Source organism: Nicotiana tabacum, chromosome 6 (assembly GCF_000715075.1).
Source record: "Nicotiana tabacum cultivar K326 chromosome 6, ASM71507v2, whole genome shotgun sequence".
Taxonomy (NCBI): Eukaryota; Viridiplantae; Streptophyta; class Magnoliopsida; order Solanales; family Solanaceae; genus Nicotiana; species Nicotiana tabacum.
Window position 1 is genome coordinate 62591484 of NC_134085.1, and position 72089 is coordinate 62663572.

The following is a 72089-nucleotide window of genomic DNA, read 5'->3' on the forward strand; positions in this document are numbered from 1 at the left end:
CCTGTACAATTAAGTACAGAAGCATAGTATGAGTACATAAACAATATGTACCCAATAAGTATCCAGTCTAACCTCAAAGAAATAGTGACGAGGGGTCAACTTGACGCTTACTAGGGCCAACAATAATATAATTAAAGTGTTATGCTAAGCATGGATATCATAAATAATACTGAAAGGTCAACAACAGGAAGTGATAAATTCTTCTTTCATAATATAATGTCAATTTCAATCATATCATTTAACAATTTACATTCAATGCATTAAAGCATACATATCACAGAAAGTCCAAATAAATAGCATGCGCAAGTTATGTCGAGGTCATATGGCTCGATCCTACATAATAATAAAATGTGCACTGCCAGAGGGTCGAATGGCGCGAACCATAGATGCATATATTAACCTGTCGAGGCGAACGGCCTGCTTCCATGAGAGTAGTGAAAATAGTCACCTCGCTCGCGGAATATACTTGTGATGCGGTTAAATATAAATATAACAAAGTTCTTCTCAATTCTTTTCAAAATAATAATTTACTTGAAACCCCTTTGAAATCTTAAAATTCTCAACATAGTTTTATTCAACGCAAACCAACGAAATATGTTCATATAAAGGTGTCCACAAAGCATGGTGTAAGCCTAGAACTACCCGGATATAACAAAAGTAGTAGCTACGTATGTACTCTCGTCATTTGGAGAGTACGTAGCCCCTACAAATAATTATATATTAATTTAGTTCACCTATGGGGAAGATTTTCCTCATACAAGGTTAGAAAAGAGACTTACTCGCTTTAAGGGCTACTTTCCGGTCCAAGCTTAAGCCCAAACCCTCAATTTGGTATCGAACAATCTGAAACTATCCAAATAACGTAAAAACTGATCAATATAGGCTCAAAATTCATACTCCCAGTATTAGAGTGATTACCCAACCCATATTGCAAGATTCCTAAAATTTACCCCTGGGCCCACGTACCCGGATTCTGAAAATTTCTAAGAAATTTGTTACCCATAACCTTAGGATCAAGAATATATGATTTTTACTACATTCCATAACAAATTTCGTGATTAAATCTCATTTTTATCAAAAATCTAGGTTTTACTCTAAACCCATAATTTTCACTAATTTACATGTTGTAATCTACCCATAACTATGTATTTAACTCACATTAGGTAGAAATTACTTACCTCACAAAGCTAGGTTGAAATATCATCTTTTGAAGCTCCCAAATCACCCAATGGTGTAATAAATGACCCTAAATATGCCTAAGTTCCGATTTTTAAACTCATTGTCCAGCTGCCCCCTTCATCGCGAACGCGACAGGGGCCTCGCATTCGTGAAGGCTATTTGCTCAGGCCCTTTGAAGGCCCTTCATCGCGAATGCAACAACTGACACGCGAACGCGAAGAACCAAGCTGGCCTGACCCAGCTACTCTACTCTACGCGAACGCTAGAGGCCTCACGCGAACGAGAAGGTCACTGGCCCAGACCTTCACGAATGCGGAGCAGCTACCGCGAACGCGAAGAGCATTCCTTCCCAAGACCAACTCCTTCTACGCGAACGCGATGGTTCCTTCGCGTTCACAAAAAAGGAAACTAGAACTGGGCAGATCTGGTTTCATGCATTTAGCTTCGAGGGGTCCGAAACTCACCCGAGCCACTCGGGACCCCGTCCAAAGGCACTAACAGGTCTGTAATCATAATATGGACTTACTCGAATTCTCGAAACACAAAAAACAACAACGAAACCAAGAATCATACCCCAAAACTAAATTGAATCAAACTTTGAGCTTCAAGTTTTTCAAATTCGCCGAATGCATCGAATCATACTTAGACTACTCAGAATGGCACCAAATTTGGCTGCAAGTCTTAAATGATATTACAGAACTATTTCCGATCTCGAAATTCAATTCGGACCTCGATATCACCAAAACCCGCTCCAAACCAAATTTAAAGAACTTCAAAGTTCTTCAAGAACTAACTAACTTTCACTATTAGGTGCCAAAATATGGGTCATCCAAAACTCAATCCGAGCATACGCCAAAGTCCTAAATAATCATACGAACCTATTGGAACCATCAAATCTCGATTCCGAGGTATTTTGCTCAAAATATTGACCGAAGTCAAACTTGGCCTTTTATGCCAACCTTAAGGTACCAAGTGTTCCAATTTCAACCCAAACTCTTTCAAATTCCGAACCAATCATCCCCACAAGTCATAAATCAGTAAAATCAAGTACGAAAAGTCTTATTTAGGGGAACGGGGTTCTATAAAGCAAAATGACCAGGCGTGTCATTATAGTAATTTCAAACAAAACCTAATTAACAATCGACTAAATTTCAAACAGTTATTTAGAAACCTAAAGCATTTGTAGGTGTTTATTTCTTAACCTAAGCATATAGTGAAGCAAAAATAGATAATTAAAGAGGAGGAAATAATGAGATTTTACCCCGATTTAACTTGAAAAGAACAATAATGATTAAATCCGGTGGGCGAGTGGAAGAAAAAATGAATTTTGGCCAGCCAATGGTGGGTCGGTCAAATTCCGACGACTTCAAAATGAGCCGAAACTAATGTCAATCGATTGCTCTTGACAAGAGCAATCGATTAACGTAAGTTTCAGGCTAAAACAAGTTGGGATCGCCAATGAAATCAGAAGAAGGAAAGGTTAGGTTTTCTGGATTTCTCTATCTGAAATTGGCTGAGTTTGGTGGGGATTTTTGGGAAATTGTTATGGAATTAAGGTTTAGGAGGGTGTGGGGAGTGTGTGGTGTCAATTTGGGGTGGTTTGGGGTGTCTCCGCCGCCGTATGCGATTTTCGGTGGGCGGCGGGCGGTGGTGAGAGAGAGACGAGTTACGTGAGGTTTTTTGGGATTAGGAGGTTTGTCTTCAGACAACTATAAGGTAATGGGGTAGGGGAGTTTATGGCCGTTGGATTGGAGATAATGGAGGGTTGAGATTGAACGTTACTAAAACGCCATCGTTTAGTGTTTAAACGGGGTCATTTAGTTATGGGCGAAATTGGACCGAATGGGGTTATGAGATAGGGCAGAATTGGTGATTTGTTGAGGATATTGGGTCATGAAAATTGGCTCAGTCCGAAATTAAAACCAAGGCTAGCTTTTCCCTCTTCTTTTCTTTGTTTTCTTTCTTCCTTTTGATTTTTTAAAAAAAAATTTAAAAACCTAAACATATCTAAAAATCCTAAATTAGATCCTAAATTAATCTATTTTTATAAAATTATCCATAACTTATTTTCACTAACTTATCACTAAAAAATTAAGACTAAAGACTAAAAATGCAAACAACCATTGTATTTTTTATGATTTTTGTTTAATAATGCAATTAATAAACAACTTAAATCCTAAAAATGCAAATAAAAACTTAGAATGCAATGCATGAATTTTTTTTGACATTTTGGTATTTTTCATGATTTTAGAATATTAAATGCATAACTAAATGTAAACAACAATTAATCATGAAATTCCTAAAAATTTTATAGAAATTAAAATAATTAGAAAAACAATCTATTTTTCGTAAATTTGTAAAAGTTATTTTAATCGGATAAAAATCACGTGCTCACACACATTAGTAAGTGGTAATGTAACAATGGAAGTTTGACATTCAATTACAATTAAATTGACAGACTAGTAGATATAATGACCAAAAAGGTTGAGTAGTTAGTGTTTATATTACTCGGGAAAAGAACGACAAATGATCTTTTGGTACTACTTTTCCTAAATGCAGTGTAGAATTAACTCAAAAAAGAATTTGGTTGACGAACAAAAATCTGACTATTTATTTCTTTTTGTTTCTCCACTGTTTACAGTTTTAGCACATATCGCTCCCTCTAGTTTCTTTCTGTTAGCTAGAATTTGTTTTCCATTGTCATAATATTTAAAAATTTAAGTCCTATGGGAGAAAACCACATAAAAGATTCTCGTTTGGCATAACTATTTCAACTCAACACCTTTTTTCCTAAAAAGATTTTACAAGGGATATAACCTCCTTTGAATATGCGTTACTGCAGGCAACTTGAGGAACAAAACTCATTCGCCCTAGTTACAATCACACGATCTCACTATATATTTACAACTAGCAGCACAAAAATTAAATTTATTAACCTAATGTAATTTACTATGAATAAAGAATTAAGAAGGAAAAAAAATCTAAAAGTTTACCATTCGAATGAGAAAGAAACTACCACTATATGTCTATATCTTCTTAGAGACAAAAGAGAGACTGCAATTATACCATTACAAGGTAAGTTCTATTAGCCAAAAAAAAAAGTAAATTCTGAACTTCACTCCCGTTTTATGCATATACATTCTTTATGTTTCAATTACGCAAAAGCTTGCAAAGGAAATCTAATCCCATTGAATTTCTCGATGGTATGTCCACTCGGATGGGTTTATTGTGGTTTTGCCATCCGCAAGAACTAAATCATAAGGTGAATCTTCTGCAAATTCTGTTGGCATGGATTTCCAGTATAAACTAGGCGTCCACTCAGCTTCCTTCAAAACCTTGATGATCTCTTCAACAACTATTTTACTCCCTGCCTCCGCCAAGTGAATCCCATCCCTGTTTAATTTTTTTTTTAATAAAAAAAAAAACTAGCTGAGGACATATTTAAACATGATAGGATGGAATTTGCAAAAGCCTCTTCCTTATACTTTTTGATTCTTTACATGATATTGATATTTAGAGTTATTTTAGTAAAACTATGCTACACACACCAGTGTTTCTTCTGTGCATTCAGAAAAATGGAGATCAAGGCACAACGAAATATTGAAGCAATCAGAGACTTGTGATTCTGGCAATGGAGAAAGATTGCCCTATAATCACTGAGACAATATTCTACCTTGTTTGTCAATCAAGATTCCAGGATGCGGATAATGATGACTACCCAAAAAAATACTGTCAAAGTAGTGTAGTGAACATAACTCAGCATTCTTGAATAAACTACAGATATAAAATACTTTGATCCAGCTAGAACTTGTGTACCAGAGCCATCATGTATAGCACCATCAAAAACTAATTCAGGATATCTTATGGAGTAATTTAGAAAGCATAACTAGAGCCATGAGACAATAGTGGAAGTTCAGTTTCCGTGGGTGATGCTAATAAACAGTACACATCTAATGGGGAAAAAATTTCCCATGTGACAGCAGCAATTCAGCTCACACTGAAGATCTCAAACCAGATCTTCCAAACAATTGCAGGAACCCTATTTGAAGGTGCATAAAAAAAAATTGAGTCTAGGGTAGGGTCGAAGGCGAGGAATGTGGACGGGTATAAGCTGTGGTACTGAGGTAAGAATGGAGTGGGTATCTTGGTGGATAGGGATCTTAGAGAGTCGGTGGTTGAGGTTAGGCGGGTGAATGACAGACGAATGTTTATTAAGTTGGTGATTGGTAAGTACACCCTCAATGTTGTTAGTGCTTATGCGCCGCAAGTGGACTTGGATGAGGAGGTTAAAAGGGGCTTCTAGGAGAGTTTGGACGAGATTGTGCGTAGTATTCCACCCGCTAAGAGGTTATTTATAGGAGGGGATTTCAATGGCCACATTAGGTCGGCTGCTAGTGACTATGGCGAGGTGCATGGTGGCTTCGGCTTTGGGAATAGGAACGGAGGAGGTTCTTCGATGTTGGATGTCGCTAAGGCTTTCGAGCTGGTGATTGCGAACTCGAGTTTTCCAAAGAGGGAGGAGCATCTAGTAACTTTCCAAAGTTCGGTGGTGAAAACTCAGATTGATTACCTCCTCCTCAAAAGGTGTGATAGAGGGTTGTGCAAGGATTGCAAGGTTATCCCGGGTGAGACCCTTGCGACCCAGCATAGGCTCTTGGTAATGGACGTCGGTATTGCGATAAAGAGGAAGAAAAGGTATGCTCGTGGTCAACCGAGGATTAGGTGGGGAGCCTTAACTAAGGATAAAGCCCCGGAGTTAGAGGGGAGATTATCGGCTATGTGTGCCTGGAGGAGTAGTGAGGATGCCAGCGCTATGTGGGCTACGACGGCGAACTGTGTTAGGGAGGCGGCGAGAGAGGTGTTAGGGATATCGAAGGGTCACTCTGGCAGGCACCAAGGCGACTGGTGGTGGAATGGTATAGTCCAAGGCAAAGTGAAGGCAAAGAAGGAAGCATATATGAAGTTGATGGGGAGCACAAGCGAGGAGGAGAGGAGAGCGAATAGAGAGAGGTACAAGGTAGCAAGAAAGGAGGCTAAGCTGGCGGTCACGGAGGCTAAGGGCACAGCGTTTGGCCGACTGTATGAGGAGTTGGGGGAAAAAAGGCGGGGATAAGAAGTTGTTTCGACTGGCTAAAGCGAGGGAGAGGAAGGCTCGTGAGCTGGATCAAGTGAGGTGCATCAAAGACGAGGACGGTAGAGTCTTGATGGGGGAGTCCCAAATTAAACAGAAATGGCAGACGTACTTTCAGGGTCTTCTAAATGAGGAAGGGGACCGATATATAGAGCTAAGGGATCTGGGGCATTCGGAGAGTCTCCGAGACTATGGGTATTATAGGCGTATTAAGTTGGAGGAGGTCGTGTGGGCTATGCGTAATGAGTAGGGGCAGAGCGACCGGGCCAGATGAAATTCTGGTTGAGTTCTGGAAGTATGTGGGTAGAGCAGGCTTCTAGTGACTGACTGGGCTTTTTAATGTTATTTTCAGGACAAAGAGGATGTCGGATGAGTGAAAGTGGAGTACAGTGGTTCCGTTGTACAAGAACAAAGGTGATATTCAGTGTTGTAACAATTGTAGGGATATCAAGTTACTAAGTCATACCATGAAAGTTTGGGACAGGATGGTGGAGGCGAGGGTGAGGAAGACAGTGTCTATATCTGACAACTAGTTCGGGTTCATGCCGGGTCGCTCGACTACAGAAGCTATCCACCTTATTAGGAGGTTGGTGGAACAGTATAGGGGTGTCAATGGATATTTAAAAACCGACTAAACCGATCGAACCGTACCGTACCGAACTGAATTTTAGGTTTCTTTTAATAAAACCGTAGGTTTTTATATAAATCTACAACCGTACCGATAATTAGGGTAGGTTTTTTATTTTATGAAAATAAACCGAAAAAATACTGAACCGTACCGAATAAATTTACAATGTGAATAATATATTTATATATTAAGTTTAAAAATAATAAAACATTAAATTTTTCTTGGGCCTTCGAATTATGAAACAGTTACAAACCAACACGTAATTAAACTTAAAATCCTCCAAACCTATTTTGATACTCCTATTAAAACTAAATTATTTTTAGAATGTTCACTACCAAGAAACAAGGTATTGTGTATGAGTAGCAATCTATAATATATTGAACATGTTTCCTTTCGTATGATTTTGATTTATCTTCTTGAATATTTAATCTTCTATAGACTTTATTCTTGAATCCCAACTTAGTTAATATTTTTCACTCGTGTGATTTTTTTTTATTTGCTTAGTTTCTTTTATGCTGATGTAGAATTCTTTCATATTTTCTTAATTCATCACCTTTTAAACTGTAAAAATATCTAGAGAGTTTTGCTAAGTCCTAAAAAAGTATGCATGTTATTGCATTCTACTTCTACTAGTGACTTTTACATGACATTAAAAAAATTACCGAAAATTTACCGGACCGTACCGATACTGAAGAGAAACCGACATGATTGGGACGGTTTCGAAAAGTCCAATTTTGGTTATACATAATAGAATAACCGAAAATTGATATGGTATAAAATTTAGAAAATAACCGGCCGAACCGATCCATTGACACCCCTAGAACAGTACAGGGATCGGAAGAAAGATCTGTACATGGTGTTTATTGACTTGGAGAAAGCGTATCAAGGTCCCTAGGTAGGTGCTATGGAGATGTCTGGAGGTAAAAGGTGTGCCGGTAGCTTATGTTAGAACGATCAAGGACATGTATGATGGAGCTAAGACTGTGTTAAGACTGTGGGAGGTGACTCAAAGCCTTTTCCGGTTGTTATGGGGTTACACCAAGGATCTGCGCTTAGCCCGTTCTTATTTGCCTTAGTAATGGATGCACTAACACACCATGTTCAAGGGGAAGTGCCATGGTGTATGTTATTCGCTGATGACATAGTCCTGATTGATGAGATGCGGGACGGTGTTAACGAGAGGTTGGAGGTTTGGAGACAGGCTTTCGAGTCTAAGGGTTTCAAATTAAGCAGGACTAAGACAGAGTACCTGGAGTGCAAGTTCAGCGCAGAGTCGAGGGAAGTAGGCATGGACGTGAGGCTTGGATCACAAGTCATCCCCAAGAGAGGTAGTTTCAAGTACCTTGGGTCTGTTATTCAAGGGGATGGAGAGATCGACGAGGACCTCACTCACCGCATAGGAGTGGGGTGGATGAAATGGAGGCTAGCATCTGGAGTCTTACGTGACAAAAAAGTGTCACCGATACTCAAAGGTAAGTTTTATAGGGCGGTGGTTAGACCGGCCATGTTTTATGGGGCAGAGTGTTGACCGGCTAAGAACTCTCATATCCGGAAGATGAAGGTAGCTGAGATGAGGATGTTGAGGTGGATATGCGGGCACACTAGGATAGATAAGATTAGGAATGAAGATATTCGGGAGAAGGTGGGCGTGGCCCCTGTGGATGACAAGATGGGGGAAGCAAGACTCAGATGGTTCGGGCACGTGCGGAGAAGCCTGGATGCTCCGGTGAGGAGGTGTGAGCGGTTGGCTTTGGTGGGTACGAGAAGAGGTAGATGACGGCCTAAGAAGTATTGGGGAGAGGTGATCAGGCAGGATATGGCACGATTGTTGATTTCCGAGGACATGACCCTTGATAGGAAGGTCTGGAGGTCGAGCATTAGAGTTGTAGGCTAGGGAGGTAGTCAAGTTTCTCCTTCTCCATTCCGAGGGTGAAGCGAGTTTGAGTAGGTTGGTCTTAGACGGCTTGTGGTTAATGTAGAGTCCACATTACCCTTACTGTTTTCCATAGCTCTGGATCTTAGTTGTTGGTTATTGTTATTGCATGTCATCTATTTTATGGTTTTTAGGATGTTGTCACTATTTCTATGGTTATGTTGACGATACTGATGAATTGTCTTTTCTTGTTTTATTTCCATCTTCCTGAGTCGAGGGTCTATCGAAAACGGTCTCTCTGCGCTATCGGGGTCGGGGTAAAGTCTGCATACACACTACCTTTCCCAGACCCACTAAGTGGGACTTTACTGGGTCGTTGTTGTTATTGTTGACAAGGGCAAAAAAAGAGCATCCCGGTGCACAAGGCACCCGGCATTCTCGCAAGGTTTCGGAAGGGCCGCACCTCAAGGGGTAGTCTAGGACAAGCCAATTAAATATAAAAGGAAGCTAATTTTCATCTTCATAAAACAGAACAAGATATGAAATTAACTGAAAATTTAGGGAAACAAAACAGATTAGATTATCGCAGATGTTTGGTAGATAAACAGAGCGCACAACAGATAGATAGATTGACTTACGAAAAGCAAGCAGTCAACCAATCTTCCCTTTTCTGAAGTGCTGTCCAAAGATCAACAACCTTCAGATTCATCTCATTACACAGCTCTATACAGGCATCCGAATACTGTCGACACAACTCATTTGTCCGAACCAACTCACTGAAGTATGAACTGTTTGCAAAAAAGATGACAAACTTGTCCCAGTAATAAGAAAAAGGGGAAATCAAAGAATGGAACTTCGAAACAAGTACATAAAAAGATAAGATGACACTGATGATGGGCATTTAATTACCTTGTATTTTCACGAACTCTGGCCTCATCAACAGGTGGACAACTGAGAAAGATAATGCGAATATTCTCTGAGAGGCTCTAATCATCCCCACCAAAAAGAAAACGAGAAAAGAAACCAGGGATCAATATCACTGTAGTTCGTTTACACAAGTGAAACCCAATTTATATAACTGAAATAATTTAAAGCTTTCTAAAACATTATATCTTAAGGTCTTCTGGTTGTCTTGAACCAGCTAACCATTCATGTGTTTCCAGATAAGAACAGAAAGTGTGGCTCGAAAACAAAGAAAAACGAAACTCCTGTAGTAAAATAAGCAACCTTAAGATGAGTTGCAATTTTTCTCATGTTCTCAATGTACTCTGGAAGAGGTACATGAGGACCTAATCCAGATGAATGAGGTCCCATTGAATCATTACCACCAAAGTAAACAATCACCAATGTGGGCTGAACAGCTGCATCCTGGAAGAGGAAAAACACCATCGAGAAGTAAAAAGTTAGTATACTGGAAGTGTCTCCCAATATCAGATATCCAGATGAGATTTTAGAGTGATTGCACAAATAGACGGGTTTGCTATCGGAAATTCTTAAAAACTCCATGATATCGATCCAAGAAGAGACCTTGATGATCTTTTGATTTGTAGATGATGTGAACCAAAAGGTATTACTAAGTTCTAATGCAAATAGCACTATTTCTTGCATATATTTCGTAGAAAAGGTTGTTTGAATAGCAATATTAAGCATCATTTTCACTGATAATAAAAGAAGAAATAAGGCAGAGGGAGCACCTAAGCACTTATGTAACAAGCTATGCTTAACCTTTTTAGTGAATTTCACACTGAAGAGATATTGGGGAGAAGATGCAATACCTTTGGAAATACTTGATCAAGGACCTGTAGAGCACGTCTGGAGTTCCAACCATAGTAACCTCGCAATATTACGTCTGCCTACAGTAGATTAGAAGGTATTACTCTCTAATCTCAACAAAGGCAAGACACACTGCTTAAGTGAATATAACTGTGATATAAACTAGCTTGCCAAAATTTGTTAGTGCATGAGACACAACTTTGTGAAAGAAGTACTTTTACAGTAAATGTTGAACCTGAAAAACCTCAATATAAGCACTGTTAAGATCACAACAACAGAGCACTCAAATTTCCCTAGGTAATATGTAGTCAATATCAGAACGAAACAAACAAAGCAGTTTTGTAGTCATAAGTTCACATCAAATGAAACTTTCATCTGTTATGTCTCGGGTAATAACTTCAAAGAAAATCACTTAACGGACAATGCTGGAAAGGCTAAGATCCCAATGATGAGAAAAACCAGATATGCATAATTTAACATTCAAAATTCTACGATAACCAAAAGAAGAACGGTCTAGCAAGAATACCTACAATTGCAGATCAGTAAAAAGAGAGAAAAAAAAAACATTATGAGATGAGGATGCTTGATTTGGTAGTAGTCTTCTCTGCAGGCATATATTTCATTAAAAAGAACGTGGGACCTTACTGGCTAATTGATATCAGAGTTCAGTTAAGTGTAAGAAAGGTCAGAAGCACAAGACATTTTTCGAAAGTAATTTCTTAACATCATGAAAGGAAAGAATTGGAAGATCTTAAACAAAGTGTGGAAGTAGTTTGGCAATCATTGTGGATATCTATAATCCTGGGTTTCTTCATTAGTAATAGAATTATTTAGCCATTAGAAATGTAATTTGCTATAGTGTCTCTTTACTGTCAGACAACTAGGTTTACTTGTCATGGAAAAAGTACTTGATTCACTTGAGAAAAGGATCTTAGATATTTGAGTATACTGGAAAACATACACACCCTGCAGCACAAAGACATATTTAATTACAATCTCATAATTTCAACTTATTGTGGGTATCAATGTCCATAATCTAGTAAGGCTAATCACAGTTAGAACACACATTTTTAGGGTGACTCCGGCCATAGAAGAAGAGCTTCTTCAACAAATTCTGTTTCATTTTTAATGCAACCAAAATTATGCAACTCAAGCAGGGGTGACTAATGGCATTGTTGATAAAGTAATCTCCTTCCTCACTTGCAAGAAGATTGATATCCTAGCTTTTGCTTTCTAAGTTTTATAATTGGTGCATATAAACAAAATTGGTGTATTCTTCTTTTTTATCTCAGATTAATTTTATTGAAATAGTAACGGTTGTTTTTTCAAGCCAAATGTGAACTTTTTCAAAGCCATTACTATGGCGTTCTATCGGAATAACTCTACCATTAAAACCAGAAAACAAGTGTATCAAAACAAAATTGCTAAACATAAACCTTTTTAGCCTCTTTCCCCTATTCCGCCCTCTAGTTCTTTTGGACCTTTCCATAAACTAAAAAATTCTTGAATGTGGATGCACAAATAGAAGTATAAACTGAACAAAAATGAAATGTAAATAAAAAATGTATACTGAATTGATTCACGGAGTAATTACCATGAAATGATCAAACATCTGAACCGTAATCGAACAAACCACCAGCACACACACATTAACACGTAAAACGCACACACAGAAAGGGAAACATACTTTACGAGCATAAATGTCGGAGAGGATGGAACCCCAACCGCCATTGCTGTAACTGATCTGAACAATGGAGGATCCAAATAGAACGAATTGTGGCCTCTGTGGTCCCACCATCACAACCTCAATTTCTCTGCTATGATCTTAGTTTTGAGTGGGAAAAGTGGCGGTGGTATTGCTATTAGGTAGAGTTCAAAGCACCGTATATTGTGCTTATAATGCGGTGATTTTGTGGCTTTTCCGTTATAAATAAACTCTTCCCTCCCTGTCTGTCTTCTCTAATTTTTGTCTCCTCCTCCTTATGATATGATTTGATCTTCTTTACCATTTTTGTATATATTTTAACTTATTTATTGTAGACTAGTAGGTTAATAACTAATTTTTACCTAGTTGCTAATTAATGTTATCATGAAGATTTATTTGTAACTATGTTATAAGTTTAATTCTATTATACAAATACTACATTGTCGGCATAAAATTTCAACTTGGAGTGGTATTCTACCAATCCGGACATCAAAAATGATGTGAGTGTATATGGAAACAATGATAATCTTTGGAAGTGTCAAAAAATGTCGCTCAAAATAAAGTATCATTTGGTGGATAGGCAAGGATATTAGTTAACCCACCTTTTAACACCACCATTTTGGTATATACTTTATGCTTGTATTAATTAATACTCATAATCAAACATGGGATAAATACAATTCCAAATTTTATTTCGTGATTAGTACCTTCATTTCCGGCATATCTACCCCTTCGGGTAGGGGTAAAGTCTGTGTACACAGTATCCTCCCCAGACCCCATTAGTGAAATTTTACTGGATTATTATTGTATCTTCACTTCCCCTAAGTATCTAGTTCGCCAAAATTTGAAAAAAATTATCTCAGATGAGTAATACATTATGTAGAGAAATTTGTACCTATGGCTCTGGCCAGGCTTTTTGAAGTATCTAATTTTGTACTCCTTTTGTTTCAATTTATATACCATAATTTAATTGGGCATCAAGTTTAATAAGGAAATAAAAAAAAATTAAAACTTATGATCTTAAACTATCTTGAAAATTCTATGGATATTAAAGTATGATATTAATGGTAAAAATGAATTATATAAACGTTAAATTGTATTTAAATTTAAAAGGATGTCATTTTTTAAAGAGATCTAATAAGAAAATAATGACTGGAGAAAATATGTTCTTTGGTTATTCAAAATATGTTTTAAATGGACAAAGATTGAAATAAGAAAAATGTGACAAATGCAATAATACTTAAATGTCTTTAATTAGTTTGTTGAATTTTCTACCTACTTCAGTTACATATTGTCAAACGGCAAAATAAGGAGTTATGAGGCCAACAGGAAACTGTTCACCAGTCCTTATAGCAGCAATTGTCGGAGCAAAGAGGAAAAGCAATATCATCACAAGATGATTAAAATCTATTACTAACTTTTAATCAAAAACCTCATGTTTGAGTAACAGAAATGAAATTTTCTTGATAAACAAAGCTTTATCCTTCTATGGGCCTACCTAAACCGTAAGTTAGCCCATTAAGGGTGTGTTTAGTATGAAACAAAATATTTTCCAATTTTTTCATGTTTGGTTGGCTTAAATATTTTGGAAAATATTTTTCCAATCAACTCATTTTCCTCCAATTGGAAGAAAATATTTTCCCTAACAAGAGAAGGGAAAATATTTTTCAAAACTCTTTTTCAACCTTCCCCACCATATTCCCCATCTCTACCACCCACACCCACACATCCCCCCACCTACCGACCCCACCCCCGCCCACCCCTAACCCCATCCTAAATAAAAAAAATTATTTATAGTACTTTATTTTTAATGTTATAGATAGATTTTTTTTTTTTCATTTCAACAAATGAGTATTTTCTTTTCATGATATAAAAAAATATTTTTTTCCATTTTAACAAAAAATTTACTTTCTTTACGTAATGTAGAAAAAGTATTTTCTTTCATTTCAATAAAACGAATATTTTTCTTTTCATTATATAGAAAAAGTATTTTCTTTCATTTCAACAAAATGAGTATTTTCTTTTCATGAAATAGAAAAAATATTTTCTTTCATTTCAACAAAATATTTTTTCCATTTCAACAAAATGAGTATTTTTTTTTCATGAGGTAGAAAAAGTATTTTCTTTTATTTCAATAAAATGAGTACTTTATTTTCAAGTTGTAGAAAGAGTACTTTTTTTTCAACCAAAAAAAAGAGTATTTTCTTTTTAGCTATAGAGCACAATTTTTAATGTTATTTTTACGTAAAAAAGTAAAGCACCACATTAGTTCCATTAAGTTTTTGTGAATTTTTAGAAAAATAATTAAATTCTTGAAGAAATTGGAGTCTTAAGAACATTAGATATTTGGCGAAGGGGGTGAGGGCGGAGGGGGGAGGCGGGAGGGGGGAGAGGAGCTAGGAAACATGTGGACTTGGGGGAAGAGGAGGGTGAGGAGACTATCATAAAAAATAAATTTTAATCTCTAACCAAACACTAGAAAATATTTTTCAGAAAACGTTTTTCACTCACCAACCAAACAAGAGAATATAAGTGATAAAACCACTCATTTTCCATGAAAACATTTTCTAGGAAAACATTTTCCATGGAAAACATCTTCCTTCATACCAAACACACCCTAAATTGCAAATACTTGATAATTATAATACTCCGTCCATTTCATATTAATAGTCATGGTTACTAAAAATAGTTGTCTCAAATTATTTGTCATTTTAGAAGTTCAAGAAAAAATTAATTATTTTTTTCTTTTTTTACCCTTAGTAATAATTGTTCTTGAAGATAGAGACAATATATAAATAGAATAATATTCAATGAAGAGAGATTATATCTTAGACATAAATAAAGATAGAATAGTCTAATTCCTTTCCTAATTAATATTTTTAAGATGTTTGTAAAAGAGAAACACGATACATAATATAATATAAGACGAGAGTATATAAAAAAACATAAAAGCAGTGCACGGATGGGAGAGAAGTTAGTAAGCAGGCACCACAAAATTATAAGACGCATCTAATTTTCTCAACTACCATTCTATTAACATTTAATGTGTATGTCTATAACTATGACTTCACTATCCCAATAAATAAATAGTTCAATCCTCAACCTGCTCAAAACAGGTGGATATAACGTAACCCTACCTCCATTCAACCACAACTGAAAAGTATATCATGTTCCCCGGGATATATATATATATGCTCCAAAGAAACTAAACTAATTAAGTTGGTTTTCGATATATTTGAACCTTACCAATAATATTTGTCTGTTTGGATTGATTTGGAGGTTTTCCGGTTTACTGTTTTTGAACACCAAAGTCCGGAGAGTTTTGTAAGACAAAAGCTTAAGATTTTATGTGTCGCGTGGAAAAAAGAAGAAGAATAGGAGCCCGTTTGGGCATGAAATTTTTTTGCTTTTTTTCGAAGTTAGTGTTTGGCCATAAAATTTGTATTTTTCACTTGAAGAAGAACTTTGAAATTTTTCGAAAATTTGAAAAACTCTAAGTGGGCGTTTGGACATAAGAATTATAAATTTCGAAAAAAGTAAATTTTCAAATAAAAATGGTTTTTAAAAATTAGAATTGTGTTTAGACATGAATATAATTTTGGTTTATTTTTTAATTTGTGTGAGTGATCTGAGTGAAAATTTTGAAAAATAACTTTTTGGAGTTTTTCAAATTTTTGAAAAATTTCAAAAATCATCTTCAAGTGAAAATTGAAAATTTTATGGCCAAACACTGATTTAAAAAAAAGTAAATTTTTTTCGAAAAAAGTAAAAAAAAAAAAATTACTCAGATCACTCACAAAAATTCAAAAATAACCCAACATTATATTTATGTCCAAACACAACTCTAATTTTCAAATACCATTTTCACTTAAATTTTTTTGAAATTTTACAATTCTTATGTCTAAATGCCCACTAGATTAATGAAAACGTTAATGTAAGCTGAAAAAAGACAGAGAAGGAAATGGAAGAGAGGAGAGAACCATAAACAAGTTGGAAAAAATAAAAACATAAAAATATCATGTCATAAATAGAAAAATCAAACTACTTTAGAAGCAACCATTAAGATAAAATAGAAAAGAGTAAAAGAACGACTGAAGCAAAAATCAATGGAACAGTAAAAAGAAATAAAAGAAACAAGGAAGAAAAATTCAATGAAAGGAAGAAAATTGAAAGACGAAGCAGGAAAGTAAACTGGGTTTCAATTCATACCCAAAATGAAGGAATTACAAGCATATATAAGGTTGCGGAGCTCAGCACCTCTGACATTCTCTCTATCAAATTCTAAAAGAAATGATATGGACTAAATGTGAATAAGACAAAGTAAATTAGGGTACTTATGTGTAACTATAATAACAATGGACGGGGAAACTTAAGGGACTCAAGTGTCTGACTAACAAACTTTAATAAAACACTCCAGCTTAACTAACTTAACTAACGGTATTACTAACTCAGCAAGATGTACATCCTCCGCAAGCTTCTCTACTACATATTCATATCAGTTCTCCCGTGTAAAAATCTCCCTTGTCCTCAAGGAAGGAAAGATAAAAACCTCACTTTTAAGACATTTTATTTTTCCCATGTGGCCTGCTCAGCTGGCATTTGTGACCATTGATCCAAAACTTGTGCGACAACTTTGTTTCTTTTTTGTATCATGCGCCTGTCAAGTATCTTGTGAGACTATGGGCAGTAAGGGCCGGGGAGATCTGAAACTGGAGGATGAAGGATAGTGTTGGTTAGTTTATGGCATTATTTTAATAGAGACACATGAAAGGTAGGATGAAGTAGCAACTCAGGAGGTAGGGATAACTTGTAAGCAACATTTCCTATATTCTACAAGATCTGATAAGATCTACAATACCTTGTTAAGAGCTTAGATAAATTATGTCCTTCCATTGTCACCTGTCTATAAGGACGTACATTAAAATAAACTCAATCAGATTCTTCAAATTATTTATCTGATCTGTGCTTGTTGGCTAGATCAGTCATTCTATGTTAAGCCCTTTTCAAGTGATATTTGAGCAGCTGAACCTTGAACTCTCTTGTGATCAGACTTCTATCCACCTCCTCCACTCCAGAATCCCTAGCAACATAGGGAAGATGTATTGGAGGTGGTTGACCATATAATGCTTCAAAAGGGGTTGTCTGAATGGAAGAATGGAATGTGGTGTTATACCACCATTCAGCTACAGCCAGGTAGAGGAACCAATCAGTTGGGGATTCTAAGCAAAAACACCTTAAATAAGTCTCTAAACATATGTTTACCACCTCTGTTTGTCCATCAGTTTGAGGGTGATAAGTTGTTGAGGTGTTCAGGGTCACCCCCATAATGGCAAACAACTCTTGTCATACTTTACTAGTGAAGTTTGGATCTCTGTCACTGACTATGTCTTCAGGCACTCCATGCAGTTTGTGTATGTTCTCCATGAAGAGCTTTGCAATATCTCTAGCTGAATAGGGAAGGGATAGACCTATGAAATGTGCATATTTAGTTAACCTGTCAACTATAACTATCTTCCCTTTTGAATTAGGTAGTCTTTCTATGAAATCCATACCAATGCTACTCCAAGCTGATGTAGGTAGCTTTAGAGATTGTAGAAGTCCAAGGTAAGGTGCATTATCATATTTGTGTCTTTTTCAAATGTCACAGCTCTTGACATACTTATGCACATCATCCCTCAATCCCTTTCAATAAGGTTGATATCTTCCTGAAGGTGTGGTTTATCCCTGAGTGGCCTCCAACCTGAGAATCATGCCATAACTGCATAATAGAGGTTCTCACTTGCACATCTGGACCTACAACTAACTTGCCATATGTCACGACCCGGATTTCCCACCCTCGGGAATTGTGATGGAGCCTACTAATGCGTGCTACGTAAGCCAAACCTTTGATCTAATTACTTCATTAACCGATTATTTCTTTATAACAAATATAAGGCGATGACGTGATTACAGCGAAACTTCAAATAATTAAGCAGAAGATAACAATTAAATATCTGAAATCAGCATCTATTACAACTCTTAAAACCTAAAGCACCCAAAACCTGGTGTCACAGTGTCACAGACGGTTCTAAGATTTACTACATACAAAGTCTGAAGAAAATGACAACACACTGTTTCTGAATAAAAGGGAAAATAAAACAGGAAATAGGAATAGAGGAGATGCCAGGGCCTGCGGACGCCTGCAGGTCTACCTTGGATCTCCGTGTGGACTGAAGGTAGCCTCCACACTATGGTCCAAAAGCTGCTCCGGGATCTGCACATAGTGCAGAGTGTAGTATCAGCACAACCGACCCCATGTGCTGGTAAGTGTCTAGCCTAACCTCGGCAAAGTAATGACGAAGCTAGGACCAGACTACCAAATAAACCTGTACAGTTCAAATATATATACAACGGAAAATAATACAGAAATAACCAGTCAATATGGAAGGGGGAGCATGCTGTGGGGGAGATAACAATTCCGAATAGAAAGGCATCAAGTAATGAAAGGAACAATATAACTCGGATATCAACAAATAATCAGAAACCAACAAATGCACGGCATCACCCTTCGTGCTTTTACTCTCGTCCTCACCAAAGTAATCATATAATAAAAATATACACGACATCATCCTTCGTGCTTTTACTCTCTTTCCTCACCATATAATCAATATAATCGGCACGGAATGGTACATCGTGCGGCATGGCATCACCCTTCATGCTTTACACTCTTTCCTCACAAAACAAACAATGCATGGCATCACCCTTTGTGCTTTAACTCTCTTCCTCACCCAAACAACAATCACAAACAATAGGGCAAGGGAACAAATGAAATTGCAATAAAAATCCCAGCAAGGGAACAACAATTCAACAATTTAATCTCGGCAATGGAACAACATCAATAACATCAACATCCCGGCAAGGGAGATAACAAATAAATAAACAATAGCCCGGCAAGGGTGACAATATAATGATCTCTTCTCTTTCTCACTTTTGCTTCACTATTCACTTCACAACTCGAGTCAATGCTCTAGAGGTTCCATTATCACTTATACTTTCACAATTCATTATACAACTTGAGCCAATGCTCCTCAAGGTTCATAGATCACAATTCCTTCCACAAACTTTATACCACAAATAGAAACCACCGCTAAGGCATGAAAGATACAACAAAGTCATGATAATCACAAAATAAAGACTCACTGGCATGCTTGACACCAACGTATAGATACTCGCCACCATGCCTATACGTCGTACTCCACAATTACCACATAGCAGATAGGACTCAACTCCTAATCCCTCAAGCTAAGGTTAGACCAAACACTCACCTCGATGCCACGAACACAATTCACCATTCAATTATAGCTTTACCCCTTGATTCCACCACCAATTCGCTCGTATCTAGTCACAAGTTACTTAATTACATCAATAAACGCTAAATGAATCAATTTGAATGCATGAAAATGAATTTTTCAAAGTTTTACCCAAAAAGTCAAAAATCGCCCCCGGGCCCACATGGTCAAAACCGAAGGTTCGAACCAAAACCCGATTACCCATTCCCCCACAAACCCAAATATATAATTTATTTTGAAATCGGACCTCAAATCGAGGTCCAAATTCCCAATTTTTGAAAAAACCTAGGTTCTACCCAAAACACCCAATTTCCCCATGAAAACCATTGATTTTAAGTTGAAATCATATTAAAAGATGTTAATGATTGAAGGAAATGAGTTAAAATTAACTTACCAATGTTTTGGAGAAGAAAGGTTGTTTGAAAAATTGTCTCTTATATTTTTGGGGTTTTGAAAAATGAAAAATAACTGAAAATCCCGTCTTAATATACCCCTCTCAGACCCCCTGTGCGGACCGCACAAAATCGAGTGTGGCCGCACAGCTCCCATGTGGACTGCAGTGACATGTTTTAGTATTTTGGCCATAACTTTCTCTACAAATGCCTACATTGTGATTTCTGTACCTTTATGGAAACTAGACATGAAGGACTACAACTTTTGTTTTTGAATCATCTTAAAATTCTTTGTAGATCAAAAGCTATAGGCTTCCGAAGTCGGACCAGTGAAATATTCTTCACCGCGGACCGCACAAAATCTAGTGCGGCAGCAAAGCCCTCACCGCATTCTGCACAAAATCCACTGCGGCCGCACAGGCCCCTCCGCGGCAGCATTCCATTTTGTGCGGACCGCACTGGTTTGTTTAGAGTCCTTCCGCTTCTCTGAACCTGCAACAACTATGTTTTTAAGCCTAAGACATCCCAAAACCTACCCCGAAACTCACCCGAGCCCTCGGAACTCCAAACCAAGTGTGCATACTAACTCAAAGACTTCATATTGACCTACTCGTGTGATCACATCATCAAAATAACATGTAAAATCATGAATTAAACCTCAAAACCCAATATTTTCATCAAGAATTCTCAAAGTTCATAACTCTTCAACCAGAAGTCCAACTAACGTCAAATAAACTCCGTTTTTCACCAAATTTCACAGTTATCTTTCAAATACTATAACAAGTTTGTATCGGGCTTCAGAACCAAAATACTGGCCCGATAACAATGGTTTCAAACATTAATTCTTTTCTTTATTTCTTAGATAATTCAGTAAAATAATTTCTTTCAAAAATTGATTTCTAAGGCTTGAGACCTCGGAATTCATTTCTGGACATACACTCAAGTCCCATATTTTACTGCGGACCTCTTGGTATCGTCGGAACATGGATCCGGGTCCGTTTGCTAAAAATGTTGACCAAAGTCAACCATAATTAAATTTTTAACTCTAAAATTTCTATTTCTCATATTTTCACATAGAAGGCTTTCCGGATATAGGTCCGGACCATGCACGTAAATCAAGGTGGGGTGAAAAGGAGGTTTTTAGGCCTCAGAACACTGAATTCACTTGCAACACAAGTGATGATCCAAGTGATGACCTTTTGGGTCATCACACCATACTTCCTCAGTTGTCCATGTTTAAACGTGTACCCCTTCTCTTCCTCTCCTTTTTCATCAATGGCGTTTATTATCTTCTTAAGTTCATCATCAACTTCCTAGCTCTTTCTAATCAGCTCTAACATGTCAGTTTTGATAGTGGATAGGATCATAGCAAATAACTCCACTATTGGTAGTCTAGAGAGGGCATTTGTGTGTCTTGTTTTTTATTCCTTTCTTCTACTCTAGAGCCCTGAGGGCTCGGGTGAGTTTCAGATAGGTTTCGGGGTGTTTTGGACTTAGGATTTTCTGTTGTTTTGCTGCGTCTGGTGTGTTGGTGTATTGTTCTTCGCGTTCGCGAAGGAACTCTCGCGAACACAAAGAGTGAGTTAGTCTGAAAGAGATTTTCTTCTATGCGAACGCGAGGCTCAGTCCGAACGCAAAGCATTGGGGGTGTTACCTTCGCGAATGCGACCTGGCTATCGTGAACGTGAAGGCCATTTGGCATGGAACTGGGGTAAAGGGATTTTACCCTATGTGTACACGACGTAGGTCTCGCGAACGCGAAGGTCATGGGGGTTAACCCTTCGCGAATGCGACAGGCTTCTCACGAACGCGAAAAAAACCTGTCTAGTGAGTTAAAAACAGAACCAAAAACGGGAATAAGCCATATTTTCATATCTCCTTCCCTAAAATCAAACCTTAGGCGATTTTTGAAGAAAAGTTCCAACACCAAATCGTAGGTATGTGTTCTTAAACTCATCTCCTTCATTTTTTTATCAAAACCCATTAGATTTCCAGGACTAAACCTTGTTCTTCTATGGTAGAATTAGGAATTTTGGGTATAATTAGGGCTTTTTGAATAATTTGAATTTAGACCTCATTTTGGGGTCGGAGTTCGAAACTAATTGCATATTCGGGCTCGTGCGTAAATGGGTGATCGGGTTTTGGTCCGAACCTCAAGTTTTGACCAAGCAGGCTCGGGGTTGATTTTTGAATTTTTGGGAAAAATGATAGAAAACCTATAATTAAGCATTGGGTATGAATTCTTTAGCATTTATTGATGTTGTTAAATTACATTGGGCTAGATACAAGTAAATTAGAGGCGAATTCTAAAGGAAAAGTGGTGTTTGAGACTTGAGTTAGCCGTGGAAGTTCGAGGTAAGTGTTTGGTCTAACCTTAGCTTGACGGAATATGTATTGTGCTTTATTTGTTATGTGCTGTTGTAGTGTACGACGTATAGGTGTGATGATGAGTATCTATACGTCGGTGTCAAGCATGCCTGTGAGTCTTATATTGTGATCGTTGTGTTTCTTAATAAGTACTACAAATGCCTAAATTGTTGATTCTCCGTGTTGAGAAAGACTTATAATTATCTTGTGGTATTTGTTTATTGTTGAGCATTGGCTCCAGTTGAGGTTTTGTTTGTGAAGTTAATTGTTGGTACAAGTTTGGTTATAACTGATTCCCTTGCCGGACGTATTTATTTCTTACTATTGATTCCCTTATCGGGATGTGTTTATTCTTGTTGTTGATTCCCTTACCGGGATGTTGTTGTTGCTATTGTTTGGGTGAGGAAAGAGAGATTAAGCATGAAGGGTGATGTCGTGAACATTCATATTTATGCATATCGTGAGGAGAGAGAGATAAAGCACGAAGGGTGATGCCATGCACATTCATATTTATGCATATCGTAAGGAAAGAGTGATAAAGCACGAAGGGTGATGCTGTGTACATTTTCATTGATATTGATGCATATGGTTAGGAAGAGAAATAAAGCACGAAGGGTGATGTCGTGCACATTTCTAATATTTACATGGTGAGGAAGAGAGATAAAACACGAAGGGTGATGCCATGCACATTTTCATTACTTGATTGCATTGGAGAGGATAGAGAGTAAACGCACCAAGGGTGATGCCGTGCACTTATTGCATGTTCGTTATGATTTCTTACTGTTTTCGGTTCAATTATCTTAATTGTCTTATTCCACTATTATTGTGATTCTTTACGTTGGTATTGTTCCCCCATAACATGCTACCCATCCCCTGTTACTTATGAATTGTTTCTATTACTGTTATTTTGATAGGTACTATTTAACTGCAGGTTATGTTAATTGTTGTGTCCTAGCCTCGTCACTACTTCGCCGAGGTGAGGCTCGACACTCACCAGCATATGGGGTCGGTTGTGCTGATACAACACTCTACGCTCTTTTGTGTAGATCCCGGTATTGGAGCATACGGACCTTAGCTAGGGGTTGCTGCCTTCAGTCCATCAGGAGACCCGAGGTAGTCCTGTAGGGGTCCATAGGCCTTGGCATCCCCTTCCTATCTAGTTTTCTTCTGTTCTTTACTATTTCAGAGACAGACATGTATTTATTTTGTTCGAACCCTATTTGTAGTATTTCTTGATAGTCCGTGAGATTGTGACACAAGTTCTGGGTGGTTTATGTTTATGGATTCGTATTGATATTAGCTTAATTGTTAAATTTTGCTTTTCCGCTTTATTATTTCCGCTGTTTATAAAATTGTTAAGAAGTTAAAAATGAAAATGGTAAATTAATCGAAATAGTTAGCTTGCCTAGCTTTCACTAGTAGGCGCCATCACGACTCCCGAGGGTGGGAAATCCGGGTTGTGACAAGTTGGTATCAGAGCTCTAGGTTGCTTAGGCCTCACAATTCACGGACAAGCTTGGTAGAGTCTGAGGGATTGGTACGGAGACGTCTGTGCTTATACCCTAGAGGCTACAGAGTTAGGAACAGTTTCACTTCTATTCTTTTCTGACGTGCGATTTGGTTTCTCAATGATAATTGAACTTCTACTCTATTCTTTCGCAGATGGCGAGAACACGCGCTTCTTCATCCGCTAATCAGCAGCTCGAGCCTCCAGCGACAAAACCTACGAGGGTTAGAGGACGAGACCGAGGTCGTGCTAGGGGCCGAGGCAGGGGCAGAGCTCAGCCTAGAGCAACAGCACTAGTGGCGTAGCCTCAGGTAGAGTTTGATGATGAAGTTCCAGCCCAAAAAGTTCTGGTGGGCCCAGCTCAGGTCCCAGAGGGGTTCATTGCTACCCCAGTACTCCAGGATGCTTTGGTCCATCTAGTGGGCCTTATGGAGAGTGTCACTCAGGCAAGCTTACTTCCTATAGCACCAGCCGTCTCTCAGGCTGGGGGAGGAGCACAAACTCCCGCTACCCGCACTCTGTAGCAGATGGCTCCCCAGTTTCAGACTCCAACAACTCAGCCAGTTGGAGCAGTTCAGTCGGGTGTAGTAGATCAGACCGGTGATAGAGCAGCTATGTTTGCCGATGCTTTGTGGAGGTTGGACAGGTTCACCAAGCTATTCACTACTACTTATGGCGGTATATCCTCAGAGGATCCCTAGAATTACCTAAACAACTATCATGAGGTTCTTCGGAACATGGGGATAGTGGAGACCAATGGGGTCGACTTTGCTGCTTTCCGTCTGTCAGGTTCCGCCAAGAAATGGTGGAGAGATTATTTTTTGGCCCAACCAGTTGGATCACCAGCTCTCACTTGGGACCAGTTCTCGCAGTTATTTCCCAAGAAGTTTCTTCCCGTCACTCACAGAGAGAGAAGTAACGCAGGCGGTTCGAGCGTCTCCAGCAGGGTTCTATGACTGTCACCCAATACGAGACGAGGTTTATTTATTTGTCTCTTCATGCTCTTCAGATACTCCCCACCGAGAGAGAGAGGGTGAGGATGTTTATTGAGGGACTCGCTTAGCCTATTAGACTGTAGATGGCTAAGGAGATAGGTAGCGAGATTTCTTTTCAGGATGCGGCCAATGTGGCCAGGAGGGTTGAGATGGTTTTGGCTCAGGGGAGTGGTCAGGGGTCTGATAAGAGGCCTCGTTATTCTGGCAGATTCACTGGTGCCTCGTTTGGAGGCAGGGATTCTTACGGTAGAGGCCATCCTCTTAGGCCCTTTCAGTCAGCACTTCAGGTTTCTCACGGTGCTCCAGGTGGTCGTGGTTCTCATATGCAGTATTCTGATCAGTTACCCTACAGTACACCACTAGATCCTATCGGTGCACCTCCACTTCAGAGTTTTCGGGGCGGTTATCCAGGCCGTCAGGGTTAGTTTCAAGGTCAGTAGTCTCAGCAGCCGAAGTCTTGCTATATTTGTGGTGATACGAGGCACATTTCTAGGTTTTGCCTTCGAGCCTCGAGTAGTTCTCAGCACCAGGGTTCTCGTGCTATGGTTCCAGCACTGGGTGTTCCACCGCCCGCTCAGCCAGCTAGAGGTAGGGGTAGAGGTGTTAGAGGTGGAGGCCAGACAGCTAGAGGTGGAGGCCAGCTAGCAGTAGGCCGTCCTAGGGATTTAGTCCACATATTCTTATGTATCATCTAATTTTGCCCCTTATCTGGTTGTGCCTCGTGATTCTTTGAGTGCTCCTGTATATGTGTCTACACCGGTAGGTGATTCTATTGTGGTAGATCGTGTTTATCGTGCTTGTGAGCACGTGATTTTTGCCTCACGAAAACCACTCCAAAATAAATCAAAAATAAAATAAATTTCTTTTAGTGTGCAATTTTAGAATTTGTGTTGCGTTTATTAATTGTTTGTGTTTTGTTCGTAAATGTTAACGTTGTTATAATTAAACGAAAAATAAAAATACATGTTGCATGCATATCTAGGATTTAATTATGCATTTAAAAGATAATTGAAATAAAATCACAAAAATATGCATTTATTCGATTTTAAATATGTCACTGTGTGATTAGTGTTTTGTCTATGTGTTAAATAGTTGTTAAAAAAAGTAATTAATATTTTTGTAAGGTTAAAATTGTTTTATAATTTTAATTAGGATTTTATAATTAGGATTAAAATTAGGAAATATAAAATAAATTTAAAAAGGTGAAAAAATCGGACCTGGACTGAAATCCAGGCCCAAACAAATTAATTCCCCACAGCCCAGTCCAAACAACCCCAGGTCCGGTCCAATTCAAGGCTAATACCAAACGACGACGTTTGGTCGTATTTCATCAAGGGCCGTTGGATCAAATCCATCCAACGGCTGAGATCTCACAACCCTTACCCGTAACCCCCTACCCGATCCACTGCCCCGATCCAGCCTGACCCCAAATATTTAACCAAACGACATCGTTTGGTTAAATGAATTGATCCCAACCGTGCATCTTAATTAATCCAACGGATGAGATCAATCCACCCCATCCCTATATAAATCCAAATCCCTACCCCGGCCCCCTAACTAAACACCCCCCTCTCCACTGTTCATCATCATCTCCGGAATCACACCCCTAACCCTAGCCTCCCTAATGCCCCATTGCCTGAAACCCAGCGGCAACAACGCCGCCGGTCACCACCTTAACACCCCAGACTCCTCATAACCTCCTCTTCACGGATCTGGCATTAGTTTCCTTCGAATCAGGCCCCAACTCTTCGAATCTTAAATCGAAGGTTGGCCTGAAAACCTTATCTTCTCCAATGGCCTCCAAAGTAACACCACAGCTTCCCCTAAATACCCTCACCACGGATCTGTTAGTAGCATGGCTCGAATCCTCCTGGAACTGCTCGAATCTTCATTTTAAGATTCGAGTGAAACCTGATCCTATCCCAACCTACCTCAAACTCACACCAGTTACCCACCTGACCTCCCTCGTGCCTAGAATACCATTGGTTTGATTCGAATATACCTAGAAATGTTCGGATTTGAAATCAAAAAATTTGAAACCCTAAAAATTTCCAGTCATGGAATTTGTCTAATTCAAGTGAGGGATTGAGGTCTAAGAGACTTTAATCGAGCTATTCTCAGTTGAGAATACTTCGAATAAAGTCTATTCAGCCTCAAAAGGTCCAAGTCCAAGTCGACCCTGTGTCCGTGTGAATTTAAAGATTCAAAGGTATTTTTCCTATTTCTTTTTATATTCTATGTATATATTGTTGCCTGTTTCAGTAGCTGGTGTAAGTTTTCATATTTGTTTAGTTGATTCCGTGATTCTGTCTCATACCCGTCTATTTGATCAGAATTATACTATTGTTTCTGTTTATTATGATTGTTTATAATATGTGTAATCGACTCGATTAAGTTCGTCGATTAATTGTTTTGTAAATTCTTATTGCCTTTAATGCTGATTGTAATACTCTGTTGTCTGTTTTGGTTGTTATCATTTTGTTGAAGTCAGTTAATTAGTTCTTCCCAACTAGTTATTTCTTGTTTAATAAGTCAGAAAGATTGTCGATCATTTATGTATTGATTTCTGGGCAGTTAGTTTCAAAACTGACAATGATCCTGTGTTTGTTTGATTTTAGTCCAATGTTGAAATTCAGTTTGATTGATATGTTGAATTCAGTATAATGTTATTGTGATGTTGAGTTGAATTCAAGTTTAAAAGGGTTGGTTAGATACAATTGTATTAGGAGGTTAATTATAGGATTGGTTATAGCTGCTTGAATAGATTATAAAGTTTGTTATATATCAGATGCTGAATTTTTGTTTAAAAGCAGTAATAACAGTAATATTAAGGGATTTCAGGGGTACTATTGGGAATGAAACAGTAAGGGTAGTAGTGTGCTGATAGTGGAGTGTTAATAGTTTTTAATTTAATGGGATAATGGGAAACAAAGGGTAATGGAGTGCTGAAAATAAGGGAAAAAGTATCTTTAGTGGCTGATTTATTAAGAAATCAGCCTTAGTGTTATTTGGGTGGAGATTTCCTGATTTTTAAAAGAGAAAAGGGTCCAAGCAGCACTAAAAGGAAATGGGACAGACCTGTATAAATAGAGGAAGCAGAATTTTAGAAAAGGAGGGAGATTTTGAAGAGAAAAAAAAACATACAGAGAGATTTCAAAAGAAAGAAAAACTGATATCTGCTTTTAAGAGAGAAAATCTGGACAAAAATTGAGAGAGGGAAATCACAAGCAGAAACAGAAATCTGAAAAGGAAGATAGAAAGAAAGGAAAACAGAAACAGTAAAACAGAATTCTACATCGGAAATTAGTATTGAAGCTGATTCTGTGTTTTGAAATTGAAAGCTTTTTCAGTCTGCTTTGTCCTAAGTCTCAAAATCAGAAATATTGTTTTTTTCATTGAATCTGTCCAGATTTATTTGATCCTATTGTTCAGTTAAAAATCTGAAATTTCTTAAAAATACTGTTACTGTGCACCTGGGTTCCTCGGGTCCTATTATTGCTCAAATCTGTGGAAATACTGGTATTCTGCTGATTTTGTTACTGCTGCTACTGCTGAAATCTACTTCTTTTACCTTCATTTCCAGGTACATATCTGTAAACTCATGTCATGCAAAGCTTTCAACATGATAAATAAATGAAGCTCGAATTGTAATTCTGTCTTTTATTCATTTAAGTTCGTTAGTTTAAATTTCAGCTTTGTTTCATGTTGGTTGACTAGTAGTGAGTTCGACACGATGACTATAAGTTAATTGTCTTATTTTGAAATTCGTATAAAGTTTTTTGTAATAATGTTATCCATTTCGAAATCTCATTAGTATAGATATATTTGAATTGTCAAAATAGGGAATATGGCATAAAAATGGGCCATTAATTACATCCCGTAATATTTTTAGCTAAATGTAAAGTAGAATGGAAGTATCAGGAAAAATACATTATTAGTCTATTTTGTTAGTTAGTTAGTTGTTGTTTAAAGCTAGATGATGTTGGTTGCATTTTGCTATATTATGGCATAATAATGGTTATGTTTGTAATCAATAGTTGAAAGATGCATTAGTAAAAGCCGCTATGTTCACAATGTCGAAATATGGCGAATAAATGTTGTATGCAATATCATTTTATTAAGTCAGCAGGTAGATTTGTTCTCTTTCTTAATAACAAATGGCCTAGGAATTTATATAATGCGAAAGTTAGTGTTTAGCAATAGTTCACATAGATTGAGAATCAAATTGGTTTTATTATATATATATATCCCAAACTCAATCATAAGCAGAATTCACAAGAAATAATCATGCATATTGGATTAAGAACAAGTGATGTAGAAGGAGATTAGGCTTATAAACTGTACTAATTTTAAGAAGATAAAATAGCCTTTGCTGCAAAAAATAAAAATAATGAAAATTCTTCGAAAACATCTCTTCCTTTCATAAATCAATTTTTTTTAGTTTCATACGCAATTCATTTTTTTTGGTATACACATATTGCATTTACGAGAAAAATGGTAGTTTTAATTACGCGTCGTTCATCTTTACTCCGTAAATACGAATGGTTTTTGCGGAATATAATTCATAAATATATATATATATATATAATTTGTGGTTGACACTCAATAAATTGAGAATTCTTTTCAAGAAATTTAGAGGCGTCTCAAATAGTGATTTACCATGACTTTCACATAAAAATAATATGGATGTAATAAAAAATGTGTAAACAAATTTATACTACCATCAAGAATATTTTGTGATTAGGGATACGTTCGCGTAACCTGATTATATTTCTAAAAGCAATTCGGATTATGCGTTCGCGCAACTTCGATCGAATATTTAATAAAAGGGATTTCTCGGAGAATATCATTATTAATTTCATAAAAACCCGAGATGTGAGGTTCACTACTTAATTATACAAAAAGGGCGAGTGTTCTTGATTTTATTTAAGCACAATTTCGAAAATAATTATTTTAATAAAAATATTATCTATATTATTGTGTACACGTGCGCGTGACACAACTCCGCATGTTTTAAAAATATAATTTATACGTACACGTGATTCGATTCAAAGAAGGGTCTTTAATTACAAACAATCTAAATAGAAGCGGTAACAAAAATCGTGCAATAAATCACGTACTTAGCAAATCGAGATAATTAAGCCAAATATAATAACGGTTGAGTGACCGTGCTAGAACCACAGAATTCGGAAATGCCTAACACCTTCTTCCAGATTAACAGAATTCCTTACTCAGGATTTCTGGTTCGCAGAATAATAAATAGAGTCATATTCTCCTCGATTCAGAGATTAAAACTGGTGACTTGGGATGCCTTAAAATTCCCAGGTGGCGACTCTGAAACAAACAGACAAATCCCGTTTCGACTGTCCTTTAATTGGAGAAAACTCCCCACGCGCCCCCCGCGGGCGCGGTAAAAAGGAGGTGTGACAGCTCTGGCGACTCTGCTGGGGAATTAAGTGAAAACTGTAACCTAGAACCACTGGTTCAGGGTTTAAGAATTCGAGCTTAAAACAACTGTTATAGTTGGCTTTATTTATTATCTGATTTTTACATGATATATGCCCAATATGCTAAATGATATTTTTACTGCTTTAATATTATTTGAATTGTGCATATACAATTGCTACGAAACCCCTTTCTTTCTGAGTCTTCTGAATTTATGGTGCACACGTGCGCGTGGCCCACCTTTCTGTTAAAGGTCATACCAAATAAGACGAAGTTGGGACAAGTAACTAGGCCGGGTAGACTTTCGTGCTCCCAGTACGTTGCCCCCACTTCGGCTCAAACTGTTCGTTTGGGTGAGCCAGGTTTAGAACAATATGCCTCAGGTTTTTCACATAGAATAACTCAGCCATGTACTGGATCCCTAGTAGGAACGTCTATTTGCATCACGTATATTTGGCCTTGGAGACTCAACACAGGGGTTGGGTCTGTCTAGGACAGGTGAACCCGAAATAAAAAGACCATCCTGATGCATCCTACTTGCTACCTGTGCATTCATTTGCCTCGGATTTGCTTGTTGACCAGCTTAATTGAAAATATTTTTGAGAGTCGAGGAATAAAATTGGTTATTTTTAGAAAATTCCCCAAAAATAGTTTTAAATCTTGAAATAAAAAGTGTTTAATAAATAAAAATTGAAAATGATTTTTTTTAGTGTATATTTTCAAAATGAGTCTTGACTTTATTAAAATTAAATTTCAGATACAAAATGAGCACCACACAAAACCCCCCATCCACGAATACAGACAAGTTTCTATTTCAGCTTCAAATGTGGTGGTATGAATTAGGCGAAGATGGTCAAAAATGGGTCGTCAAGCATTTGGGAAATCTCACGGATAGTATGAAAGTTAAACCCCGTGATGATCTAATTGCGGCGTTAGTAACTTTTTGGGACCCTGTTCACAATGTCTTTCGTTTCTCTGATTTCGAGCTTACTCCTACATTAGAGGAGATAGCTGGATATGTTGGTTTTGACAGAAGTCTAAGAAATCAAAACCTGATATTCACAAAGGCTCCCTCGGTACATCGATTCTTCGGTCTTCTGAACATCAGTAATCAAATCAGGAAAAGCAATGTCATCAACGGATGTTGTTCTTTCAACTTCTTGTATTCAAGGTTCGGAAAGCCAGATGGATTTGAAATTCACGAGAAAGGCCTTACTAACAAACAAAACAAAGACACTTGACAGATTCACCGTCGCTTCGCCTTCATAGTGGCTTTTCTAGGAATCATGGTCTTCCTAAACAAAGAGCGAACAATTGATATTCGCACCGCGAAAGTTGTGCAGGTCCTCACCACCAAGGAAAATCACACCCTTGTCCCAATCATTCTCTCAGATATTTATCGGGCGTTGACTTTATGTAAATCAGGAGCAAAAGTCTTCGAAGGATGCAAAATTTTATTGCAAATGTGGGTGATTGAACATCTCCAACAACAGCCCAAGATCATACAGTATGGGCCAAGCAATGATAATTGCATCGAGAGTTATGAGGAAAGAACAAAAGATTATAAGTCCCCAGAAGGGATAGAAGCATGGGTATCTCATCTAAGGGCTTTAACGGCAAATCAAATTGAGTGGACTTTGGGATGGCTCCCGATGAGGGAAGTGATACACATGTCAACCTCAAATAGTTATTTGCTACTATTGGGATTGAGAAGCATCCAGCCATATGCGCCACTAAGAGTCCTAAGACAACTAGGGAGATACCAAGTAGTTCCCGATGATGAAGATTTGAGTATGCAAGTAATCGAATTACACCCTGAAGCCACTATTCCCGAGGCTCTAATTCAACAGATGTGGAATGGATGTCGATACTTGAAAAGTGATACTCAAGTCCCAGACACTACAAGGGGTGAAATAAATCCTGGGTATGCAAGGTGGTTTGAGAAACGGTCTTGCGTGGATGATGTACCAGAACCCGAGCTAAGTAGGCCAACAAAAAGACCCCATGTTCAAAACTTTAATGATAAAATCCAAGAGCGGTTGATTTGGGGAGAAAAGGAAAAGGGGTACAAAGCAACTATCCATGCCCTAAAGGAAAATCTGAGGAGCCTCAGTCTGGAGAAAGATTTGCAAGCACAAGAAGCCGAAGGCGAGAAGAAGAGTCTAGCTTGTGAGAAGGAAAATCTTCATGCTCGATTTCAAAAAATGAAAAAGGCTTCTGAAACACCAATGAGGAATTGGAAGGATCAAAAAACCATCGCCAATCTTTTTGAAAGAATGCAAGATTATGACTCCATTCTTGCTAAAAACGAAAGGGTGTTGAGCAAAGCAAAAGAAAGAATCCAACAATTAAACGAAGAAGCCAGATCTAATAAGGAACGCCAAGTAAGGCAATCCGAAGAAGACAGGGCACAATTCAAGAAGGAAAAAGACCATTGGAAACGATCATAAGACCAACTTCGTGCACAACTAGAAGAGGCAAGAAGATACAACAGAGAACATCAACAAGCGGACATCGACAGAGAAAGAGCGCAGGCAAGATTAGAGTAGGCCAGACTCCGAGCTCTATTAGAGTCAGCTCTAGATCGTGAAGACCGTGTCAGAGATATAGCCACCACTCACCAGCAGCAATTGCAGAACCAAGACCAACGTCTCCAAGATTTCAGGGCACAAATCCACGACTTGGCGGTCTACACCTCTCAAAGTTATGTAAACTGCCAAGGAATGGATTATGAAAGGTTTACAGAGCATGCACCCATTTTTGCCCGTCATCTAGCAATGGAGTTGGAAAGGATGTATCGTACGCTGGGAGGTCATCCAGGTCAAGCCCCACATTGAGAAGATAATCCAATGATTGACAACAAAAGTGAAAAGTGGGGCATGTTGTGAGATGTTAAGGTTTGTATCTTTTATTTTGATTTAAGTGTGTGTGTTTCAAACCATTTTCTTATAAGGTTTTCAAATGTAATGTCTGTTCCATCTTTGTATAATGAATAAAAGTGTTTGCCTTACGGTCCGAACTATGCAAGGTCTGATTCATGCGGGGGCATGATACGTAGGCAATCTCTATAAGATTCGACCACAATACAATAAAAAATGTATACAAGAAAATAAAATAAGAGTGAACAACAATAAAAGACCAAGAAAAGCTGGGATGACGCAAGCAGCCGAGCAAATGCATAATAGAAATGGGTTATTTGTCTAGGAGTATTGCATCTCAACGTGTAATTATATATGTGTTAAACTCTCAAAACTAACAAGTTTGTCCATTTCCAGAATTCAAGCAGTTAGTTTCTCTAAAGAGTATACTGGCATATTATCATTATCACACGAGATCAAAAGGACCAATACCCGAAAGTATGTCTATCCCAGATGTTGACACAAGTATTGAGATAGAGGAGATGGATGTCGGGAAAATGAAAGAAGAGATGCTTAAACTCAAGCAGCAAATGGCTGAGATGTATCGGGCCTGGTCTACAGGGCAGTCACCCCCATCTTACCCAACTAACCTTGCTCTATCAATGGCCCAAACTCAGGATAATCTTACCACTGAATTATCCCCAAATTTCCCCATCTACCAACACTACCGAGGCACCACCTCTTAGACATCGCAGTCTCCCCCTCCTAAACCAGTTCCATACTTTCCTCCACCTGTAACTCCTGTCTTTGTGACACCTCCCACAGCTACACTCCACAAATCTCCTAGTGAGCCCATATTACAGGCCCAGGACAATCAATATTACCCCCCGGAACCCACCTTCAAGGCCTCCGAAATCCATTCAACTACTCCTCGTTTTGACCTCCCAACCGAAATTGACAAACCAGTCAAAAATGCTGAACAAGAAGAGATGTTCAGAAAGGTCAAAAGCCTAGAACAATCGTTCCAAGACATGCGAGGGTTAGGAGGACAGGTCAGTGTGGCCTACAAAGATTTATGCTTATTCCCAAATGTGCAATTGCCAGTTGGCTTCAAGTTGCCCAAATTTGACCTATACAATGGGCACGGCGACCCAGTAGCCCACTTAAGGGGTTTCTGCAGCAAGATGCGAGGAGCTGGGGGAAAGGACGAATTATTGATGGCTTACTTCAGTCAAAGTTTAAGCGGATCAGCTTTGGAGTGGTATACACGCCAGGACCATGGGAGATGGTACACCTGCGATGACCTGGCACAGGCACTTGCATACCATTTCCAATACAATCTGGAAATCATCCCAGATCGACTATCTTTGACAAAATTTGAGAAAAAATACAATGAAAGTTTCAGAGAGTATGGCTTCCGGTGGAGAGAACAAGCAGCAAGAGTGGATCCTCCTACGAAGGAGAGTGAAATGGTAGACTACTTCCTCCAAGCCTTGGAACCAACTTACTATGCCCATTTGGTTTCAACGGTAGGTAAATCATTCAACGAAGTAGTAAAGATGGGAGGTATGGTGGAAGAAGGCCTCAAGACAAATAAAATCATGAGCTATTCGGCCATCAAAGCGACTACTCAAGCTATTCAAGGCGGGGTAGGAGGAATCGGAAGAAAGAAAAGGGAAGAAGCAACGGTAGTTGATTCAGGAACTTGGTTGGGATCGAGAGGTTCACCTCCTTACTATAATCAACATCGACCTCACCAATCAACTCACCACCACAATTCATCTCAACACTACTATCACCCTTCGGAACCTCATTTTTCCATCAACCATACACAAGCATACAATCATCCACCGGCACACGCTAACTGGCGTGCTCCTGTCATACCAGGTACTTACCCACGAGCCTATCCCGGACCAGGTTTCAGGCCTAGGCCAGCATTCAGGGGAGAAAGGGAACAAAAAAAGAAGACCTACACTCCATTGGGGGAGTCTTACACTAGTCTGTTCCACAGGCTGAGACAGCTGGACATGCTAAGACCAATACAATCCAAGCTACCCAATCCTCCTCCAAAGAATCTGGACTACACCATTAGCTGTGAATATTGTTCCGGTACACCAGGCCATGATACGGAAAAATGCTGGCATTTAAAAAATGCAATACAAGAGCTGATTGATACTAATAAAATCGAGGTTCAAACCCCCGAAGCTCCCAATATCAACAGAAATCCAATGCCAGCCCATCAGGAGGCCAATATGATAGAAACCGTACAAGCTGATGGGGAAACAAAGAAGCCGTCACAAACCGTCATGATGATCAGGTCTCATGAAGCCAAGCCGGATAAGCAGTTAACAGAGGAGAAGTCGGTATCTAAGCAGAATAGAAATGGTGATGAACCATCTGTGGTAGTCGAGAAGGGATCTTCGAGCAAAGTTGCCACAAAGCAAGAAAGGCCGAAAGTGATAGTACCAGGGGTTGCCAGCAAACCCATTGTAGTCGTGGAAGGAGCCTGTATAGATCGGGTTATTATCAAACCTGTAACCCAGCTACCAGTGATCAACAACAAGGTCATTCCATGGAACTATGAACGGGTGACTGTAATGTACAAGGGAAAAGAAGTCAAGGAAGAAGTCTGTGAGGTGCAAGGCTTGACTCGTTCGGGAAGATGTTTTACTCCCGAAGAGTTAAGAAAAATTAAAAATAATCCAACACCAATAAAGAGAGCTGTGACGGAAGAATAAGCGGAAGAGTTTTTAAGAAAAATGAAGCTCCATGATTATTCTGTTGTGGATCAACTGAAGAAGACGCCCGCTCAAATTTCATTATTGTCATTACTGATCCATTCAGAGGAGCACCGTCTGGCTTTGATGAAAATCCTGAATGAGGCTCACGTTCCCGATAAAATCTCTGTAAATCATTTGGGAAGAATAGCCAACAGAATCTTTGAGGCGAACAGAATTACATTTTCTGATGATGAATTGCCTATGGAAGGGACTGAGCACAACAGAGCTCTTTACCTCACCGTGAAATGTGAAAACTCCGTAGTAACCCGGGTATTGGTCGATAACGGGTCAAGTGCAAACATCTGCCCTCTCTCCACTTTAAGCAAATTAAAAATCAAAGAGGAGAGGATCCAGAAGAATAGCATTTGCGTACGGGGGTTTGACGGTGGAAGCAGAAATTCATCTGGCGACATAGTGTTGGAACTGACAATAGGGCCAGTTGAATTCACGATGGAGTTTCAAGTACTGGACATAACTGTTTCTTATAATTTGTTGTTGGGTCGACCATGGATCCATGCTGCTAAAGCAGTCCCGTCAACACTACATCAGGCGGTCAAGTTTGAATGGGATCATCAAGAAATAGTTGTGCATGGGGAAGAAAGTTTAAATGCTCACAGCAGTGCCATTGTACCGGTCGAGGGAATAGAAAATGACCAGGGACCATGGGTATACCAAGTGTCCGATACAGTGTCGGTAGAGAAAATTCCAGAGGGGAAGTACATTCCGAATCCAAAGATAACCTCTGCATCAGTCATGGTAGCCTATGAAATGTTAAAAAATGGTTTTATACCCGGCAAAGGTCTGGGTTCATCTTTACAAGGAATCATACAACCAGTATCTCTCCCCGAGAACTGGGGAACATTTGGTTTGGGATTCATACCCACTGTCACCGACATGATAAAGGCCAGAAAGCTGAAACAAAAAGCATGGGTTCTTCCAAAACCAGTCCCACATCTATCAAATTCTTTTGTCAAGACCGATGCTAAAAATCGCCCGATAACAACAATTCCTAAATCCCTGGTCAATCCTGAGGAGGAATTAATTGAAAGATTCGAGAAATTGTTTAACGATGTGAATATGGTGGAAAGCGGGGAAGGTTGTAGCAACGCAGAAGTTCAATTCGTTGGGCCAGAAACAAAGCTTAATAATTGGAAAGCCACTCCTCTCCCCATTCGAAAGGAGTCTTGGTAGTTTATTTTTTTTTTCCTTCAGTTTGTTTGGGTTACCTCAGGGTTGTAACCCCAATGTCTATCTTACAGTTTGTTTGAAGTGTGCAAACCTTGTTATCTTTCATCATCCAATAAAAAGCAGTTTCCTTTTTATTATCATTCCTGATAGTTTTCTTTTCTTTTTCTTCTTTCCTGTACAGTTCTTTTTACGCTGGCTCTAGTGATATGGCATGCATGAGGAATCCTCAGCCCAGTCTTAAAAATCAATCTGGTTCCGAAATAATAATTCAAGAAATATATTGTGATTATGAGTCAGAATATGATGAGGATGAGGCTTTTGAAGAGATTATTAAAGAGTTAATTCATTTTGAAGAAAAAACCAAACCTAACTTGGGTGATACCGAAGACATCAATATAGGGGACACGAATAATATCCAAGAAACTAAAATAAGTGTCCACCTTGAACCAGGGATCCGAGAAGAGTTAATTAAAGCACTCATAGAATTCAAAGATGTTTTTGCATGGTCATATGAAGACATGCCGGGCTTGAGCACTGATTTAGTGGTTCACAAATTGCCCACCGATCCAATGGTGCCTCCTGTCAAGCAGAGGCTGAGAAAATTCAAGCCTGATATGAGTGTGAGAATTAAGGAAGAAATCACCAAACAGTTGGAAGCAAAGGTCATTCGAGTCACTCGATATCCTGTTTGGTTAGCTAATATCGTTCCCGTACCAAAGAAAGACGACAAAATTAGAGTATGCGTCGACTACCGCAATCTCAACAAAGCAAGTCCAAAGGATAATTTCCCATTACCCAATATCCATATTTTGATCGATAATTGCGCCAAGCATGAGATAGGATCTTTCGTGGATTGTTATGCCGGGTATCATCAAATTCTAATGGATGAAGAAGATGCAGAAAAGACGGCATTCATCACACCATGGGGAACTTATTGCTACCGAGTAATGCCTTTTGGTTTGAAGAACGTCGGGGCAACTTATATGAGAGCAATGACCACAGTGTTTCATGATATGATACACAAGGAGATTGAAGTATACGTGGACGATGTGATCATAAAATCAAAGCATCAGGCCAACCACGTTGGGGATTTGAGGAAATTCTTCTTAAGACTTCGCAGGTACAACCTCAAGCTTAACCCTGCCAAATGCGCATTTGGAGTTCCATCTGGAAAGTTGCTGGGATTCATAGTCAGTCGACGAGGCATCGAGCTAGACCCGTCAAAAATCAAAGCCATCCAAGAATTGCCACCTCCAAGGAACAAAACTGAAGTAATGAGTTTGTTAGGGAGGTTGAATTACATCAGCAGGTTTATTGCTCAGCTCACGACAACCTGCGAGCCTATTTTCAAATTGTTGAAAAAGGATGCTGCGGTCAAATGGACCGATGAGTGTCAAGAAGCGTTTGATAAGATAAAAGGATACTTGTCAAACCCACCCGTGCTGGTCCCACAGGAGCCAGGAAGACCTCTGATTCTTTACTTGACGGTCTTGGAAAATTCATTTGGTTGTGTATTGGGTCAACATGACCTCACCGGCAGAAAAGAACAGGCCATCTACTACCTTAGCAAGAAATTCACAGCTTATGAGGTTAAGTATACTCATCTGGAAAAGACATGTTGCGCCCTAACGTGGGTAGCTCAGAAGTTGAAACACTATTTGTCATCCTACACTACTTACCTCATTTCTCGTCTGGATCCGTTGAAATATATTTTTCAAAAGCCTATGCCAACGGGAAGACTTGCAAAGTGGCAGATATTGCTCACAGAATTTGACATCATCTATGTGACTCGAACTGCAATGAAAGCCCAAGCACTGGCCGATCATTTTGCCGAAAACCCGGTCGACGAGGAGTACGAGCCGTTGAAAACCTATTTTCCCGATGAAGAAATAATGCATATCGATGAGATCGAGCAAATTGAAAAACCTGGTTGGAAACTTTTCTTCGATGGGGCTGTTAACATGAAAGGAGTCAGGATAGGAGCTGTAATCATTTATGAAACAGGGCATCACTATCCTGTTATGGCTCAACTACGATTTTATTGCACCAATAATATGGCTGAATATGAAGCTTGTATTTTGGGGTTAAGGCTAGCCGCAGACATGGGTATCCAAGAAATCTTAGTCATGGGAGATTCGGATCTTCTGGTACATCAAATTCAAGGAGAATGGGAAACCCGAGACTTGAAGCTCATACCATACCGACAATGTCTACATGATCTTTGTCAGCGTTTTCAATCAGTGGAGTTCCGACATATTCCAAGGATCCATAATGAGGTTGCCGATGCATTGGCTACCCTGGCATCAATGTTACACCATCCAGACAAAGCTTATGTGGATCCACTACATATTCAAGTCCACTATCAGCACGCTTACTGCAATATGGTTGAAGAGGAATTTGACGGTGAACCATGGTTCCACGACATCAAGGAATATATCAGAATGGGGATATATCCAGCACAAGCCACAGGGGATCAAAAGAGAACCATTAGGCGATTGACAAATGGATTCTTCTTGAGCGGAGGAGTTTTGTATAAAAGAACACCAGACCTTGGATTGTTAAGATGCATAGATGCTAGACAAGCTACGGCCGTCATGTCTGAAGTGCATGCGGGAGTTTGCGGACCCCACATGAGTGGATATGTATTGGCAAAGAAAATTCTCCGAGCTGGTTACTATTGGCTTACCATGGAGCGAGATTGTATCAGTTTTGTGCGCAAGTGTCATCAATGCCAGATACACGGGGATTTAATTCATTCTCCACCATCCGAGTTGCACACAATGTCGGCACCATGGCCCTTCGTCGCTTGGGGCATGGATGTGATTGGACCAATTGAGCCTGCAGCATCCAATGGGCACAGGTTCATTCTGGTAGCCATTGATTATTTTACCAAATGGGTTGAGGCCAAAACATTCAAATCAGTGACCAAGAAAGCTGTGGTCGATTTTGTCCACTCAAATATCATATGTCGATTCGGAATCCCAAAGGTGATCATCACAGATAACGGTGCTAATCTTAACAGTAACTTAATAAAGGAAGTATGTCAACAGTTTAAGATTATACATCGCAACTCTACCCCATATCGGCCCAAGGCTAATGGAGCAGTCGAGGCATCCAACAAAAACATAAAGAAGATACTTCGGAAAATGGTAGAAGGTTCAAGACAATGGCATGAAAAACTACCATTTGCGTTATTGGGATATCGCACTACTGTTCGCACTTCAATAGGAGCAACTCCTTATTTGTTGGTATATGGCACTGAAGCAGTAATTCCTGCAGAAGTTGAGATTCCTTCCCTTCGGATCATCGCCGAAGCAAAGATTGATGATGATGAATGGGTCAAAACCCGTCTGGAACAGTTAAACTTGATTGATGAAAAACGATTGGCCGCAGTATGTCATGGTCAATTGTATCAAAGAAGAATAGCAATAGCATGCAACAAAAAGGTGCGTCCACAGAAGTTTGAAGTGGGTCAACATGTGCTGAAACGTATTCTTCCACATCAGGTTGAGGCAAAAGGCAAATTTGCCCCGAATTGGCAAGGACCATTCATTGTGACCAGAGTATTATCAAATGGTGCGCTATGCTTAACAGATATTGAAGGCAAATGCATAGACATGACTATCAATTCTGACGCGGTAAAGAGATATTATGCATAACTTTTTGAATGTTTGTATTTAGCATTATTTCGAAGATTGGAATGACAAAGGCAATTTATTCTGCTATCCAAACACTATACCCTTTGCTTCCCCTTTGAGCCATATTTGTTTCTTTCCTACCCTCTTTTGGAATCAATGAAAATCAAATATGAAATAAAATTAATAAAAAAGAAAAAGAAAATCACTATTATTTAGTGAACTACGTTTGACCTGATTCCTCAAAGAAGGATACGTAGGCGCCTCACGGCTCGGTCATAGGGTGTACAATATGCATAATGTGCCCAAAAAGAAACATTAAGAGACCCCAATCAAGAAACTGGGGCAGGAATTATATTGGAAATAAGAAAAAGATTCCAAGAGTTGTAATTTTAAACCCATATCAAAACTATTTAACTTTTTTGATACTTTTCCATTCCCAACCACATACCAAAAATACCTTTCGATCAATCTTAGAAAAATGATGAGGCAAGCAAATGAAGATGGTTCATAACACTCTGATCCAAACAAGAAAAGAAAGTAAAAATGAGAGAGTCTTATAGGTGAAAACCCACACGGGCACCGTAAGACGACTGAAGATGAGAAAAAGTAAAATGAGAGAGTCTTATTGGTGAAAACCTTCGCAGGCACCATAAGGCGAAAAGGAATTAAGAAATGAACAAATAAGGAAGGTTTGTCGGTGAAAACTCTTTAAGATATTGCAAGTCAAACAGGTCTGTAAAATGAAAAGATGAAGTTGGGTTATGGAAATTTTGGGAAAACAAAATGAGACAATTGAAAGGAGATTGATTAAAAGACTGGGTTGATTAATCCAAAATGCATACCATAATCATTGGCGCCAGTGACTCCAATCAGATAAGTCCTTTATTCCTTCTCCAACAGTCATCCAAATTTGGATTTTTCTTTTCATTCTAGATTTTCGAAATCGTCATGTTTTCGTCACTAATAATCTTACTTCTAAAGCTTTTTGAGATAAGTTTTATTCCAAACAAATAAGAAGGAATGTCAAGGTATACTACCAAAATTCAGGGTTGCATAGGACAGAAATACGGCCATAATGGACAGGAGGTAATAGGATAAAAAAATAAGATATGGGTGGAAGAAAAATGGAATCAAAAGTAGATCAGCAATGTCAGGAGAGACATATGATTACGGTTAAAAGGGTTTGAAGGAAAACATACAGCTGGGGATTCTATAATCAAGGATCAATTACAAGGACAAAACAGTCTTTTCAACCATTCCAAGGCAATAAAACAAGACGAAGAGAAGCCCCACTGTCGGCAAGAATGCCCCAGTTAACCACCCTGCCTCAAATTAACAAAATTTTCTTTGATTTGAAATAGGGGAAAAAACAACATTTGTGCCAGGAAACACCCAACAAAGAAAGAAGCAATCAGGCGTCCACCTGGAGAATGAGGATGAAGAATTGAAGAAGAAATCAGGCGTCCACCTGGAGAATGAGGATGAAAAAAAAAATTTAAGAAGAAGTCAGGTGTCCACCTGGAGAATGAGGATGAAAAATTAAAAAAGAAATCAGGCGTCCACCTGGAGAATGAGGATGAAGAAATTTAAGAAGAAGTCAGGCGTCCACCTGGAGAATGAGGATGAAAAAATTAAGAAGAAATCAGGCGTCCACCTGGAGAATGAGGATGAAGAATTGAAGAAGAAATCAGGCGTCCACCTGGAGAATGAGGATGAAGAATTTAAGAAGTCAGGCGTCCACCTGGAGAATGAGGATGAAAAAATTAAAGAAGAAATCAGGCGTCCACCTGGAGAATGAGGATGAAAAATTGAAGAAGAAATCAGGCGTCCACCTGGAGAATGAGGATGAAGAATTGAAGAAGAAATCAGGCGTCCACCTGGAGAATGAGGATGAAGAATCAAAAAGGAAAAGTCAGGCGTCCACCTGGAGAATGAGGATGAAGAATTTAAGAAGAAATCAGGCGTCCACCTGGAGAATGAGGATGAAGAAATTTAAGAAGAAGTCAGGCGTCCACCTGGAGAATGAGGATGAAAAAATTAAGAAGAAATCAGGCGTCCACCTGGAGAATGAGGATGAAGAATTGAAGAAGAAATCAGGCGTCCACCTGGAGAATGAGGATGAAGAATTTAAGAAGTCAGGCGTCCACCTGGAGAATGAGGATGAAAAAATTAAAGAAGAAATCAGGCATCCACCTGGAGAATGAGGATAAAAAATTGAAGAAGAAATCAGGCGTCCACCTGGAGAATGAGGATGAAGAATTGAAGAAGAAGTCAGGCGTCCACCTGGAGAATGAGGATATAGAATTAAAAGGAAAAGTCAAGCGTCCACCTGGAGAATGAGGATGAAGAATTAAAGAAGAAATCAGGCGTCCACCTGGAGAATGAGGATAAAGAATTAAAGAAGAAGTCAGGCGTCCACCTGGAAAATGAGGATGAAGAATTAAAGAAGAAATCAGGCGTCCACCTGGAGAATGAGGATGAAGAATTAAGAAGAAGTCAGGCGTCCACCTGGATAATAAGGATAAAAAATTGAAGAAGAAATCAGGCATCCACCTGGAGAAAGAGGATGAAGAATTTAAGAAGTCAGGCGCCCACCTGGAGAATAAGGGAATACAATTGAAGCAACAGAAGTCAGGCGCCCACCTGGAGAACAAGGGAATATAATTGAAGTATTGAAATCAAAAGCCCGCTCATATGAGAAAGGAGCACACTTAGAGTCAATAAAGCAGAGGAGTCCAACAAAATCCCCAGTAGGAAACACAAGAGTCCCAAACAGAGAAAGGAAATACGGGACACAATGAAAGGAAATGCAGAATAAGCAAAATGCCCAAGAGTCGTCAAGATATGAAGACAACAAGAAACGCAAGGGCATGATCTAGATAAGATTTTATAATTCATGTACCATAGTCTGATTTAGCTTTTTGTTTTACCTTTGAAGCAAGGTGTAATAAGGAGGTCAGCAAGCAGTAAAAGCAGCACGAAACAACAGTAACTTCACAGTCCCACGGTAGTCCCAGCTACCCAAAACTTCCCGAACTACATTGACCTGATTCCTTTATAGCCAAGGATATGTAAGAAACCTTTGAAGCAGAGGTTCGGTCAAATCTTTCAAAAAAATGCTTCTCACGGAGTATTTGAACGGACAAAAATTGCTCGTATCCGCTCACTTTATCTTTGCACGAAAACTCTACGAGTTTCCGCACAAAGAGGGGCAGCTGTGAGCACGTGATTTTTGCCTCACGAAAACTACTCCAAAATAAATCAAAAATAAAATATATTTCTTTTAGTGTGCAATTTTAGAATTTGTGTTGCGTTTATTAATTGTTTATGTTTTGTCCGTAAATGTTAACGTTGTTATAATTAAACAAAAAATAAAAATACATGTTGCATGCATATCTAGGATTTAATTATGCATTTAAAAGATAATTGAAATAAAATCACAAAAATATGCATTTATTCGATTTTAAATATGTCACTGTGTGATTAGTGTTTTGTCTATGTGTTAAATAGTTGTTAAAAAAAGTAATTAATATTTTTGTAAGGTTAAAATTGTTTTATAATTTTAATTAGGATTTTATAATTAGGATTAAAATTAGGAAATATAAAATAAATTTAAAAAGGTGAAAAAATCGGACCTGGACTGAAATCCAGACCCAAACAAATTAATTCCCCACAGCCCAGTCCAAACAACCCCAGGTCCGGTCCAATTCAAGGCTAATACCAAACGACGACGTTTGGTCGTATTTCATCAAGGGCCGTTGGATCAAACCATCCAACGGCTGAGATCTCACAACCCTTACTCGTAACCCCCTACCCGATCCACTGCCCCGATCCAGCCTGACCCAAACATTTAACCAAACGACATCGTTTGGTTAAATGAATTGATCTCAACCGTGCATCTTAATTGATCCAACGGATGAGATCAATCCACCCCATCCCTATATAAATCCAAATCTCTACCCCGGCCCCCTAACTAAACACCCCCCTTTCCACTGTTCATCATCATCTCCGGAATCACACCCCTAACCCTAGCCTCCCTAATGCCCCATTGCCTGAAACCCAGCGGCAACAACGCCGCCGGTCACCACCTTAACACCCCAGACTCCTCACAACCTCCTCTTCACGGATCTGGCATTAGTTTCCTTCGAATCAGGCCCCAACTCTTCGAATCTTAAATCGAAGGTTGGCCTGAAAACCTTATCTTCTCCAATGGCCTCCAAAGTAACACCACAGCTTCCCCTAAATACCCTCACCACGGATCTGTTAGTAGCATGGCTCGAATCCTCCTGGAACTGCTCGAATCTTCATTTTAAGATTCGAGTGAAACCTGATCCTATCCCAACCTACCTCAAACTCACACCAGTTACCCACCTGACCTCCCTCGTGCCTAGAATACCATTGGTTTGATTCGAATATACCTAGAAATGTTCGGATTTGAAATCAAAAAATCTGAAACCCTAAAAATTTCCAGTCATGGAATTTGTCTAATTCAAGTGAGGGATTGAGGTCTAAGAGACTTTAATCGAGGTATTCTCAGTTGAGAATACTTCGAATAAAGTCTATTCAGCCTCAAAAGGTCCAAGTCCAAGTCGACCCTGTGTCCGTGTGAATTTAAAGATTCAAAGGTATTTTTCTTATTTCTTTTTATATTCTATGTATATATTGTTGCCTGTTTCAGTAGCTGGTGTAAGTTTTCATATTTGTTTAGTTGATTCCGTGATTCTGTCTCATACCCGTCTATTTGATCATAATTATACTATTGTTTCTGTTGATTATGATTGTTTATAATATGTGTAATCGACTCGATTAAGTTCGTCGATTAATTGTTTTGTAAATTCTTATTGCCTTTAATGCTGATTGTAATACTCTGTTGTCTGTTTTGGTTGTTATCATTTTGTTGAAGTCAGTTAATTAGTTCTTCCCAACTAGTTATTTCTTGTTTAATAAGTCAGAAAGATTGTCGATCATTTATGTATTGATTTCTGGGCAGTTAGTTTCAAAACTGACAATGCTCCTGTGTTTGTTTGATTTTAGTCCAATGTTGAAATTTAGTTTGATTGATATGCTGAATTCAGTATAATGTTATTGTGATGTTGAGTTGAATTCAAGTTTACAAGGGTTGGTTAGATACAATTGTATTAGGAGGTTAATTATAGGATCAGTTATAGCTGCTTGAACAGATTATAAAGTCTGTTCTATATCAGATGCTGAATTTTTGTTTAAAAGCAGTAATAACAGTAATATTAAGGGATTTCAGGGGTACTATTGGGAATGAAACAGTAAGGGTAGTAGTGTGCTGATAGTGGAGTGTTAATGGCTTTTAATTTAATGGGATAATGGGAAACAAAGGGTAATGGAGTGCTGAAAATAAGGGAAAAAGTATCTTTAGTGGCTGATTTATTAAGAAATCAGCCTTAGTGTTATTTGGGTGGAGATTTCCTGATTTTTAAAAGAGAAAAGGGTCGAGGCAGCACTAAAAGGAAATGGGGGCAGACCTGTATAAATAGAGGAAGCAGATTTTTAGAAAAGGAGGGAGATTTTGAAGAGAAAAAAAAACATACAGAGAGATTTCAAAAGAAAGAAAAACTGATATTTGCTTTTAAGAGAGAAAATCTGGACAAAAATTGAGAGAGGAAAATCACAAGCAGAAACAGAAATCTGAAAAGGAAGATAGAAAGAAAGGAAAACAGAAACAGTAAAACAGAATTCTACATCGGAAATTAGTATTGAAGCTGATTCTGTGTTTTGAAATTGAAAGCTTTTTCAGTCTGCTTTGTCCTAAGTCTCAAAATTAGAAATATTGTTTTTTTCATTGAATCTGTCCAGATTTATTTGATCCTATTGTTCAGTTAAAAATCTAAAATTTCTTAAAAATACTGTTACTGTGCACCTGGGTTCCTCGGGTCCTATTATTGCTCAAATCTGTGGAAATACTGGTATTCTGTTGATTTTGTTACTGCTGCTACTGCTGAAATCCACTTCTTCTACCTTCATTTCCAGGTACATATCTGTAAACTCATGTCATGCAAAGCTTTCAACATGATAAATAAATGAAGCTCGAATTGTAATTCTGTCTTTTATTCATTTAAGTTCGTTAGTTTAAATTTCAGCTTTGTTTCATGTTGGTTGACTAGTAGTGAGTTCGACATGATGGCTATAAGTTAATTGTCTTATTTTGAAATTCGTATAAAGTTTTTTGTAATAATGTTATCCATTTCGAAATCTCATTAGTATAGATATATTTGAATTGTCAAAATAGGGAATATGGCATAAAAATTGGCCATTAATTACATCCCGTAATATTTTTAGCTATATGTAAAGTAGAATGGAAGTATCAGGAAAAATACGTTATTAGTCTATTTTGTTAGTTAGTTAGTTGTTGTTTAAAGCTAGATGATGTTGGTTGCATTTTGCTATATTATGGCATAATAATGGTTATGTTTGTAATCAATAGTTGAAAGATGCATTAGTAAAAGCCGCTATGTTCACAATGTCGAAATATGGCGAATAAATATTGTATGCAATATCATTTTATTAAGTCAGCATGTAGATTTGTTCTCTTTCTTAATAACAAATGGCCTAGGAATTTATATAATGCGAAAGTTAGTGTTTAGCAATAGTTCACATAGATTGAGAATCAAATTGGTTTTATTATATATATATATCCCAAACTCAATATATATATATATATATATCCCAAACTCAATCATAAGCAGAATTCACAAGAAATAATCATGCATATTGGATTAAGAACAAGTGATGTAGAAGGAGATTAGGCTTATAAACTGTACTAATTTTAAGAAGATAAAATAGCCTTTGCTGCAAAAAATAAAAATAATGAAAATTCTTCGAAAACATCTCTTCCTTTCATAAATCAATTTTTTTTTAGTTTCATACGCAATTCATTTTTTTTGGTATACACATATTGCATTTACGAGAAAAATGGTAGTTTTAATTACGCGTCGTTCATTTTTACTCCGTAAATACGAATGGTTTTTGCGGAATATAATTCATAAAAATATATATATATATATATATATATATATATATATATATATATATATATATATATATATATATATATATATATATATATATAATTTGTGGTTGACACTCAATAAATTGAGAATTCTTTTCAAGAAATTTAGAGGCGTCTCAAATAGTGATTTACCATGACTTTCACATAAAAATAATATGGATGTAATAAATAATTTGTAAACAAATTTATACTACCATCAACAATATTTTGTGATTAGGGATACGTTCGCGTAACCTGATTATATTTCTAAAAGCAATTCGGATTATGCGTTCGCGCAACTTCGATCGAATATTTAATAAAAAGGATTTCTCGGAGAATATCATTATTAATTTCATAAAAACCCGAGATGTGAGGTTCACTACTTAATTATACAAAAAGGGCGAGTGTTCTTGATTTTATTTAAGCACAATTTCGAAAATAATTATTTTAATAAAAATATTATCTATATTATTGTGTACACGTGCGCGTGACAGAACTCCGCATGTTTTAAAAATATAATTTATACGTACACGTGATTCGATTCAAAGAAGGGTCTTTAATTACAAACAATCTAAATAGAAGCGGTAACAAAAATCATGCAATAAAAACGTATTTAGTAAAATCAAGATAATTAAGCCAATAATAAAAACAGTTGAGCGACCGTGCTAGAACCACGGAATTCGGAAATGCCTAACACCTTCTTCCGGATTAACAGAATTCCTTACTCAGGATTTCTGGTTCGCAGAATAATAAACAGAGTCATATTCTCCTCGATTCAGGGATTAAAACCGGTGACTTGGGACGCCTTAAAATTCCCAGGTGGCGACTCTGAAACAAACAAACAAATTCCGTTTCGACTGTCCTTTAATTGGAGAAAACTCCCCACGCGCCCCCCGCGGGCGCGGTAAAAAGGAGGTGTGACAGTGCTTGCGTGGTCATTATTGGTGTCTTGAGACCCATGTAGATCTCCTACTTCTCGACATGGTGGATTTCAATGTCATTTTAGGGATGGATTGGTTATCCCCATATCATGTTATATTGGATTGTCATGCCAAGACCGTGACCTTAGCATTACCGGGGTTGCCTCATTTGGAGTGGAGAAGGACAACTGGTCATTCTACCATCAGGGTTATCTCATATATGAAGGCTCGACATATGGTTGATAAGGGATGTTTGGCCTATTTGGCGTATGTTCGTGATTCTAGTGCTGAGGTTCCTTCTATGGATTCTGTGCCCGTTGTTCGTGAGTTTCCAGAGATATTTCCTTCAGACCTGCCGGGGATGCCACCCGATAGGGATATTGACTTTTGCATTGATTTGGCTCGAGGCACTCAGCCCATTTCTATTCCTCCATATCGTATTGCCCCGCCAGAGTTGAAAGAATTGAAAGAACAGTTGCAGGACTTGCTAGATAAAGGCTTTATCAAACCGAGTGTCTCGCCTTAGGGTGCGCCGGTGCTGTTTGTTAAGAAGAAGGATGGGTCGATGAGGATGTGTATAGATTATCGACAGTTGAACAAAGTTACCATCAAGAACAAGTATCCATTGCCGAGGATTGATGATTTGTTTGATCAGCTTCAGGATGCCAAGGTATTTTCGAAGATTCCTCTGAGATCTAGCTACCATCAATTGAGGATTAGGGCATCCGATGTCCCTAAGATAGCTTTTCGCACTCGGTACCTGCATTATGAGTTCTTAGTGATGTCATTCAAGTTGACAAATGCCCCAACAACTTCCATGGATTTGATGAACCGAGTGTTCAAGCCTTATTTGGATTCCTTCGTGATTGTCTTCATTGATGATATTTTGATTTATTCCTACAGCCGGGAGGAGCACGTGCAAAATCTTCGAGTCGTTCTTCAAACTCTGAGAGATAGTCAGTTGTATGCTAAGTTCTCGAAGTGTGAGTTTTTGTTGAGTTCGGTTGCATTCTTGGGTCATGTTGTATCATCAGGGGGTATTCATGTGGATCCTAAGAAGATTGCGGTAGTCAAGGACTGGCCTAGACCCACATCAACTATAGAGATTCAGAGTTTCTTGGGTCTGGAGGGTTATTACCCTCGGTTTGTGGAGGGATTTTCATCTATTACAGCCCGGATGACCAGGTTGACCTAGAAGGGTGCCCAGTTCAGGTGGTCGGACGAGTGTGAGGCGAGCTTTCAGAAGCTCAAGACAGCTTTGACTATGACGCCAGTGTTGGTTTTGCCCACAGGTTCAGGGCCATATACAGTATATTGTGATGCATCGCGTATTGGACTTGGTGCGGTGTTGATGCAAAATGGCAAGGTTATTGCATATGATTCGCGATAGTTGAAGATCCTCGAGAAGAATTATCCAGTTCATAATATGGAGTTAGCAGCCATTGTTCACGCGCTGAAGATCTGGAGGCATTATCTATATGACGTGTCATGTGAGGTGTTCACGGATCACAAGAGTTTGCAATACTTGTTCAAGCAGAAGGAGCTAAATTTGAGGCAGATGAGGTGGTTGGAGTTGTTGAAAGACTATGATATCACCATCTTGTATCATTCGGAGAAGGCCAATGTAGTGGTCGATGCTTTGAGTAGGAAGTCAGCCAGTATGGGCAGTCTTACGTATATTCCGGTTGGTGAGAGGCCCCTTGCTTTGGGTGTTCAGGCTTTAGACAATCAGTTTGTGAGGTTGGATGTTTCTGAGGCCAGCTGTGTTCTAGCTTACACAGTTGCTCGTTCTTCATTATTTGAGCGTATCCGAGATTGGCAGTATGATGATCCTCATTTGCTTATCCTTAGAGACATAGTGCGGCACGGAGGTTCCAAGCAGGTTACAGTTAGAGATGATGGAATTTTTAGGATGCAGGGTCGTATTTGTGTGCCTAATGTGGATGGGCTTCGTGAGTTGATTCTAGATGAGGTCCACAGTTCTCAGTATTCTATTCATCCGAGTGCCACTAAGATGTATCAGGATTTGCGACAGCATTATTGGTGGAGGGGGATGAAGAAGGCCATTGTTGCCTATGTAGCTCGGTGCTTGAATTGCCAGCAGGTAAAGTACGAGCATCAGAGACCTGGTGGTTTGTTTCAGAAGATTTAGATTCCTAAGTGGAAGTGGGAGCGGGTCACTATGGACTTCGTTGTTGGACTCCCACAAACTCAGAGGAAGTTTGATGCAGTATGGGTTATGGTTGATAGGCTGACCAAGTCAGCACATTTCATTCCTGTGGCAGTCTCCTATTCTTCCAAGAGGTTAGCTGAGATCTATATCTGGGAGATTATTCGTCTTCATGGTGTGACCGTGTCTATCATTGTGATCGAGGTACGCAGTTTACCTCGCATTTTTGGAAGGCAGTACATCGTGAGTTGGGTACGCGGGTCGAGTTGAGCACAATATTTCATCCTTAGACGAATGGGCAAACCGAGCGTACTGTTCAGATTTTAGAGGATATGTTCCGGGCTTGTGTTATTGACTTTGGAGGCTCGTAGGATCAGTTCTTGCCTTTAGCGGAGTTCTCCTACAACAACAGTTACCAGTCGAGCATCCAGATGTCTCCTTATGAGGCTTTACATGGTAGGCGGTGTCGGTCGCCGGTTGGATGGTTTGAGCCGGGAGAGGCTCAGTTTTTGGGTACAGATCTAGTACAGGATGCCTTGGACAAGGTAAATATCATTTAGGATAGGCTTCGTACCGCTCAGCCCAGGCAAAAGAGTTATGTCTACCGCAAGGTTTGTGAAGTGAAATTCTTGGTCGGAGAGCGAGTGTTGCTCCGGGTGTCGCCTATGAAGGGCGTGATGAGATTTAGGAAGAAGGGCAAGCTAAGCCCTAGGTTCATTGGTACTTTGAGATTCTTGATTGAGTGGGAGAAGTGGCTTACAGACGTGCGTTGCCGCCGAGTTTATTAGCTGTGCACCCACTGTTTCCTGTGTCCATGCTTCAGAAGTATCACGGCAATCCATCCCACGTGTTAGACTTCAGCACTGTCCAGTTGGACAAGGACTTGACCTATGAGGAGGAGCCGATAGCTATTCTAGACTGGCAGGTTCGCCAGTTGAGATCGAAGAAGTTCCCTTCAATTCGTGTTCAGTGGAGAGGTCAGCCTGCTAAGGCAGCTACCTGGGAGTCCGAGTCCGATATGTGGAGCCGATATCCCCATCTTTTCCCCGACTCAGGTACTTCTTTTCTATGTCCGTTCGAGGACGAACAGTTGTTTTAGAGGTGGAGAATGTGATAACCCAAAAGGTCATCACTTGATTTACAAGTCAATTCTGTGTTCTAATGCCTTAAAAATCTCCTTTTACCTCACCTTGATTTGCGTGTGCGGTCGGGTCGTATATCCGGAACGCTTTTACGTGAAAATTTGATAAAAATGCTAATTCTGCCTTTAAAATTGAATTTAAATTGACTTCGATCAATATTTTGGGCAAACGGAAACGGACCCATGATTTGACGGTCCCGGAGGGTCCGTGGAAAAATATAGGACTCGAGCGTATGCCCGGAATTGAATTCCAAGGTCCCTAGCCCGAGAAATGAATTTTTGAAGAAAATTATTTAATTGAAATTATAAGAGTTTTTGAAAACTTAATTGTGTTTGAATTTGATGGTATCAGGCCTGTATTTTGGTTCCGGAGCCCGATACAGGTCTTGTATGGTGTTTAAGTTCTGCCTGTAAAATTTGGTATGAAACGGACTTAATATGACGTGAATCGGACCCTCGGTTGTTAAAATTTGAACTTAAGAGTTATGGAGATTTTTCTTTGATTTTGATGCTAAGCTCGTAGTTCGAGATGTTAATTTGAAGATTTGATCACACGAGTAAGTCCATATGATGTTTTTGAGTTAGTATGCATGCTTGGTTTGGAGCCGCGAGGGCTCGGGTGAGTTTCAGATAGGTTTCAGTGTGTTTTGGACTTAGGATTTTCTATTGTTTTGCTGCTTCTGGTGTGCTGGTGTATTGTTCTTCGCGTTTGCGAAGAAACTCTCACGAACTCGAAGAGTAAGTTAGTTTGAAGGAAATTTTGTTCTACGCAAACGTGAGGCTCAGTCGCGAACGCGAAGCATTGGGGGTGTTACCCTTCGCGAACGTGAAGGCTATTTGGCAGGGAACTGGGGGAAAAGGGATTTTACCCTACGCAAATGCAACGTAGGTCTCGCGAACGCGAAGGTCATGGGGGTTAAACCTTCGCGAATGCGAAGAAGACCTGTCCGGTGAATTAAAAACAGAACCAAAAACGTGAATAAGCCATATTTTCATATCTCCTTCCCTAAAATCAGACCTTAGGCGATTTTTGAAGAAAAGTTCCAACACCAAATCATAGTTATGTGTTCTTAAACTCATCTCCTTCATTTTTCATCAACACCCATTAGATTTCTAGGCCTAAACCTTGTTCTTCCATGGTAGAATTAGGGATTTTGGGTAGAATTAGGGCTTTTTGAATAATTGGAATTTAGACCTCGTTTTGGGGTCAGATTTCGAAACTAATTGCATATTCGGGCTTGTGGGTGAATGGGTGATCGGGTTTTGATCCGAACCTCAAGTTTTGACCAAGCAGGCCCGGGGTCGATTTTTGACTTTTTGGGGAAAATGATAGAAAACCTATAATTAAGCATTGAGTATGAATTCTTTAGCATTTATTGATGTTGTTAAATTAATTTAGGCTAGATACAAGTAAATTAGAGGGGAATTCTAAATGAAAAGCGGTGTTTGAGGCTTGAGTTGGCCGTGGAAGCTCGAGGTAAGTGTTTGGTCTAACCTTAGCTTGAGGGAATAGGTATTATGCTTTATTTGCTATGTGCTAGTGTAGTGTACGACGTATAGGTGTGATGACGAGTATCTATACGTCGGTGTCAAGCATGCCCGTGAGTCTTAAATTGTGATCGTTGTGTTTCTTAATAAGTACTACAAATGCCTAAATTGTTGATTCTCCGTATTGAGCAAGACTTATGATTATCTTGACGTATTTGTTTATTGTTGAGCATTGGCTCCAGTTGAGGTTTTGTTTGTGAAGTTAATTGTTGGTACAAGTTTGGTTATAGCTTATTTCCTTGCCGGGATGTATTTATTTCTTACTGTTGATTCCCTTACCACGATGTGTTTATTCTTGTTGTTGATTCCCTTGTCGGGATGTTGTTGTTATTGTTTGGGTGAGGAAAGAGAGATAAAGCACGATGAGTGATGCCGTGCATATTCATATTTATGCATATCGTGAGGAAAGAGAGATAAAACATGAATGATGATATCGTGCACATTCATATTTATGCATATCGTGAGGAAAGAGTGATAAATCACGAAGGGTGATGCCGTGTACATATTTATTAATATTGATGCATATGGTGAGGAAGAGAAATAAAGCACGAAGGGTGATGTCGTGCACATTTCTAATATTTACATGGTGAGGAAGAGAGATAAAGTATGAAGGGTGATGCCGTGCACATTTTCATTACATGATTGCACTGGTGAGGATTGAGAGTAAAAGCAGGAAGGGTGATGCCGTGCACTTATTGCCTGTACGTTATGATTTCTTGCTGTTTTCGGTTCAATTATCTTATTCCACTATTATTGTGATTCTTTATGTTGGTATTTTTCCCCCATAACATGTGAACCATCCCCCGTTACTTTTGAATTGCTTATATTACTGTTATTCTACTGGGTACTATTTAACTGCAGGTTATGTTAATTGTTGTGTCCTAGCCTCGTCACTACTTCGCCGAGGTTAGGCTCGACACTTACCAGCACATGGGTCGGTTGTGCTGATACTATACTCTGTGCTCTTTTGTACAGATCCCGGTAATGGAGCATACGGACCTTAGCTAGGGGTTGTTGCCTTCAGTCCATCAAGAGACTCGAGGTAGTTCTGCAGGCGTCTGCAGGTCTTGGCATCCCATTCCTATCTAGTTTTCTTCTGTTCTTTACTATTTCAGAGACAGACATGTATTTATTTTGTTCGGACCCTATTTGTAGTATTCCTAGATAGTCCATGAGATTGTGATACAAGTTTTGGGTGGTTTATGTTTATGGATTCGTATTGGTATTAGCTTAATCGTTAAATTTCGCTTTTCTGCTTTATTATTTCCGTTGTTTATAATTCGGGTAGTGACAAACGCGGCCTTCCAAATCCGAACGTGAAGGCCAAAGGGTCTAGGCCTTTGCGAACGCAACCCTATATCCGCAAACGCGAAGGGAAAAGCCCCCAGTCCCCAAATACATCACCGCGAACGCAAGGGTCCATCCACATTTGCGAAGAAGGAAACCAAAACATAAATACTGGTGTTTTTAACTTAACTCCGAGCGATCCGAAACATACCCAAGCCACTCTGGACCCCATCCAAATGCATCAACAAGTCCATAAATATGATACGGACCTGCACGAACTCTCGAAACGCATAAAACAATATCGACAATAAGAATCGCACCCCAAAACCAAATTGAATCAAATTATGAACTTCAAATTTTCAACTTGCTCCGAGCATGCCGAATCATACTTAGACTACTCGGAATGAAATCAAATTTTGCGTGCAATTCTTCAATCTCCATACAGAACTATTTCCAGGCTCAGAATCCCAAACGTACCTCGATATCACCAAAACCTACTTCAAACCAAATTTAAAGAACTTTAAAACCTTCAATGTGCTAACTTTCAGTATTACACCGGAATGCTCCTGGGTCATCCAAAACACGATCCACACATACACCCAAGTCCAAAATCATCATACGAACCTATTGGGACTGTCAAATTTTGGTTCCGAGGTCGTTTAGTCAAAATGTTGACTCAAGTCAAACTTAGCCCTTTTTAGCCAATATTAAGGAACTAAGTGTTCCGATTTCAACCCGAACCCTTTCAAACCCGAACTAACTATCCTCTCAAGTCTTAAAATAGTAAAAATATATACGGGAAGTCTTATTTAGGGGAACAGTGATTTAGAAAGCAAAATAACCGATAAGGTCGTTACACCTAACCTCTACTCCTCATATAGCCAAGGTGTCATTGCAACACATCTCCTTCAAAATGCAATGAAACTAACTTCATTCTTTGCTGAATAGTAACTTCTTCATTAGCAAAGAATTTCTCCACCTTGTATATCCAAGTCCTCAAATCTTCTCCATTGAATTTTAGAAATTCCACTTTCGTGTATTTGGTAAATGGAATATTAGGCAAGATGGTCCTCTGGATGGTGTGAAGGTTTGGATATTGACTGGTAACATGTATGTTTGGGTAAGGAAGATGAGTGGAGATATAAGGTATTTGATTGTATAGGGAAGGGGAAATATGTGTAGTCTGAGTGTGGTAGGCAGGAGGAAATGTTGTACTTTGGTAGTAGGGGTTATGGAAGTGTGGTGCTCCTACAGGTGTTCCCTGGAGGATAAACTCTTCCAAATATAGGGGCGGGGAACATATAGGAAGAGGGAATTTGAGAAGTGAGTCTAGGTTGTGGAGAATGGAAATTCTGGAATTGAAATTGAGTAGGTTGGATGGTGTATTGGGGTGGAACAAAGGTACGAACATGGTTTCTTGGTGATAGAAGGTTAGGGTTTACTGATAGATTCTACGAGATTTGTGCCATGGAAGCCATATTCAAACTGGTTTGGGGGTTTTGAGTGACAGAGGGGTGCTGAACTTGAACACTAGCTGGAGGAGGAATACTTTGTGTTACTGACCTACCAGTTGCACTCGCATTTGGGGTCATAATTTCACCAAAATCAAAGGTCATGTCATGAGGAGAATAGATCTCACCTTCTGTTGCTGCTAGACTCTTTCCCCGTTCTGGTCTTCTTCCTCCATAAACGACCTCATTCAGTACATCTTTGAGCTCACCCAAAGCTTCCTCTTGCATCTTGCTACTTTGCTCTTGGCTTGCTTCCAATTGATCTTGTCGAGCAATAAACCCAGATACATCAGTAGTTAGCTTTTGTAAGAGGCTCACGACCTCATTTACATCAGTAGCCATGAATTCCCACAGAGCCAAGATGTGCTTTGATACCATTGAAGCAAAAATCTATGGAACGGTAAAAAGAAATAAGGAAGAAAAATGCAATGAAGAAGAAAATTGAAAGACGAAGCAGGAAAGTAAAATAGGGTTTCAATTCATACCCAAAATGAGGAATTATAAGCATATATAAGGCTGCTGAGCTCACCACCTCTGACATTCTCTCTGTCAAATTCTAACAGAAATGAACTGGACTAGATGTGAATAAGACAAAGTAAATTAGGGGACCTATGTGTAACTATAATAACTATGGATGGGGAAACTTAAGAGACTCAAGTGTCTGACTAACAAACTTTAATAAAACACTCCAGCTTAACTAACTGTAGTACTAACTCAGTAAGATGTTCAACCTCCGCAAGCTTCACTACTACATATTTGTATCAGACACTCGGTCATAGAATTCTCTTTCAGTTAAGTATGCAAAGTCCAAGAACGTCAGTCCCAATTTCTTGTTAGTTTGGTGGTGGTTTGTTTGCGCACCATCAAATGTTGAATTTTCTTTCTAACCGAATCAAGAAACTAGAGATGAAAATCAATCTTGTATATTATTTGTTACTTCCTTTCTCTTGTATTTCCCTCCTACTGCTTTTCCTTTTTATTTGTTGAATATCAAACCAAATTAAATATTGTCCCTTTTTTAATTTAGTGCCAAACCAAAAGAAAAATCTATTTATCAAATAGGTTTTGGTTCAGTTTCTGATTTGGTGCGGGTTTTCAGTTTTTTGAAACACCCCTAAATCAACATGATCTATGCATTTTCTACATTCTTGGATTCTTTCGAAAATAGAAAAGTTTATCTAGTAATGGCAGAAAGGTTCATTTTCATTTTTTGGTTTTACTCCTCATCGGAGTATGCGTGTGAATGTTTGGTTAATCTTATAAAAATGTTTTGATCTGTTTCGTGATATTCAGGATTTAGGACTAAGAGTGTCCACTTTTTATATATGGTAAGGACTATGGCCTGGTATATGTCTTTGATTAAATTGACAAACCCTGGGTAATGTGTTTGTTATATGAGCACGTTATGAATGACAAATCAAATGAATATTGCATGGGTAAAGGAATACAATGTTGTGTAATGTACCTAACATAATATCTAACTTTGTGGCCGAGTAGGGAAACTTTACTAGCTAGCCCCAGTATATATATATATTATACACACGCACACACTAGATAGAGGTTACTCGTGCTATGCACGGGCCCAACATGTTAGGTGTCAAGCTTCTTCTTTTTTCAAGTGTTCTGGTGGCAATGTCAATAGTGTTCTGTACAGAAATGAAAATACATAATCATAACCGATACATCTTGTGTACAGAGAACAATATCAGTTGTTCATTATAGTACTATTTTTGTGCTTTAATTACTTGCGAATAGTATTACAAATAACCAACTTTTCATTATTGGTCGGGCTAGTAGTGTAGATTTTAGACTTGAGTTATTAGAGAAGAGAAGTTCAATGGTGTTGAGATGGCATAAACAAAATGCTTTAGTTGGCAAGTCAAGCATCTCTTCATGAAAGTGGAATTAACTGGGATTCTGATGCCTTTTTAGCCATTTTCGGAGATTGATTTTGTTGATTTCTTTAATAGCCATCTAAGCTATAAATTTGACATACATGTGCAATGTTTGCTGCTCTTTGCCAGACAAATAGTTAGAAAAATATGAGTATGCTGTTTCATATTGCTCAACTGCTCCTCATGGTGCACATAATGTTTGTGTCTTCAAGCACATAATAGATTCTAGACCATTATCCCTATGAGTACCAGTTGTAGTGCGTAGCTTAGCAGTCAATCTTGTTATTCCAGAAACAATAGCAGAGGAAAACAGTGTACGAGAAGCTTTATCTTCCCTTCAAAAAGCCAGTAAACACCAATCAACTATGGAATATAAAGATGCTGTAAATCCAATTGACAAACAGAATACCCACATAATGACAAAAATTACTACTCATAATACAGGTAAATTTGAAGAGTTGCATTTCAAGAGTTACAGTGGAGAGATGTTAAGTATATAATGACTTAATTATGATATAAAGAAAGCATGTGAGATTTAATTATTCCGCTTTAAAGGCACTTTGCAATGGATAATACTTTATTCATCCCAATTAGGAATGACTTTTTGCACTGTTCTTGGAGAGAATAAATGAGCCTTAGCACATAGGAAGGGTCTATTAAGAGCATAATTTTGATTTTATCAAAAAATATTGATTTAGGAAAATAACTCATCACTGCATTTACCAGAAAAATATATCTAAAAGAAGGAAGTCAGACCCCTTAAAAATAAAGTATAAGAATGACCAGTTGATTCGAGTCAAATAGTGCTTGCTTGAAGAGCACACACAACTCCTGATATAGAATTGCAATGATCTCCATCATTCATACCCTATTTTCCATACTTGGCACCGGTATTCAAAAAAATGGTTAAATGGTCAATAGGGGTAGTTCACCTATTGATGACATTAGCAACAGACAGACAAATGAATATAGTAAAAACGCTCATGAATAAAATGAAACAGAAAATATTATTATACCATTAATTTAACCTTGTTTGTCCTGTTTTTTTTTTTTCGTAATACCTATCATATTCATATGTATATTCCCACATCTAGTATCGCCCAGCAAGCAATAGCAATCTCCCTTGTGGAAAAGTTAACCAAAGGTTTGTCCTTTTGAGGTGGAATCACTTTACTTTTTGGGCAATCGCTGCAATTGGATTCTTTTGAACTTAAAAATGCCGTAATTTTGAAGTGGCCAACCACATATTATTCAGGCTCCGTTTTTTTTTTTAAAAAAAAATTAACGTTCCTCTAATACAAAAAAAACTAAAAAATAAAGTGGAAGCATAAAAAAATCGTGTAATTTCCACTCCAAATCTTAAAAGCAATTGAGTTTTTAAATAATGGGAAGAATAGAGTTTAATCGTTAAAGCAAATTTAAATAATGGGAAGAATAGAGTTTAATCGTTAAAGCAAACGAAAAGAACAGACATTCCAACATATCTCATCCAGTTCTAAATTAAAATCAGCAGCTGACAAGTTCGACAAGAACCAAAATAAGACGTAGGCTTCTGAAGTTGAAGAGCAACTAACCAGTACATAATGATAATGTTGTTATGAAATATAACTCAAAGTAACAATATGGAACAAGGAAATAAAGCAATTTAGTAAAACATGAACAAGAAATGGAGATAGAGAGAAGGGAGAGATTTTCTTCTTCAATTGTGTGTATTTTCCTATCTATTACAAGGCCTTTATATAGGCATAAAAAGTGAAGAAAATATATCATGGAATATGTCATTAAACATTTGAGATGAAGATCATGGAAGAAGAGTAGACATCCACCATAATGTGATATTTATCATAACACTCCCCCTTGGATGTCCAAAGATAATGTGTCTCGTTAAAACCTTACTAGAAAAAAAAAACCTATGGGAAAAAAAATCCTAGTGAAGGAAAAAGAGTACACATGTTTAGAAATACGCCTTTTTGTTGCCTCGTTAAAAACCTTGCAAGGAAAATCCAGTGGGATAAAACCTTGTAAAGGAAAAAGAGTATAACGCGTATTAACTCTCCCTGATGAGAGCATCAATTCACATCCTTGATCATTCACATCCCAATCTTGTATACTAGTTTCTTGAAGGTTGACGTCGATAGAGATTTGGTGAACAAATCAGTCATATTATCACTTGAAAGAATCTGTTGCACATTGATATCACCATTCTTTTGAAGATCATGTATAGAAAATAACTTTGGTGAAATGCGATTTGTCCTAACTCCTTTTATGAATCCTCCCTTCAATTGGGCTATGCATGTTGTATTGTCTTCATACAAAATTGTGGGTAGTTTGTAACACTTCAAATCACATTTTTCTTGAATAAAATGTATTATAGACATCAATCATACACATTCTCGACTTTCTTCATAAATAGCAATTATCTCAGCATGATAAGATGAAGTATCCACGATTGATTGCTTAGTCGATTGTCAAGATATGATAGTGCCTCCATATGTAACACATAGCATGTTAGAGATCAAGCCTTGTGTGTGTTAGATAAATACCCCGCATTAGCATAACCAACAAAATCGGGATTGCAATCATTGCCATAAAATAAGCCCACATCGGTAGTCCTTTTTGGATAACGCAATATGTGTTTGATTTTATTCCAATGTCTCCTTGTAGGAGCAGAGCTATATCTTACGAAGACATTAACTGAAAAAGTTATGTCACACCTTGTAGTGTTAGCAAGATACATTAGTGCATCAATTTCACTAAGATATGATACTTCAGGATCAAGAAGTTCTTCATTATTTTCATGAGGTTGGAATGAATCTTTATTTATATCGAGTGATCACACAACCATCGGGGTACTCAATGGATGTACTTTATCCATATAGAATTGCTTTAAAATATTTTCAGTGTATGTTGATTGATAGACAAAAATTTCATCTTTCATATACTCAATTTGTAGACCAAGATGAAATTTTGTCTTTCTAAGATCTTTCATTAAATTCTTTCTTTAAACAGTATACTGCTTTATGAAGCTCCCCGGGAGTTCTAATGATATTTGAATCATCAACATACACGGCGATTATAACAAATTCAAATTCGGATCCTTTTACAAGGACAAATTGAATTATTCTTGTACCCTTCTTTCAACAAGTATTTTCTCGGGCGATTATACCACATGCGCCCTGATTGTTTCAATCCGTATAAGGATTATTGAAGCTTTATCTAATAAATTTCTTGGGAACCATAATATGCTTCAGAACAATTTAAATCCTTCAATTATTTCCATTATACGCATATCAAGTTTTTTATGTATTGCCAGATTAAAACCTGAAATGACTACATCCACCACAAGAGATCATGTCTCTATATAATCAATGCCAGGATATTTACAAATTTTCTTGTAACACAAGTCGTCTTTATGTCTATCGACTTGTCTTTCTTCGCACAAGAGCACATTTATACCTCCACTGGCTTTATACTTTCAGGTGTTCGGACTATCCGTCCAACTTCACATTTTTCAGATGAAATCAATCTTGATTGCGTATATTTTATTTTATTTTGGCCAATCATTTATCTGTCCAAATTTCATTACATATTTGAGCTCAAGATCCTCGTCAATATTAATAATATTGAGCGCTACATTATATTAACAATATCGTCGATGATCACTTTTTGTCGGTTCCATTATTACCTAATAAAGACATAACTTATTGAGGTTTCTTTATCTCATTATTTTCAGGTACCTGAGCCTCTCCCATGAGGTCTTATGAAGTGTTATGTCGTGGTGCTCTTCTAGAGCACTTGCCTCCTTATTATGACCATTTTGAATATTTGCCCCTCTCCTTCTTCAAGGAGTTTTATCTTTGGAACCGATTGGTCTGTTACGCTTCATGCGTGGCATAGACTTTGTCCCTCATGGACTTTATTCTATTTGGAGCATTAGCAACTGAAATATGACATTTAGCTTTGGGTCAGCAAATGCGTCTGGCAATAATTTGTAAATGAATTATCACTTGAACTTGAACTTTAAGTTCATTTTTTCTTATACGAGGATCTATATGTAATCATAATAATTCATTTCATGTGTCACTTCCTCAGCTTCCCATTTTCCCCCTAATGTTGGGATCACCAACACATTTCCCAACCTTCTTTGGGAATACATCTTTGTGCATTATGGTGGAATAATTAAATCATATAGCACATCCATATTTCTATATAGAAATTATTTGGTTCCTGACCCTGAACCGATTGTGATAGGGAGAAATTTTCATAACTTGGCTAGATGCGTACAAGTGCTTTTGTATATTAATAATACATCTCATACAAAATTTCGTTTTGAGAGTTTTGTTCTCATAACCAATGATTTAGCTATAATTGGAGGCATATAATTTCTGCTAAACCAACTTGGATTTAAACCAGTATTATTAAGATAAATCATCATAATTTATATTCTGAAACTGTGCTCTAATAATTTTAGCAAGCAATCTTGCAAAAGTCAAACTGCAAGTTGATAACAAATGCACGTGTGACCATAGAATAGATGCATCTATTAAAATGGTAAACAATCCACATGACAGGTGACTGGGCCCATATATTTATCACCTTTTATTTGTTCCAGAAATCAAGGGATACAATTCCAACCTTAACTGGTATATTATGAGAATAAGCAGCACAAGAGAATTCTTGAAGAATCTTCTATTCTTCAATATATGCCAATGTAATTCTCAATTGATTTTTTCGCATCATAATTGAACCGGGATGGTCAACTGGTTATGCCAACTATTATTTGTTTTAGTAAACCTGTAGTTTACTTGTGGCATATGATTCAAGCATCATGCTTATATTTGTGTAGTACAAATAGAAACAAATCGGGTAACCTTTTATATTTACCCGGTATGATTATAGAGAAGATATTCAATCTTCCTTTCATTTAATGTCGCAATATGACAACCACTTTGACGTATACATTTGAAACTCAAAAAGTTTCTTTTGAGACTTTACAATATCAATGTCATGAATAATTTTATTCATCTGGGTAGTAACAAATTAGTTTTTCCGGAGCTCTTAACAACTTTTATACTACAAGATCTTTTATCATACCATTCATATGGTAAATGTCTCCTTCACGGAGGAACTTATATCATAATGAATTGTCATGGTCCGAATCATCATAAGCAAAATCATTTATTGCTTTAATTTTGCCTTTAATAACTTTTATAAGGCATGGCAAAATAACATTTGGCGTATCACATGTACGCGACCAATGACATATTCATGTAACCACACAATATTATTTATTCTCTTTATTTTACTCAAACCTCCCTTAGAGGTGAGTTGTGTGGTATTCATATAATCATGAATTGCATGTCTTTATTCATTACTTTTATCGCATATTGCCACATTCAACTTTAGGAATGGGCTTGCATTCTCAATGCTTATCACAAGTCACATTCTCTTCAAGGAATGAATCATAATCAGCGACCTGCTTTATTATTTTCATACCAATTTGATGGTAAACATTGCCTTCACATTTTGAAGGACTATTTTGAGAACCCTTATTGTTCTCTTTTGATAATCATAGTGATGATTATTATTATTTTGATCTTTGGAACGCCCACGTTCGTTGTTCAACCAATTGTCTTCAAAATATCATCAATATGTTATATTGGGAATCAAACCCAATGTCTTACCAATATAAAGGTATGTTATTCCATAATGGATTGAGACTCAAACCCAACTCTTATCATTATGGTGCATCAGGATTTGATCCCGATGTCTTACCCTCAATCAATGGTATAATAGGCTAAATAATATTGAGATTCATTCTCAAGCCTTAATTCCAATCACATGCCAAGAAAGTTGTATACAATTAATTTGCAACTTAGCAAATCAAATTAGCTTTCTTAAATAAGTAAAATCTCAAATCAGCATAAAGCTTTATCAATTATTTGTAGCATTTATATGAAATACAACCGTTTGTAGTCAGAATATTTCTTCTAAATTCTATTAGAGTTTAAATGGATCATAAAATTATTGTCATTATATTTATTGAGTTTCTCTCAAAAATATTGTTGTTTTCGGGGTATACCCTACCTATTGGATTTGATTTAACGCCATGACTTTCCTTCACTCAATTCAACCAAGCAATTAGTGAATAAATTTATCAAAAGTACACCATATAGGTAACAACACATATATAGTATTAATACATAAATTCAACATTTATATTACCTGAAAAGTGACATTATAGGTAACAACTTACCAATTGTAGCTTGTGCATCATTCATATAAAATATTTAAAAATGGTAAGTTAGTAGCAGACATCAAGTAGGTTATGGATACTCAAAAATACCTCTTCTAGTAGTCATACTAATCATTGTTTGCTTTCAAATGATACGACCATAAATTATGAAGCACTTTTGTGGAAACTAAGTATTATGCTCTCTAGAAAAACAAAAAGATATAGTCATCGCCCTCATTTATGATATTTTCAAAAAAAATAAAATAATATGAATGCCTTTTATTGTCAGAAGTTAATAATTCTCATTTATGTCCTGATCATTAAGATGATTTTCTTTTATATATCAGTTGAGGACTGCTTCTAATTGATAACAATTATCATAAATAAAGGGGGGAAATCACCATCCAAGGTGACAACACGTCTAGCCAAATTCTCAGCAATAATCAACAACTCAAAGAACAAAGGAGTAGTAAATATGCATTGCATACTCTTTATACATTCACAGTCTTGTTGCTATTAGGCATAGATAATTTTATTTTGATCAAAACAGGAATCTAACAATCCAAATAATTCCTACCACTAGGCTTATAAATGAAAAGTATAATTATTGTGATGCAGGCAAAGTTAATATTTCAACGTTAGGATGAATTACAAAAACTTGGCTAAGCATGATATAATTAGTAATAGTTTTCACACAAAATCCTGTATATAACCAAAGAGTTAACAACCCAAATTGAAACATATTACCTAGTTATTGCAATTGGCAGCACCGCAAACTTTTTTTAACTTCAATGAGAAAATCAAATTCAATTTTAGGGTAAAAAATAGAGACTAATTCGTGATGATAACGTGTTATGAAATATAACTCAAAGTAACAATATGGAACAAGGAAATAAAGCAATTTAGTAAAACATGAACAAGAAATGGAGATAGAGAGAAGGGAGATATTTTCTTCTTCAATTGTGTGTATTTTCCTATCTATTACAAGGCCTTTATATAGGCATAAAAAGTGAAGAAAATATGTTATGGAATATGTCATTGAATATGTCATTAAGCATTTGAGATGAAGATCATGGAAGAAGAGTAGACATCCACCATAATGTGATATTTATCATAACAATTGAGTTTTTAAATAATGGGAAGAATAGAGTTTAATCATTAAAGCAAACGAAAAGAACAGACATTCCAACATATCTCATCCAGTTCTAAATTAAAATCAGCAGCTGACAAGTTCGACAAGAACCAAAATAAGACGTAGGTTTCCGAAGTTGAAGAGCAACTAACCAGTACATAATGATAATGCGATAATTTAAAATGGCTCTCAGACACAAATGCACGATCTGGAGTATGAAGAAAGTGAAACACCCTAGATGTCATTGTAGCCTCCCTGATATAAGTGTGGCCGACAACACACCGATAAGAGGGACTCTACTAACACGGCTCCATAGACTTCCTAGGACTCGATTTAGAACCTACTGCTCTGATACCAAGTTTGTACGACCCAAAACTACGTGACCGACACCTGGCACACTACCCGACCCGAGCGAACCAAACCATGTGATGCACCCAAATCATATGCATGAAAATCAATTTAACTGTGGAAGCTCCTTGAAAATCTTATACATTTTCAAGTTAAATAATAAAATATTTTCCAATTCAAAATCACACATGATGTCTTTCATGATAATAGCAATGAGACTAAGTAAAATAAATATACTTTCATGTATGTCGTGTACAACCCCGTTACTACAACCTTTCACAACTATCTATGGAGCCTCTATACCAAAGAATAGAACCAACGGTTGGAGTAATTCCAACAAAATAAAATAAGGAAGAACATGATAGCTATCACGAAATAAAAGTGGTGCTTCATAATACCTCGGAAAGCTAATCATCCTGTCCTGACCGCATGCCACGTATCATACATCATCCTGAAATATGTAAAGTAAGTAGGGCCCTGGAGGGAGCCCTAAGGGCTGAGTACACCACAGTGGTACTCAATAAGTTTCATAGACTCTCTCTAGCTTAAGTTCTTGGGACAAACTTTATAAAAATTAATGCACCAATATTTGATATAAAACGATAAGAATTTTTATCAATTCATGATCCTTGTTATTTTAAATAACAACCAAGTGAAATATAACCCACAATAAAAACTTTTAAAACATGTACATCAATCCAAGATTTTGGATAAGTCGTACAAAATCATTTCATATGCTTTAAGTTATCAAAATCGCTTTTGGATCCTTAGGCCTAAACATAAGAAAATTATACTTACCTTTCACTGGGAGTACTATACCATCATCGACATAAGAAAGTCAACTAGGTTATGTACCTAGCGGCAAGTATCATATACCCTACTTGCTCAGGTCGTCTCATCGTAGTGTCATATGAATCGACTCAGCCATGCTAATAATAGTACAAAATAGTACTCTCTTGAGGGAGAGCACTCTGTCGTAGTCTATACCACAAAGTGGCCATCTACGCCTACACCGACACGTGTAGTTTCATGACAACGAACACAATATATCCAAAGTCAATTTCGGTGAACACAAGTAACTCCCAAAACATTTGATACTTCAAAATAGATTCATAACATAGTAGCTTCAAAGGATCTATTTTTATCAAATCATAGCATTTATAGAAAATCTAAATCATTTGAACAAAAATTAAATAAACAACCTTTTACATGCTAAATCCTTTAGCAATTTAACATCAATCTTTAAAAGATACCACAAGAGCTATTATGCACATCAATTTCCAAAAGAAATACTTTCCATGAAAACTTATTTTTAGCACTCAAATATGTTTACTCTTGGCAATACGTAAGTTTTGATAAAAACTTATAACATTTACCTTGAGTGTCATTTTGCCAACAAGATTTAAAATAAAATTTTACAAAATGGCATGACACTATATATGCAACATAATATTTTGTACATGGAGACATCCGTACTTGTTTGTCCCCACAAGCACAAAAGTACATTTCCAAACAACTTAAGTATTAACTTGAAACATGTTTTTAGAGAAAGTCCCTCAAGAAGAGTAAGTTTTAATCAACTTACCTCGCTTTCGCTTTATTAACATTCGCAAGCTTTCAATCGTCTTCCATCATTCCATTGTTGATTAAAAAGCTCAGCCTCACCAACAAGTTGATATCTACAATTAGATATCCTAATTACATCAAAATATGACCTAAGATATTAATCAATATCCATATATGGCTCATAAATTGGCTACAAGCCTCCAACAACTCAAATCTCCAAATAGATTTACAAGCTAGACCGTTCAACTTCATCCTTATATTTTAATACCCATTCGAAGTCATTAATGATACTACATCAATTGTCCAATGCCACCAAGTTAATATTCATCATCTTCCATAATCAAAACTTGCACAATACACAATACAGATGATTACTTAGTTGATCACTTCCATCCTTTCCTAACAAATAATTTCATAGGTTCTTTGTATTCAATCAATTTCATCGCCAAGATTCACCATTCATCTTCTCTATTATTTTATCAAAAGTACTATTCATGCCATGAATTAGAGTTTTATAATCCAATCTTTCAACCAATAAAACTTGTAACAAATACTTCTAACTACTCATAATAAACGAGTTTGAAGCATTGAAATTACCTCTAGTAGATCAATCTTGAAAAATCACAAATTTGGTAATTTTAGTGTTCTTGAGGATTTGATTATGAAATCTAGAATTTGGATGTTAGAATTATGTTAGAACTCATGTATATTTAGTAAGAATCAACCCACAACAACATTAACAACTTGCCTTGGTCGATTGGACTTGATTTGAGCTTAAAATCGCCTCTTCACTTCAAGAACCCTAACCCCCAATAGTCAAAATACTCTCTTCCCCGACTTGGTATTTATAGGCCAAGATTTTTGGGCTTCGGACGCGGCCTTGGACGCTATGGCAGCACTTCACTACCAGTCATTCTTTCAGACACGACCCCGGATGCTTCGCATCCGCAGGCTCCTCCGCCATCCTTTGATAATTTGGTCATAACTTCTTGTAGAAATGTCCAAATGATAAACGGTTTGAAGTGTTAGAAACTAGACTCAAAGACCTTTCATTTGATAGGTTTTACATCATATAACTCCATATACATATGTAGATATGCTCGTCCAAAATTAGGTGCGTACTCATTTGGAACTTTAGTCTACCATGTAATTTCCATCTTAATTTGCTCCAAGGGCTCTCCTTATGATCTATATCACTTCAAATACACCTCGTACACTTATTATCATATCTAATTAATATCCATCATATTAATAGTCCTCGTCTACATACAAAATAATGTAATTAGCACACGTCAACTTTCTTAATAACACTTAAATGGTTTAAAAAAACTTTTGGGGTGCTACAGTAACCACCCTGAAAACTCTGGAGCGGAGGTGCACTGATAGGAGCTGGTGATGCACTGTAAGGTAGCTGATCTGAATACCGCATATGAGAACCACGACCACCTAGAGAACCGTCCAAAGTTTATAGTACTGAATGAAACGGCCTGGGAGGATGGCCCCTACCAAAAGAATCCCTGCCTCCAGACGAGGCACCACTGAACCTATCAGAATCCGAGGCCTCTTGTCAGACCCCTGACCACTCCCCTGAGCTAGAACCATCTCAACTTGCCTGGCCACATTGGCTGCATCCTGGAAAAAAAATCTCGCTCACTATCTCCTTGGCCATCTAAAATTTGGGTGACAGTCATAGAACCCTGCTATAGGCACTCAAACTGCCTCCGATAATCCTCTCTCCTGGTGATAGGGAGAAACTTCTCCAGAAATAGCTGAGAGAAATGATCCCAAGTCAAAGAAGGCGACCCAGCTGGTCTAGCCAATCAAAATTCCCTCCACCATTTCTTGGCGGAGCCTAACAGATGAAAAGTAGCAAAGTCAACCCCATTGGTCTCCACTACCCCCATGTTCCCCAGAACTTCGTGACAATAGTCCGAGTAATCTAGGGGATCCTCTGAAGATGTACCGCCATAGGTAGTGGTAAAATTTTTGGTGAATATGTCTAGCCTGCACAAGGCATTGGCAGACATAGCTGACCCATCATCGGTCTGAGCTAGAACACCCGGCGGAACTACCCCAACTGGTTGAGCTGCTAGAGTCTGAAACTGGAGAGCCATCTACTCTAGAGTGCGAGTAGTAGGAGTCTGGGCTCCTCCTCCATCCTGAGAGACTGCTGGTGCTATAGGAAATATGCTTGCCTGGGTGACACTCTCCATAAGGCCCACTAGACGGACCAGAGCATCCTGGAGTACCGGGGTGGCGATGAACCCATCTGGAATCTGAGTTGGCCCTGCTGGAAAGGTCTGGGCCAGAACCTCATCCTCAAACTCTATCTGATGCTCCGCCGCTGGTGCTGCTGCTCGAGCTCTGGGCTGAGCCCTGCCTATGCCTCGACCTCTAGCACGGCCTTGGCCTCTGCCCCCCATAGGAGCTGCCACTAGGGGCTCAGGCTGCTGGTCAGCTGATGAAGCGATTCGTGTCCTCACCATCTGCCAAAGATAGAGTGGAAGTTCAATTAGTATTGAGAAATCAAGTCGCACGACAGAATAGAATGGATGCGAAGTTTTCCTAAACTCTGTAGCTTCTAGGGGATAAGCACAAACGTCTCCATACCTGTCACACCTCCTTTTTACACACCCGAAGGTATACATAAGGGAGTTTTTCCAATTTAAGTGACATTATTCGAAATGGGATTATTTATTTATTTTGTTCAGAGTTTCCACTTGGGAAGGTTTGTTTTTGGTGTCCCAAGTCACTGGTTTATTTTAAAATTCCAAATCGAGGAAAATTCGTCTTTCCTTTTGAAGTCTGCGAACAAGAAATTCTGAATAAGGAATATTGTTAACCCGAGGAAAGGTGTTAGGCATTCCTGGATTTCGTGGTTCTAGCACGATCGATTAAACTATTATAATTGGCCTATTACCTGATTTTAATACATGTTTTAGCTTATGGTACAATTTGTTAACTTATTAACCGCTTTTAATTATTTTTAGGAAGATTCAACGTTATTTAAAACACGCCTTGAACCACGCCACATGAAATGCACCCGTGATCCACGACACATTTTATTTAACGTTGTTGATAATTGGAGTTGGGTCACATGAAATGCATACCCGAGTTTAAGGAAATTAATTCAAATAGTGCGCCTAAAGCAACTACGCACTTTCAAGTTTGCGAGGGCCATGGAAAATTCACTAATGCCCCCCATCAATTTCTAAAAAGTTAAAATTAATTAAGTGAGGGCCATGAGTTTTGAAATTTTATTTGGCATGACACGACTCAAATTATTCTATTAAAATGGTTTCTAAGTTTAGTTTTGACGACCATAAATTATATGTTCGACTAAAATAGCACGCCTCAAGGTAAATTGATAAGCTAATAAAAGGGCCTATTTAATTAATCAAAAGGCTAAGAAGATTTCTAATTTATTTAATGCAAAAGCTTAAGCTCAATTTTAATAACCAGTAAGCTAACAATAAATGAAACTAAAGTTGAGTTGCTGAAGGAGCCCAGGCAGGCTATGAGCCCATTGGCCGACTGCCCATTGCATGAATGAGCATGGAGACACAACTGGCTCAACCACGAAGCCCATACCGAGAATCTGCCTTCCAAAGGGAAATTTGGCACAACTGGGCCAATGCTAATAGCCCAATTCAGCAATTTAAACATTAACACTTGAAAGTAAACTACATTGTTATGAAGATTTAGAGTTTGAACAAACACTAACGACCTTGAATCAATGCAAAGCACATTCTTGATGCTAACATACATGCTAAAATGAAGTTAAAATTCCTGATTGGTAACGGCTCATATGTAGGTCGTTTCATCATTTAAAATCGCCAGTTCCAATTTCTAGCGAGAAGAAAAACAACTTATAATTTCAGAAGGACTTCATTTATTAACAATTGACTCGGAACTGCCTGACTCTAGACCTTGAAAAGAAATCAAATACTGACTGATTTCATCTAAACCAAATGAGGTATTTTTCTGTATTACAACATAGAACACTTTATTGCTCAGAGAACAACCAATCTTCTGCATCTTAAAGTCACAACTACTACGAATCATCATTGAAACTAAAACACTCAATGAAACTACCATAGAGTATTATAACCAATCACCCTATTGATATCACTATCAAGACATAGCCAACTATTACTTCAGTTTTCATCAGAACACTTGATGGGATTTCAAAACATATGCATAGGCCTGGTAACATGGATTCAACAGGCGATTCTCAATCAAATTCCATGTAGCAAATCAAACGAGATTTCTAAATCCTACATTGACCTCATTAACACTTAAATATAAAGAAAAACCAACAGTCCCCACACTTAAACAGTATTCCAGTCTTTTTACAAACCAGTCAGCCAAACTAGAGTATCTATCTAAAACTTTCAAAAACTTAGCAACATAAATGATCAAATGTACACAGAATGGGAACTAAACTAAAATGCAGAAATCAGCTAGTTTCAGGAGTGCAGAAATAGCATTTAACCAAACTGATGTGTCACAGATTTAAGCTCACTCAAAC

The 72089-nt window shown here is 38.0% G+C and overlaps 1 protein-coding gene across 1 annotated transcript; it reads right to left on the bottom strand.

Annotated features, from left to right (window-relative positions):
* Window positions 1-4180: 4180 nt before the first annotated feature.
* LOC107780246 (GDSL esterase/lipase WDL1-like) lies at window positions 4181-12530 on the bottom strand. Its single transcript, XM_016600777.2, has 6 exons — window positions 12272-12530; window positions 10587-10664; window positions 10039-10179; window positions 9721-9797; window positions 9450-9599; window positions 4181-4572 (listed from the first exon to the last, which is right to left on the bottom strand). Exons 1-6 carry the CDS (start codon window positions 12380-12382, stop codon window positions 4359-4361), a joined length of 771 nt encoding a protein of 256 aa, XP_016456263.1. The 5' UTR covers window positions 12383-12530; the 3' UTR covers window positions 4181-4358.
* Window positions 12531-72089: the final 59559 nt, after the last annotated feature.

What these genes read in the sequence shown, in the direction of transcription:
- LOC107780246 (XM_016600777.2), bottom strand. Translation starts at nt 12,382, where the DNA reads ATGGTGGGACCACAGAGGCCACAATTCGTTCTATTTGGATCCTCCATT. An exon ending in AAATTGCAACTCATCTTAAG is followed by an intron (nt 9,798 to 10,038) that starts GTTGCTTATTTT and finishes GGGGATGATTAG; the next exon opens with AGCCTCTCAGAGAATATTCG. An exon ending in AGAGTTCGTGAAAATACAAG is followed by an intron (nt 9,600 to 9,720) that starts GTAATTAAATGC and finishes TTTTGCAAACAG; the next exon opens with TTCATACTTCAGTGAGTTGG.